The following is a 60,948-nucleotide window of genomic DNA, read 5'->3' as shown; positions in this document are numbered from 1 at the left end:
TTTTTTCTTTATAAGTTGATTATCTCAGGTATATGTTACAGTAATGAAGAGCTAAAACATTTTAGGAAAAGTGTAATGCCCTTTGAAAGAAACTGCTGTCACCATCTCCCTTTGTCCTCTGTGCTCACTGGGATGGAAGGAGAAATGGAGCCCTCAAGATCTGAAATAGAACCCTACAGGCAGGAAGGGACAGCCAGAAGAGAACCTACCCTCCATACGACCATTATATAGTCTTCCTGCCAGGATAAGGCCTGCAAAGTTCCAGGTAAGTTGCTGCCCCTCAGCCAATAAGGGCAGCTTGAGTTTCACTTCCATTTCAGTTCCCTTCCCCTCCCAGAGCCTCTGCAAGACATGCCCATTGTAGGAACCAGCTCTGGCAATAAAATAATGAATCATAAATTTTATTCAAAATGTAAACGTCACTAAACATGCATACATGTTAAAACAATAAAATTTACAATTTCGTTAATTTTTTTTTGCATAGGACATCATTACAATATAGAATCTATGCCTTACAAAATACATACAAAGTTTAATCCGAGCAAGCCAAGGCCAGATTGGGAACTGTACAACTGTAATACTTCACTGTAGTGATCCAGAAAAGATGAAATGTGGCCTTCGGAAGCATGGTGGGGAATTGGTTTTAAAAAACAACAAAAACAAAACAATATTTCTACAGAAAAGGAAATTGTGAACTCGATGGAAATGGTGTTGGACCCTTGGATTCTGCCTTGGGATTTTGGCAAATGATTCCAGAGAAGCTCCACCAATGGTTTTGGGTGGGAAAGGGTCACTTGGGTGTACCCAGTGTAACTACCCAAGCAGTTCCTGGTCACCAGGGAGCCACAGTAAGCAGCTCCAAACCCACCAATGCATAGCTGCTCAGTAGAGAGCCCCATGCTGACATTGATGGGGGTCCTCAGCACTGGGCACCTGAGGCTTCTCCCAGGTGAGGGAGGGGAAGAGTCTCCCACTCACACACCCACAGACACTGACTGGAGAAGAGACACTGGGGTTGATAACACCCCACTATGGTGCCTGTGCCAAGCTGGGAAGAGGGGGAGCGTGGAAATGTGGGGAGGGATCTTCCAAGCACAAGGAATAGGCTCCTGTGCTGAGTGGAAGGGACAAACTGACCAGTGATGGTCTCCTGCAAGCACTCAGCTTGCACACTGGTTTCCAAACAAGCATGTGCAGTCATCAGTCAACAGGTCCTCTAGGAGGGCATCAGTGAGAAAAGACTCCAGAGTCCCCAGGAGAAAGTTGCACGTGCATCCATCCTGTCCCCTTTCTGACTTCCTGTCCCATTCCACCTGCCCCCATCCTGGAATGTATGATGCAGGGCAGGGGAGGCTGCCTCTCTCCCATCCTGTTTATTTTTAAATAAAAGTAGTAATGTTTTAAAGCTGTATTGAGAAGGGAGAGGCTGGGCAAAGCCAGGTGGCTACACTGCAAGTCCAATAGTGGTAGGGGCTAGTAGAAACCTCTTCCCTCCTGGACACAGGGCTCCTGCCTGATTCCACTCTTCTCAGGGCTAGAGCCAGCCAACAGGAGGAAGGGTCTCTCCCTCAATGGTGTTCAGGCATCTATCAGTAGTAAGCTGGACTATGCATCCAAATTCTGGTACAAAATTCTCTGGAATGTGTCCAGGACGAATCTTTGAAACTTCAGAATCAGGAAAATTAGCCACAGGACCTGGCTCTTCCAGGGGCTACTTTGCTTTCAAAACCTATCAGCCCACATCGGCATTTTAGCTTTGGAAGATATAGTCATCCAGGATGACATACAGAAATGTTGGGTAGCAAAAGATGTGGTTAACTTATTAAGCATTTCTTATCATTCAAAATGTGTCTAATACATCAAGCTCTTTAAAACTTCCAGCAGTTTTGACCAAATGGCCTTTTTAAACATGGGTTTAAAAAAAAAAAAAAATCAGTGACACCTCTCAGAAATAAAAATAATCAGGTAGCCTTGTTAAAAACAAAAAAAAACAAAAACAAAAACAAAAAAACAAAAAAACCAGGAGCTGAGAAACGAGGCCACACTATTGCTCAGATCACATCTTCCTGTAGGGTAGCGTATCTGCCCAGCGGAGATCCTGGATGAGGTCCTAGGAAGTGCTAAAACCCTGTGCAGTACATTTAAGTACCTGCTTCTGGCAAGAAAGAGGCTGGGCCACATGACTGGGAGACAGAAATCTTGAATGAAGACCCAGTAGTTCTTCTACCACTCACTCAGGACCTCAGAAAGCCACCAACCCTCTCTACTCATCCCCACCTCTGAATCATCCTCCAGGGATCTGAGCCCTTGCCCAGGTGAGGTCTGGGGTCACCAGTGTGCGGAGGTCTGCACCTGGAGGCTGCACCGTGGCAAATCCTGCACCTACCCCGATGCATGGCCTCAAAGTAGAGGTGGGTGTGTTGGAGGGGGGGCAATCTTGTACCTCAAATCCCATGGGTGGGGAGTGCAGCAAGATGCATAGGGGCATATCCAGGACCACATTCTCTTCCAGGGCATCACTGCCCATCTCTATGTAGCACCCATCAGGAGAGGACCCCAAGGCCCTTTGTGGAAAGGGCTGTGTTGTCTGTTTTTCCATATGGCTGTAGGATTCAGTAGGCATTTGGGGAGTTTACAACCATTCCCCTAATATGGCTGACAAGGGGTTTTCTTGTTTGGGACATGAGCCGAACACCAGCCTTCTGATGGCTGGGTCCAGTCACTTTTAGACGTCTTTTTTTTTAATTTAAGGGAAACTCTCCCTTTACTCAGGCACCCTTCATTTTGAGATCTCTGCCTCTGTGGCCTGCTAGAGCTGAAGTATGTCCCCAAATAAAGATTTGATTGGGAGCCCTATGGGTTCCTTAATCCCACCAAAATCAGCAATCATGGCCATAAACTACAAAAATGAAAGACCCTGAAGTAGACCCAGGCCGGGAAGACAATCTACATCTTAGAAGGCATCCCTCGTTTCATGATGAGATGGAAACCTGCTAATGAGAACCCATGTGAACTGAGCCTGAGATTTAGATTCTTCCCCCCACCCTTCAATGAGATGAATTTAAGCCCCAGATGATTCTGGAGGGTGCAGCCAGGATGCCCAGGGGGAAACTCCCTCCGGGTGCCCTGCCCCCATCTCCCAGGCCAGGCCTATGGTTGAAGGACCGCACCCTGCCATTACACGAGAACCACTTTGGGAATGAAGACACACTCATTTGCCAAAAATAGCCAATGCCTGCATATTTCTGTTTTAAGGCAATATTACCCTTCCATCTATCAGATGGAACAGCCCTGGGTCATTTAGAGGGAAAATTAAATTAAGTGCTCTCTTTGGAAACAGCCTATCCCACTTTCCCTCCCCCACCCCCCACCCCACTCTAAAACAAACCAGCTCTTTCTTTTATTCCAATATGACTGGGTTTAGAGTTCTTTTTCCCCTTCCTATGTGCAGACAGATGTGAAGTTAGAAAACCCCTTGTGATGCTGTAGGCAAGTCACAAGGAGACACCTGGCTCCTCCAGTGGAGAGTGCTTTTCTGGCCGTGTGGGACATGCCACTCCCTCTCCCTGCCTTCGGAACCATAAACATGGGTGCACCAAAGGACTTTGGAATAAAATTCCTGAACCTGGAATGTGAATTCCTGAGACATGAAATGTGGTCAGAGTGTGGCTTTCTCTGCCTCACACAGAAACAACTTTGGGAGGGACCTCACTTTGGAACCAGACATGAAGATTGCCACATCCCCAGCATCCAGGGCTCTCTTCTTCAAGGTCCATACCACATATTCTACTCTCTCCCAAACCAAATGCAAGCTGAGCTATTATAGGGCCCAAAGGCAGCAGGGGGGCCAGGGGGGCCGAATCTGCACTAATGAGATAGCCCCTGCCCCACCATCCCCACCCACAGCACAAACAATGTCACAGACCAAATGGGTACCTACTGTGCTACACAAAAGCCACCACATGCCATTAGCCACTTCCAGATAAGTAGAGCTGGAAACAGGTATCCATAGCATCACAGATGGCATGGTGCCACGTGCACAGCTGCTGTAGATAGAGGGCACCCATCCACTCTGAAGTTGGCATGACACATCAGCCAGAAGCTACAGGCTCCAGCTGGGCCTGGATCGCTGGGGTTTTTCTGTGCTGTACCCCACACAATGTGTGGGCTGGGATGGAAGCAGAATGACTACAACCAAGGCACTCTGGGCCTGGGAAGCCCATCTATGGCCCACTGAGTCCCAAGGGCCATTCCTCATCAAAGTGAGAGATCTCTGCAAGATACTATAACCCGAGTTCACCCCAACTCATCCCAACACACACACACACACACACACACACACACACACACTCTGTCCTGGGGCCTTGTATTTACAGGCCCCAATCCTTGAAAGGAAGGCAAGGCGCAACATGGGCCTTGCAGGGCTAGGCTGGACACTCCACAGGTCTGCAGAGGTGCTTGCTGGAATCCAGCCTAACTGCCCTGGTCTGGGGCTCGAACACCAACCCAGCCCAGGTCAAGGCTTCATAAGAAACTGCCTCAGCTCTCTGCTTTTCCTCCCCTACCAAAAGGTTGGCAATGGGGCGATGCAGGCTAGGCGTGGCCTGGGGTCTCCAGGCAGGGCAGGCAGAAGCAAGAGGGAAAGGGAGATAAGTTCTGGCGACAACAAGAAGCCGGAGGTTTGCTCAGTCTGTACCACCAGACATAAAGGGTCTGAGAAAAGTGTTTCCCACAACTTTCCGTCTGGTGTTCCCTGGGGAGAAAAGAGAATGCACATTCTCCAACAGCACTTCCCATGACATTGGCTGCGCCACTCTTGAAAAGTTCCAAGTCACAATGTTCTGGTCTTTTGCCACTGAACGGTCTCTGTGAAGTGCTGCGAACACATGCACACACATGGCCACTCACATAGACCTTCTGACTGAGAAAGCAACATGATGGTCTTGCCCACTGTTTCAAACAAAGGTGACTCCATAGCAGCATGGGAGAGCTAGGGAACTGGGTACACCGACACTTCATAAAATCATTTTAGAAAACCAGAATTCCCAGGCTCTATTTTCCAGTCAGAGAATATGGTATAATAGTGAAGGGTCCCTGGTGCTGTCTGTTGGGCAGTGGGGGCCCAGACAGGTGGAACCCAGGCTGTCTCCTTAGAGATTGGATGGTGTGATTTTGTGCCCAGCCAGGGCTTGCGTCTCTGCTTCCATTTTTCCAAGGGGCCCAGGAGAGGGCTCCTGAAGGTAGGGAGTGAGACAGGCAGTGCCAGTCATGGAGGGCAGATGACACTCTCCACAATTCCCCCAAGTGGAGTGCTCCTTTGACCTGTCATGGCTTAAGGCATCCCTCGTGAGGTGGCCTGTCCCTCAGACCCATCTGCATTTTGAGCCAAGCCTATGTGGCCAAGGATGGAGGCTGAGTGGATGGGTAGAAGGGAGGGGGAGGACACGCCTCACCACTAAAGGATCTGCCTTGGAATCACAAATGTCAGTGACCACATCTACTCCCAGCTGATGGACTGACCCACATGCATGCTGAGCTCCACCTGCACTGGTTGGCCTGCTCTGTCCCCAGTGTGTTCCCAAACCTAATAGAAAATTCCAGAGTGCAAATCTATGTACAGAGTAAGGCGGCAGGAAGGGGTGCCCTCACTGACCTCGTGGAACGTGTCCATCCCTGAGAAAGGGGGTTCGACACCGCTGAATCGCAACTTTGTGGGTATCTCCATTGTGCAATTTGTGGATGATGTTTTTTGAAATTTTTTTTTGTTTTTTTTCTTCTTTTGATTTTTTTTTTGTTTTGCTTTTTTTTTTTTTTACAAATTGACTTTGACACCTGAGGTGAAGAAAAGTGTTTTTACGTGGACTTTTCATGAAGTTCTTGCTCTTTTTTTCTTATTACAAAAGGAAAGGGCACGGACTGACAAAGAGGAGGTGAGAGCGGCTGCTCATGGCTGTTGTCAGGGTAGGGGTCGTTGGCTGGGCGCGGGGCTGGCGGAGGGACTGGCGGGGCTGTGCTGCTGTGGGTCCAGTGGGGCTCAGGGTGAACTGGCTGGGCTGATGGTGGGGCTGCTGGCATCAGAGCGGCTGTAGTCGCTGAGTGAGCCGGTCCGCGAGCCCCCGCCACGCCGCTGCAGCATGCCGGGGTGGAAGTTGGCGTGGCGGCGAGCATGCTTCGTCAGGTGATCGCTGCGCATGAAGCGCTTCTCGCAGATAGGGCAGCTGAACTTCTTCTCACCGGTGTGTGTGCGGTAGTGCCGTGCCAGCTCATCAGAGCGTGCGAACTTCTTGTTGCAGTCCTGCCAGCTGCAGGCAAAGGGCCTCTCACCTGTGGGGCGACATAAGCAGAGAATCAGTCTCAGCGTGCACAGTGACACCTAGGATCTTCTGTATGTGTCCGTGCCCTCCCCCATGGCCAAGGTGTGTCCACTCACCATCCCCCAGAGTGGCTCTCTATCCCTACACTCCTGCTCCATCTCATTTACTATGACTTCTCATCAATGCCCTATGCCCTATCTTCTTCATCTTCTGTGTCAAATACATCAGGGTAAAGGTGAAGGTGAACCATGGCCTACCAGCCGCCACACTTGGGATGGAAGCAGATGACAGCTCCCAGGATAAAACAGCAGCATTTCCAGCATAGAAGTTGTAGAGTATATGGTTTGTATATGGGCCAGGACTGGTGGTCTCTGGCATTGGACCCCCTAAGTATATGGCATCCAACATGCCCACGCAGGGTTAGCTCTCCCCAGCCCTAGGGGAGTGGGGGTATAGGCTCATGCTGTGGTTCCACCTGCTTGCAGGAGCCAAGCTGGCCCACACTGGCCCTATGGGAACCACACCTCAGCTCCCAGATCCCTGAACAGCAAGAAGACAATGTCTACACCTAAGAGTCCTGTCACCACTCCAACCTTCTCAGTTTCTTCAGTATGTAACATGAGGGGGTTAGTCTGGGCATTTTCCAGGGCCCAGCCTCCTCCGCTTTCTCTGAGAGAACTTTGTGTGGCTAGCCAACAAAGGCCAGCAGAGGAGACTTCAACAGGTTCCTATTAGATTCGAGCATGGTAACAGATAGGGTGGTGGACCAGAACACCCCAAAAGGGGCCTACACAGTTGGGGAGAAAGCAAACACAGTGAGCCCAGTTGGGAGGTCATGAAGATCATTTTATAGTCAAGATTCTTCTCCCCTTCTCCCACACCTTGCTCAGAACATGAAGCAGGCCTGCATTTACCAAAGCAAAACAAACAAAAAATCACATTAATTGTTTAAGGAGAATTGGTGTGGATGGGGGTGCTTTGGCACCTTTAGCCTTTCCAGCACTGGGACACAGTCACTCTTCCTCCCTCCTCTACACAGACCCTAAAGCAGACTGCCAGTCTTTGAAACTGGCCCACCTATGCTCAGCAGAGGAAATCTACACCACCCACACATCTTTAAATATAAAGATTTAAATATAAACAGACACTCAAGAATAGTCAGACAGCTAAGGAAAATCAGCAGCACAAAAGGGAAAGGCCAAGAACAACAAAATCACCAATTCCAGATGAAAAAGAGTGAAGCCAGGAAACAGAAGAGAAAGTTAACCTAACAATTCTAATTAGTAATTCTTTGAGGAACTGGAGACAAAATTTGATGCATAAAGCAAACAGAACACCACAGAGAACCATCACCACAACAAAAAAAATAACATTTAGAAATTGAAAATATCACTGCTCAAACAAAAAATTCCATTAAAAAGCTGGAAATATATGCAAGGAAGCATCCCAGAAAATGTGAATGTTGCAGTGTTCTGTTTCCTAGTACTGCTGAAGCCCAGGTCTACGTGAGGCTGAATTTATTCTCATTATTTCTCTTCTTCTGGAGAAGGGTATTTAGGGGACTTTGAAAACCAAGTAGCCATCATCATTTCCCATATCTATTTGACAATTAAACAGGAGGGGCTAAAAGTTGAAAGCTACAGGGAATTGATCCAGGAGGTCAATGTCTATCTAACAGAAGGTATGGATTGGGAAAATAGAAAAGAAAAAAAAAAGATAGAGTACAAGAAATTACAACAAAATAAGATAGCTTTTGTTTGACTTTAAAAAAGATAAAAGAGGGAGGGTGGGGAAGGAGAAGGAGAATACCAAGAAGACATTGACCAAGTCAGGAGACTAACAAAGGTGGGCAGAGAACTGAGGAAAGGTGGCCCCTGCTGTGAGAGAATCTCTGAAAAGTAAAAACACTGAGTAAAAAGAAGAGATCACAAAACTTAATAAACAGGGAAGGGAGAAACAAATTCCAGGTTATCCATGAGGGAACAAGGCTGGGACAAATACCAGTCTTTTCCTAAGTCACAACGGATGCTAGAAGCAGATTAGGGACTTACAAGTTCACATCTCACAGGCTCCAGCAAAAATGAGAGAAAACTGAGAAGCTAGAGACATGAGTAAATAGTGAAGGGGCATCTCAGGTCAAGAACAAGCTGAGGCCTCAGAGGCCACGAGAACAGTAGACCAGGGCTCACAGGAGGCTATTCCAGGAAGAAAGTGAGTTCTGTGTACCAGAAAGTACAACCAAGAGGCTGGATAAACTTTAGGACACAGGGAAAGCACGTTACTATTCTTTAAAGGAAAAAAAGAGAGGCAATTAGAAACTACAGAATAAATATAAGACACAAAAAAACTGTGGTCCAAATCAGAAGCAAACTAAAATACCATGATTATGTGCAATCAGTGAAGGGCTCTAAATCAAAAAACTGTGTTAGGAGCTTTTCATGTGTCACATTATTTATCCTTCAGAACAACCCTATGAGATGGCAGAAGGAAATGTGATTCCAGCACAGGTCCTGGAAGACAGATGTGAACTTCCAAGTCATGGTCACACAAACCCTAGCACCACATGTCAGTGTTCAGGATCAATATTATAGGCCAAGCTCATAGGACTAAATTGTGGACCTGGCAGAGAATTTCATGGAAAAGTGGAAGATCCAGTGTACAAAAGAAATAAATATGTGAGAAACAGGGTGAGGGTTAAAAAGATAATCAATAAAAGGATTTAAATAATATATTCATCAATTTGAGAGGTCAGAGAAGGGATAGCAGTGGAATAAATACTCAAAGTTTCATGGTAAAGAAGTAACAACCTAAATTTTATAAATTGAGAAATAGGAATAAAATCAGTTCACTTATGGAAGAATCCACCCAAACAACTAAAATCAGAAAGAAAAGTGCTGGTCTCTGGGGATTGGGGCTGACTTGAGAAGATGCTTTTGGTAGTAAGCTTTTCTGTGCTATTGGTCTTTTAAATCATGTGCATTCGTTCCTTTAATAAAAATAAAAAGGAATGTTTAAATATAATTTTTTAAATATCTAGCCCAACATTTCTTACATCATGTTTGAAGAAATGTTAGTATTAAATAAACTGCTAATTGGTTTCAGGGGGAAAAAAAAACCTGTCAACAAAAGAGTTTGAGAAATGCTACATGCTAATTCTATGCTTGGACATTCACAATGCATATTAGTCACTAAAATCTCGGAAAGGTCTGGTATTAAATGGTCCAGTATTAAATGTGTCAGGTCAGCCCCTGTGTCCACCACATGCTGATGGTATGGTTTTTAACAAGTTCCTTACTATCTGCAGTGGAGTGAACATTAGCCTTCCAAAAGATATGTCCAAGTCCTAACCTCCAGGACCTTTGAGTGTGGAAAAAAAAAGAAGCGTCTGTAGATACAATTAAGGCATAAATTTTAGGATGAGATTGCAAGTGTCCTGAGGAGAGGCAAAGGAAGGGATAGGGATGGGGCAAGGAGAGGGAGAGGAGAATGTAATGTGAAAATGGAGGCAGAAGCTGGAGTGATACATCTCCAAGTCAAGAACACCATGGGTTCCTGGCATCAGAAGACAGAAAAGAAGCTTGGGATGGATTCTCCTCAGAGTCTCTAGAAACAACTAATCCTGCCAATGTCTTGATTTTGGACTTCTGGTTTCAGGAACATTAAGAGTAAATTTCTGGCCAAGTGCAGTGCAACATGCCTATAATCCCAACTATTCAGTAGGCTTAGGCAGGAGGATCGAAAGTTCAAGGACAGCTTGGGCAATTTAGTGAAATTTTCTCAAATAAAGTAAATAAATAAAAAGGGCTGGGGATACAGTTTGAGGGTGGGGGGGGGGACACTCCTGAATTCAATCCCCAACTGGATTGGAGGGGGGATAGATGTAAAATTCTGTTGCCTTTAAGTCACCCAGTTTATGGTGTCATAGCATCCGAAAATGAATATACTGCCCTATTCTCTGAGTGGGGTTCCTGTGATGATTCCAGGCAATCAGCCTTGGCACTGTTTGGCATATTTCAAATATTTACTCCTGAAATATTAGCTATCATTGCTGCTCTCATCCATTACCCCATCAACTGGGTCTTTTCAGATCTGGGTCTGGTGGGCTCAGATTCAGTATTGCTTCTTAGTAGCTCTAGGGTCTTGTTGGGGGCTTTGTCCTTTTCAGGATTCTTCTGCTTATATTCCTGGGAAGCATACAAAGTAGGTATAATTATAGATGGATCATGTGATACTGGGACTGCAGAGAATTGCAGCATATAGGATAAGCTGAAATGGAGGAAGGTGGAGAAGTCTAAAATTGACACTTGACCAGCAATTGGCTCATGGCCTCTCTAGCATCAGCCCCTTTATACTTTTACTGAATGTGTACTCAATGCCTGGCCCTGGGGACATGGTCCTGACTGATGTGATCCTTCCCATTCTGTTCTCTATTCCTCCATATTCCTGTTCTAGGAGAAGCAACAGCCAGTAAACTGGTCTACAAATGGAAGTTATGATTCATGCTGGCAAGGAACAGCACCAACTCTGGCTGGGTAGCCCGAGTGGAGGCATTCAAGTGGCCTCCAGGAGGCTAACAAGGAGAAGCCAGAAGAATGAAGAGGAGCTGGGGGAAAGGGGGACAGAAAACTTCATAAACCAGGGCACTTTTGCTTATAATCTCAGTGGGTCCCTAAAGAGCCTTTGCTTTTATGGGTAATATCCATTGATATGTATTGTATTAGAAAAGAAAAAAAAAATCTTAAACCCAAGCATACATTCTAGTAGCTGTCCAGAGGGATGATGTCATCACACATGAAGTAGCCTCTGCAATATTCCACTGTACTCTTGGGAGAATGAAGGGCAAATAATGTGATTGTTATGAAAAGAACTCTGATCTTGTGGACCCTGAAAGTGTTTCAGGTACTAATAGGTGTCATTCTCTGGCATCACTGAAAAAGCGCTGTTCTGGGGACCCACCTCAGGGTGGTGTGGCTGAGCTGAATGAGCACCAGAGCAAACTAGAGTGAGGGTGGGGCCAGATGGGCATCCTACAGGGAGTGAGCCCAGCTTCCATTTCATTGCAAAGAGTACCACTGGACTAAGCAAACTTGTGTTCCCTTTGCTGGACCCAAATCCTGTATCTGCCTCCTCCTACGCATGTGACAAGGAGGCAGAAGTAGTATGACACAACACTCCCAAGGAGAGGGCTCAACTAACTCAGAAATAACAGTGGCTGTGGCTTTCAGGAAGGGGAGCTGGGAATGTATATCCAGACCCCCATAAGGTCTTCCTAGAATCTTAAAGCCACTCCAGATCCCAGGAGAGCCCACTCTGGAAGCTAGGAGAGCTCAGGGGGCCTGAACTGTGTATGCTTGTGTGTTTGGGGGGTGGGGGAAGCAGGAGAATGAAAGGCACAAGACAGGATGGAGATTAAGCTTTGTGAAGAGGAAATGGGCTGAGAGGAAGGGGGCTGGGGACTGGCTTTGTGGAGGCTGAGTGCAGGGAGAGAGCAGAAGGGAGACTGTGGGAGGGCCCCACCACTATGTGGGGGTTGAAGGAGAAGCCAGGCCCTGTGGGGTTTGGGAGAGTTTGCTGGTATCTCAGGGTGAGGAAGTCTTCAGGTGCCTGATCACAAGTATACCAGGCTGCTGGGTGAAAAGCCAGTGGGGGAAGGAGACACATAGGGACAGGGAATGTACCTGGGTACAGGGGCTCGGGGACATGCTGCCGGGGGCCGATGCGTGGGGTGGGGGTGCAGGGTGGAGTGTGCAGTGTGGAGAAGGGACGCGGAGTGGGCAGGGACTGAGGTTACATAAATGTTCCCTGGCGCCGCCGCGAGGCCGCCACAAGCTGAGCAGTGCGCACTGAGAGCGATTGCTTCATCTTATCAGGGAACACAGCGTCCCACAGGCTGGTCTTGCCCAAGCCACAGGCCTGGGCGGGAACAGTGTGTTCCCTCCCAGAGGCCGGCCAGGAGTGGAGTACAGGGGATATCCCCTCCCACCAAAGTCCGGACACAGCACCCACCCTTCTCTGCAGCAGCCACATACAAGTGCAGCTTGGTTCTGAGCACTTAGTTCCAGCTCAAAGACTGATCTCAGACTTGGGCCCTAGCACTGGCTCCCTTCTGCTCCTCCCTCTTGTCGGAAAGACACAACTCTCAATTATCTGGCACAAGTCAGACACCCTTGACCACCCCACCCATAAGGGGAATGAGCTCCTCAGAGCTTCAAGAGCACCTGTACAATTTTGGGGGTGGGATGGGTCTGTGAGCCTTTTGTGGGCAGTCTGGGTGGGAGGTGTCACTTTTTACAATCTCCTCAATGCCTAGCATTGAGCAGGGTCAGAGCTGTTGTCTCCCACCAGGGCTTTTTGCCAGCACAGTCTTCCTATTTAGCCTCAGATCAGGTTGACTGCACCAGCCCACTGGGCTTGAGGAGACCTGGTTGAGCTCCCCTCTAAAGAAGGGAGGGAATGTATCTGAACAGGGGCCTCTGGAAAGGCAGATGAATCATCAATTTCACAGAGTGTCCTGGATCAAAAAAAAACCCAAACCTCTGGGGGCCCACAAGGAATCCACATGGGTGTGTGCCAGGGATGCTTGTGCGGTATAGGATGGGGAGATCAGAGGGAGGCACAAAGAGAGGCCTCTGAAGAGAAACAGCTTCTTCCTAGGCTCCCAGTCCCTGGCTATTCAGCACTGGAGAGCAGGCTGTCATTCATCAATAGATTTGATCTGTGGGCACTGGCTTGGGGCCATTTCCACCTCCCAACCTCAAGCCTGCCAGGTTCTTTACTCCAGGGAGGCCTATTTGCCCTCCGGCTCTAGGGCAGCTCATTGGAGGGTCAAACACTAGCGATGATCAACTGCTAAATTGCCAAAGAAAGCCAGTCACACTATCTTGGGAGATATAAGAAAGGCCTGTCCTCTGAGGCAAGAGTGAGGTAGGGAGCTTTTCTAATTCTTTAGGAGGCCATTTGGCTGCTCTGCTCTCTACAAATGCCAGTGGTTTATGAAGCCACATGGATCTGATATGCAGATGACCTCTCAGGTTGAAAGCTCATACCAAACTATTGAACAGGTGAAAAGAAGTGAGGTCCAGGTGGAGAGAGGAGCTGCAACTCAGCTGGCCGAGCCAAAGGAGGAACAGCTGGGACCCCTCAAGGCTTAGGACTCAGTCTGTAGCAGAGGAGGTGCCTGTTGAGAGGAAATAGTCCTCCTAGCCCCACTCCTTTGTGATGCTTGGAGTTGTCAACTTGCCTGATTCTCAGTTACTGTGAGGGTTAAGGGAGAATTCACTGGAAAGTGAGTGCCTGCTACAAAGTAGTGCGATATACTGTTATCACCTATGAGCCAAAGGGCTCCTGAGAGGTGTGTGCATAAGTGAGCCTGTGGCACTATCTGGGACAGTAACTGTTAGCTACAGAAACTACCCTTGCCCCTGCCCAGAGCTCTCTGGCCTGGTGGTGCTATGGTGGGTGCATCAAGTGTTGCTGATCCTGCGCTCCTATACAGCTCACATGCAAGAGCTATCAGGATGCTGGAGGGAGACAGGTCTGGCTGGAGACTGTCACATACAACCTCAGAGTTCACCTTGGACTAATGAGTATCTTGTGTTTCTACAATGGATGCAAAGATGTTTTTTAAAATAGATATTTTGGTTGTTGTTCTGCTTTGTTGTGATTTGCTGCAGGATAACTTGATCCTAAATCACCTGGAAAAATAAATAGCCAGAAAACTTCTGTAAATGAAGTATGATGTTGGGGGAAAGGTAACTAGATGAAAGGATAATCAATATATTATTGTATTAGCTACTAACTGGCCAATGGGGCAGAGAAGGAAGGCCAGAACGGACCCGGTAGTCGAGAGCAACTGCAGGAAGAAATGACATCTCAGTCCCCAGGTGGTGAGGGTCAATAAATGTATTAGAACAATAAAGTAGCATTTTTTAAAGATTGGATCCATACTATACATCTTACACCAGGATAAATTCTAAATGGTATCAAAACACTATATGGTATACCAATTTTTACAATTAGGCAATTGTACAATTTTTATTTATCAGTTAGTTTTTTTTTATTTTTTAAATTTTAAGTTGGTCAAAGACTTAAATGTGAAAAATGAAACCACAAATGTTCTATAAGAAAACATAAGCAAATGATTTTATATTACAAGGATAGATGTTGTTACCATACAAATCAAAGTACAGAAGCCATAAAGGAAACATTGATAAATTTGACTATACTTCATGGACAAAGTCATCATAAACAATGGCAAAAGATAAATGACAGAAAATAATATAGCTTCAGCTGATATCACAAAGGGCTAATCTCTAATGAGAAGAACTCACAGAAATTAGAAGGAAGAAAAACAACACCCCATAGAAAGTTCATATAAAGGGAAATACAAATGGTTCCTGAACACCTGAAAACATTCTCAACCTCCCCCACCAGGGGTTAAAGGCAAAGGAACCCAAGTGAAATACAACTTTATACCTATCAGACTAGGGAGGCCATGGGGAAACAGGCAGTCTAATAAAACCAGGTCCAGAGCAGAATGCATGAAACAGGAGGATAAATAAATATTACAGACAGCTGTATGAACCTGCCTATATGTCCAGAAAGACATTCTGGGAGGCTACCTAGAAAAGTAGGAAGAAATCAACTGGGGGAGACTAAGCAGGTGGAGGACATGAAGGTTGGTGAGAATTTTCCATGGAAAACTACTAAAACCTTTTGGATTCTGAAACACATAAATGCACTGCCTATTCAAAAACTGAAAATGAAAGATACACAGCAAACTGGCTCTTGCTGCCCATAAGTGCTAATTTTAAAAGAGACATTACACGCTGTTTGCACACTCCCAGTCAGGATCCCAATTCTGGATTAGGTGCAGCCTTGTATTCTGCAGCAGGCCTCCCAAAATCACTACTCACAAAAGCTTCCCTTAAAATAACAGTGATCAAGGGAGGAGAGGAGAGAAAGTGGGGATGCTGGGGACTGAAATGGAGAGAAAGTGGGGATGCTGAGGACTGAAATCCCATGCATATATGATTTTGTCAAAATGAACCCAATTATTGTGTATAAATATAATGCACTAATAAAAAAAACAATAGCAATGATCATCTGGCAGATTTTCTTCAGACTATGGAGAGGAAGGGGAGAGATGTGTAGCATTTGAGGATTCTGAGGAATCAAAAAAACAGCAATAAAGTTCAATTTTCCCTTCTAGATGTCCCCCCATGGTTGGGAGCCAATGAATCCTTGACAAAGACAAGACTGTGGGACTACCTGCACCTCCTCTGCTAAAGAAGTAGCATGCTCAAGGTCAGTCAGGGTCTTTGGGAGAGGACATGGTATGGTGTGGGTAGAGACATGAATTCCCTTCCTGTCCCATTTACCAGCGTACACAGCCAGCTCCCCTGCCCCGCCCCCGACTCAGCTCCGCACTCCAGGCCCCCATGTTCTCTTAGCAACTGAGGGAGGGCCCCTTCTTTGGCAATCATTGTGCTCCACTTCCTCTTCCGGTGCTCCCCTTCCCCCAGCCTTTATTTCCTCCCTCTGCTCTTTCCCTGGGTGCTGGTAGAGACCTAAGCTGTACCTTGCTGCAAATGCTCCAATGGCAAGAGCAATTCACAAGACAGCTGCAGGCATGTACTTCAAGAGATGGAGTTTTACTTTCAGCCTGGGTCAGCTCATCTAACTCTACCAACCTAAAACAGGAAAGTGTCAGTATAGGACCAATCTCAGCGATGAGGAGTCAAACTACTACACCAAGAATTCAGCCTATATTTCACCTAGAAAGAAGAAATTTTCACAGGATCTCCCCACGGTGAATGAAGAATTGCTAAAAGCTGCCCAAGCCATTTTTGTTCCAGGAGGTTAGAAAAGATGAGGAACCATGAAAGCCAATGCTCCATCTGATAGACAAAGATAGCTGGGTCCAGTGCAGGCCACATTGCCAGATGGCCCTCACTCACAATATAGCAAGGTCCCATCCTCCGTATCCTGGACCTCAGGTTCACCAGGAAGGGCCAGCAACTCTCTCCACAGTCAGGCTGCAGTACTTGATCAATTTCCAATTTCATAGCAGGCCTGCAAGAGAGAGGGATTTCCTCCAGCAGAAGGATGGCCAGCTTGAGGATCAGTCAGTCCCCAATGCCCATACAGCAGGAGGCTATGCCTAATGTACAGAAAGAGCTGGGAAGCTGTTTTCTTTGAGGATTCACCTAAGTGAGGAAAGCTGAGAGAACCCGCCCGAGTACCCACTGTAGACGGAGCAAAGTCATCCTGCTGGGGGGTTTAGCAATCCAGATGGGCTCTGCCTCCAGAGCTCTGTCCCCTCAACCAGGCATGCTCCAGGTAGACACATACAGCAGGCTCCATTTTCCTCAGGAAAACAATTTCTAGCTGAACACGGGGGGGGGGGGGGGGGGGGGGGGGGGTGGGGGGGGGTGGCGGGGGCGGGGGACGGGGGGACCACACTAATCTACTATTCAGACTTGACTTTCTAAAGTATGTAAATCAGAACTGTCATAGGCCACTAACCTTTGGTTATTGATGAAACTGAGGCCCAATCTTTTCTGACCAGTCCTTTGTAGAAAAGCTGAACAGTGCTAGGGACTCCCTACTCCAGACATCAAGGAAGGGGCCAAGAAAGCTCTCAGGGTCTCTCCTGAGGAACCCAGGCCCTAGTGGCACACCAGTGATTCCAGTCACCGGCAATTTATATCCAGTATCTTCTGGGAAAATCACTGTTTAAAACTCATGAAGAGAATGAGCTTGCTTGGCAAGGAACCAGGAGCCTTGGGCCCTGCCCCTTGGCCCTGCCTGCAGATACTCTAGTAACTATTCATGAGGCCACCTTTCCTTAGGAGACAAAGCCTGGCACCATCCCTGTCCCATGCCCTGTCCATGTTCTATCACATCCTGTCTGGCGCTCCATCCTGTTTCCTATGCCCTTTACAGTTCTCAACTGGAACAGGACCCTAAGGGAGCTGGCCCTAAGGATACCAGTCAGGAAGAAAATGGATACCACTCTACATTATCCCCTCACCCCAGGACTGGAGCGACCCTTCCCTCAATAGCTTTGCAAAGGACTCTATGATCTGAGGCTATCTGTTGACACCAAGGGAGGGCTAGTGAAAGCCAGGACAACCACCAGGGCAGGAGCCTGGTTCTATGCCATGTCCTTCTTCCTCAGAACCCCAAGGTGGAAGGTAGGGCGCTCAGTTTTCATTGGTGTTGCCTCCAATGTCTAGAACCTAGTTTTATCTGTTGGGGAGGTGGGTGGACAAGGGGAAACTCAGCAGCCGAGCCTCACCATTGAAATGCATGGAGCTCCATGCTGTGGATCTCTAACTGCAGGAAGGAAACACAAGGGTTATCTTAGAAAGATGAGATTCCTACATGATTGTCCTTTGTGGCATTCCTGTATTTTTCAACAGAAGTGCTTTGGGCAGTTGGAAAGAATGCAGTAACACTATATTACAAAGTTGTGTATACACACACACTTCACCCAATCCCCTGCTCATGACTGGGACAGCTTCCACAGAACCTGGCATCCCTGACCTCTAAGGAAGTAGCACTAATTTACACACACTGGTACAGTTGCCTGGAAAAGTCCAAAGGACTACATGCCAGGAATTTCATAAAGGTGTTTTCCCTCCTTTTGCTAAGGGTTACAAAACACATTTGAAAATTTCCGTTCCTAAGTCCTCTTTAAAACAGCAATAATAAAATACTGATAGTTTCTGCGAGCGGACAGCTAGAAGCCACAACAGACAAGGGCGCGTGCAAGTGTGCGCGAGCTCCCTCCGCCACCCCCCCCCCCACACACACACAGTCACCCCTTGCTATTTTTTTGAAGGGACAGGCAAGTGTATCCATCCCCTGCTCCAAAAGTTTCTATATCTCTGAATGCTACATTCAGAGGCCTTCAATCAGTGGGTGAGCTGAACCTAATGAAAAGACATTTCCATTTCCTTTTTCTCTATTCCGAGGGTCTGCTCATTAACTGCCTCTCAAGGGAGGCTGAAAGCATCTTCCCTGAGCTAAACAAAGTGACATGTGTCAAGTCCTGCCCCCTAAAGTAATCATCTGTTCCCCTGCTTCAGGAGCCCTGGGTTAACAACCTGGTTCTGGGCACCACAATGTGCTGCAGCACACAGACACTGCCACCTGACAGCTGCTGAAAGCCCAGGAGTGACATGCCAAACAGGTTTATTTACTTGATAAAAATGCTTTTCATTTGAGGCTGACTAAAAGTAAAGGCAACTTGCGTTCACAATATGAAGAACAATCTCAACAATAAGCAAACACCCAGCTTAAAAAATTAATGAAATATGTGAACATTCCATTCAAGAAGTTAAATGACTATGGGAAAAGGTGCTCGACATCATTTGTCCTTATAGAAATTCAAATTAAAACAAAAAGTCAATATTACACATAAGAATGGTTAGAGAATCCAAAAAAGTTAATAATAAGTGCTGCTTAAGTAACCAGGACCCTCATTCATTACTGGTGAGAATATAGCATGGTGCAATTTAGAAGACAATTCGGCAGTTTCTTATGAAAACACACACTATACAACCCAGATATCCCACTCCTAGGCATTTACCAAGCAAACTGAAAACCTATGTTCATACAGAAAACTGCACACAAATGCTTATAGCGTCTTTATTCATAATCATCCAGAAGCAAGTACTTTCTATAGATGAATAAACAAATTGTGCTACACCCATACAATAGAATATTATTCAATGATAAAAAGGAAGGATCTATGGATTCACACACAAAATGGATAAATCTTCAATGCATTTTGCTAAGTTGAAGAATCCAGACCTTAAAGGCTATATATACATTGTATGACTCTATTCACATGGTACTCTACAAAAGGCAAATCTACACAGAAAAGCTCATCAGAGGTAGGGAGATTCAGGACTGGCTATTATAAAGGGGATGCACAGGGAAATCTCTAGAGTAATGAAACTGTTCTGTCTGGTACTAGAGTAATAGACCTAAGACTTGAGCAACATTCTGGAAGCAACCAAAGGTAGCTCACAAGAAGATGGTCATGCAGGGAAAGGAGTGAATCCAGACCTAAGGTTCCATGTTACCTTTTCTAAGCGTTTACAGGTCCTGACTTAGATAGTCCAGGGCTGGTGAAGCTAATCTTGGATAACATCACTAGGCAAGAATAAAAGGAGGACACTGGCTGCTGACAAGGTAACATCCTCCCTGTGCCCACCCCCCTGCCTGGTTCTCATCTTAACCCTGCATCTCTCCTTAGACCTTCCATACTGGAACTAAAGACAAATAGAAACTCTGGGTAAAGGTAGATATCAGTCATGGGCAACTACCACTTTCAAGCCCCCAGTCCCACATTAGAAAGGGGAAAAGGTGAGTGTGTGTGGGGGGGGAGGGTTCAACAAAGCAAAAGGGGAAAAAAGATAACGATAATAATCTGGAAGCTGGGGAATGAAAAGGCAACAGGGGAAGTGAAGAAGAGACCCTTATTACCCCTGTGCAGTGCCCTCCCAAAGGCTCAGGAGCCTCTGGAAGGTGGTAGTGTGGTACAGTGGGGCCGCAAGAGGGAGAGAGACACCTGAACATTAGAAGGGCAATGCATATAAGGTGTTCCTCCCCTCAACAGATGGTTGTCTGTCTGAGGGTCTACATGGGACAGGGCTCTGGATTAGATACCTGGCATTGCTCAGGGTAAGGCAGCCTCAAAAGAGGCTTGGTAAACAGCTCATGTTACTGATGCCGCCATCTCAACCTTCCTGCCCCAGCTGCTTCTGAATGCTGCAGCCAGGATCATCCCTACCCATCCACACCCAGGCAAGGGCATAAGACTTCTCTGGGGAAAGCCCTGAAGAAAATGGCCCAGCAGATCTTTCACAGAGTCCCACTCGCTCCCAGTTAGCTCTTGGCCCTCTGGGCAGTGTCACCAGACACCAGAATCAACAAACACCTCAGATAGCCCCTGGCTCAGGGGGCCACAGATCCAAGAAAAAGCAATTCTGGAAGCAGAGGCCATGTAAGGAGAAGGAACTTCCAGAGCTATCACTAAGATCCTCATAGATAAGATAAGGATTGGCAGAAGCAAGAACAGATGCTCTCTTAAAAAAAAAAAAAAAAAAAAAAAAAAAAAACACGCAACAGAAGCAGCATCCCCAAGAAAGCTCAGTTGGAAAGTAAAGCTACACCAGGGGAAAATAGGGCAGAAATGAAAACCCCAATGGCAGGGACAGAAAAGACCATCAAGAAAATCTCAGGGGGAAAAAAAAAAATAAACAGAGCAGGACAAATCCAGATTTCAAGAAGAGGGAAAAGATATAAAATAGAAGGAAGATGGGGGAAGATCAGTTCAGCAGCTCCAATGCCAAATGCAAGTTTCCCCAGGGGCCTCTCATGCACCCTTCTAGGCAGCTATGGAGGAGGGGCTCCACCAAGAGACAGAAGGAAAGGGAAGCCCAAGTGTCAGGGAGGAATTCCAAGGTGACTGCCAATCACCTTGCCATGCCCAGCAGCCTGCACATGGCAAGGAGGTATAGGGACAGGTCAGTGACAACAGCACCAAGAAAATCAAGTAAAAAGACAGCTACAGACTCTAAACATAGGCACCTAATCCTATCATACCAGGGCCTGGGAAGGGTACCTGTGGATGGGGTAACAGGGAGCCATGTCCTCATTTGCCACCACTGAAATCAAGAGATAATGCCTAAAACTGAACATCAAGAAGGCCACAAGGAGCAAGACATGGAGAGAGAGAAAACTTGTAGTGTTGCTTGTGGTAGAGAAAGCAGAGGTAGGGGGAACAGCAAGGAACCTGTGTATCATAATAAAATGTGCAGAAGAACTTGGTTAAGCTTCATGTATCAATGCATATGCTACTCTCATAATATTCTAAAAATAATTTACAAAATGGGGTGTGACATTCTTGGCACTATGGTTGGTCCTTCCTTAGAGAATTTCCTCCCTCCCTCCCTCCCTAACCTCTCTTCAGAAACTGTGGGAGGTAGCTGGCCCTAGAGTCCCCCTAAGGTATGTGGAAGTGACACCTTGTTTCCTGCTCTGGGGGAGGTGGTGGACCATCCCAAGGGAAACAGACTGGGCAGCTAGGCTTCTTCCTAACTGTGTTACCATCAAAGTACTTTTGACTATTTTTGGCAAATGCTGCTTTTGATTTCTAATATATATGTCTGAACAGCTCAACACTGACAGAAGGGTTATTTTCTGGTTGCCTCCTTTTTACTTGTAACTAGTGTTACCTACAGGATGCAGATACCTGCCTCCCTTCTCCCACTGCTCTGTGTGTGTGTGTGTGTGTGTGTGTGTGTATGTGTGTTTTTGCTGGGGACAGAATGCAGGGTCTAATGTATGCACAAAACATACTATACTACTCAGTTACATCCTCAGCAATTTTGCAAAGGTGGCTCCAAACTCAAAGTGTGTATGTGTGTGGCGGTGGGTGTTCTGGCTTTTAATTTCTTCATTCAGCTTACTTAGTGCCATCCTAGCATCAGAATTATACATACTGTGTTTTCATTTAAAAATGTGTAGCACTAAAATATTATGGAGAGAATGATAAAATGATTCCAGACAACTGAGCTGGGGAGATGGAAGGTAGAAGAGACAGCACCACAGGAAGGGTGAGAGGGCCTGCTGAGGATGTGGGTGGTTTTTGCTACATGCTTCTGTCTACCCTGGCATCTATTGTTTTCTACGCTGGAGTTCATTCCGTCTCTTGCTCTCCCAGGGTCTGCTCCCTGTGGTTTGAGGTTGGGTCAGTTGCTTCTCTGCCTGCCCTCCCAAGCAGGTCTTGTCCTGTAAGCCTGGGCCTGGTTCCCTGGGCCTGCTATCACTACACATCCACTCAGGCCCAGTTCTCCTCCCATTGCCTCCATGGAAGTTTGGGAGGTCAGAGCTCAGCTGGCTCTAGGCCACACTGGGCAGGCAATACACATGCCTGGGCCCTCCAGCCTGACAGGAATCCTGGACCTTGGCTGTGGCTGAGTGCTACATCTGACCCCAGGCTAGTACTTGGGTCCTTGAGTCTGGGGTGGTAGGTGGAGTCAGCAAGTCCCGGGATTCTGTGTGCTAGGCAGGGCCATGAGGGTGCACTATTTTCCTGGAAGCAGACTAGTTTTTGTTTAGAAGGAGAAAAATTCAAACATGAGTTGTCTTCTCCACTAAGGCATGTGAATGCCCCAAGAGTGCGGGGTCCTTCACGAGGGGCCTGCCTAGGGAGAGCCCCTCCTCCCCTATCCACATGCCTTGCCAGATCACTGTGGGAACTCTGGCCACAACCACCACAGTCCCCCTTCCCGGCAGCTATTCTTGGTCTGTGTCTCCCTTTGGGGGGAGGATAAGGGTGGAAATGATCAGAAGCTAAAATTAGCAAATGGCAAACAATTGAGGCCAGGAATCTGAGGTCAGCTGAGGACAACAGTTTGTTCTCAGTGGCCCTGAGGTGGTTTAGCAATAAAGGGAACTGAAAATGAAAACAGATCTGGAAGCAGCCCAACCCCTGCTGGGACTAAGCCTGACACTAAGCCAGTCCCAGGTGGGCCAAGCCAGATGGCAGGGACAAGGCTCTGCTCAAGAACCCCCCAGGGTACCTCCCTTCAAGGGGAGGCCTTCTACAGTCCTGCAGCAACACTCAAGGACACAATAGCTCCAGTCTCAGAAAACTTGAGACAGGATCTCTAAGCACCACCCTGGCCATGACTTCTTTTCCTGGGCGATCCAAGCACTGTAGTCGTAAAAGTCTCCAGTAACTGCACCATATAACCAAGGTGACAAGCCCCTGCTCTGGTTCCAGCAGACCCAGTAAAACTCCCTAAGTGACAGGCCAAGAAATCAAGCCCAAGAAGGGTCTGAGAGAGGTGCCAGTTGCATAGTTAGCAAATGGTGGCACTATTCTTGAGCATAGCTCTGTGGCTAGCTACCCATTCCCTGTCACCACAGTCCCTCTCCCTCTGGAAGGCCCACCCACAGTCTAAACAGTTTACACCCAAAGAAGGTACCAACAGAGCCCACAGCCCAGGCCAGCTGCATGGCAGCTGCAGAGAGATGGGGAGGATATCCTGGCCTTGTCACATTCCATTATCAGGGAGCTGCTCTCTTCACACGAACTCTGAATAGTCACTATGAAAGTCTTAATGCCCAGTGGTCTTGGGGTTCTATCTGGTGATACCCACAGGAAAGGACTTAGCTCAGCTAGGGACCTAGAAAAGATGTCCTTTCTCCTTTTGCTCCTAAGGGAAATTAGTTCAGCCTTGTGATGTCCAGGACCTGGCTCTGAAGGACAATGCTCCCATGCCTAGGAGAGAGTAGATACTCAGAGGCCCTTCCTTTGTGCTGTTTTCCTGGAAGCAGTGTGGTTTCAGTTTAAAAAGAGAAACAAACTTGCCAGGCTTGCTGTGCATCCTGTAATCCCAGTGGCTTGGGAGGCTGAGGTAGGAGGATCACGAATTCAAAGCCAGCCTCAGCAAAAGTGAGGTACTAAGCAACTCATGAGATCCTGTCCCTAAATAAAATATAAAATAGGGATGGGGATGTGGCTCAGTGGGCGAGTGCCCCAGTACGAAAAAAAAAGCAGCATCAGCAAACTCAACTCCTTCTCCTTCATGTCTATGCCCTGAGAGTACAGGGTCCTTAGTGGTAGGTAGGGAGCCAGGAACCAGAACCACACCAAAACCAAAAAAATGACACTGCTAATGATACCAAATGATATAGGAGTTAATCTCAGCAGTTGCTGAGGTTGCTGGCTGACCTTGTGGCCCATGTCCAGCCCACACCTAGGTCAGACAGGGCTGGATTGGCCTGTTCTTTCTCACTGGTGCCATGAAGTCTGTGCATCCTGAGCAGGATCCAGGCTGCTGAAGGCTCAAAGATCCTGCAGGGTAAATTGTATAGCCCAGGTATCTTTCCTTATACAATTGCCCTGGGATATGTATGCATGTAGAGGACCTCCTCGAGGACAAAATGGCTGAGAGTGGGGATGGAACCCAGCATATAGCAGCAAGCCCAGGCCAGGCCTTGCTGTGAGATAGTCTCCTGTCCCTGGATTGCAAGCTCTCAGGACCCTGGTGTCCAAGGCTGGACCACAAACCCTCTAGACCTGATTGTTCAGAGAAGCTCATGCCATAGAATATGCTGAAGTACCTGGGTAAAAGGTAGGTCCAGGGCCCCTCTGTCATAAACTACAACAGTGACTTCTTTTCACTGCAAAATCGTTTGATATCTAATAACAACATATTCACTGCCTGCCCTGCAAGTCTCCTGCCTTACTGCTGAGTATCAGACTTATTCCACCCTTCTAGAAGGCAGTTTGCCCCTAAACAGAACATTCCTTTGTTGACGCCTAGGAGTTCACACTGAAAATGAGGAGGCACACATTGCTCCAGAAGAGCAAATCACTAGAGATACTACAGCTACCTGAACTAGGGGTTTGGGTAGGGAGGTTGCAAGATGAACTGATAAAGACAAGCAGGCAACCATTGAAGACCAGGCTAGTGGGATGGGTTGTAGCACACAGGTAGAGCACTTGCCTAATATGTGTGAGGCCTGGGAATGTGATCATGTTAGAAAATTAAAAATGAGAAAATTACTGATTATTTGTTTCCCACCATATTGTCTCTTGATATCTGTTTCCCAAATCATCTTAACTTAACACACTCAACTTTTATAATCAGAAATATAAGCAATTGCAAAGCATTAAAATCAGTTTTCCAAGCCAGGCACAGTGGTGCACACCTGTAATCCCAATAACTTGGGATGCTGAGGCAGGAGGATCAGAAGTTTGAGGCCAGCCTGAGTAACTTAGTGAGGTCCTAAGCAACTATGCATGATGCTGTCTCAAAATAAAAAGGGCTGGAAATATGGCTCAGTGGTAAAGCACCCCTGGGTTCAATCCTCCAGTACCCCCCGCCCCCCAAAAGAAACCAGTTTCCCAGTAAGGCAATTTCTTGCAAGAAATAGGAATACACATCTCATCCTGTCTCAAGCACCAAAAGCAAACCCACGATATAGGTTAAGTAAACATTTTCTGATGTTGACTCATGTTTTTCAGGACTTGACTCAATTTGGAATCTGCCATTAGATCCAGGGATGGTGGATGTGGGTCATCTTAAAAAGCAAGTCATTCTTGAAGAAACATCTCCACTTGGATAACTACCAAGGCTCCCTCTTGGCATTCCTTCTCATTGTCATTATCACATTCTCACAGAAGACCATGGAAAGCAAGGCTCCTCACCTATTCAAAACTGTTGTAAGCCATAAAGACCCTAGGCAGTGGGTACCTGGCCTAGACTATGGTCTGGCTATGGGTACATCTCAGAGTTCAGTTGGCTTTGCTTTCTCCACTGGGCTAGGCACCTGAGGCCCATATAGAGGACTATACTCAGACCCAAGCTGCTCTGTGAATCCCTTAAGGTCTGGAAACTGAATAAAATGAGCAAGTCCTTGTCCAAGTCCCAGACTTCACTGAGAAAGTCAAGGAAGCTGGACCAGAAGCTGTCTTGTACATCAAACTGCTTTCTCTATAAATATTTGGTGGGTAAAACAAATGCAAATGACTAAGTCCTGGACATCATTTCCTCTATCCTAAACCCTGGGGGGACATAATTCCTTATCCCCTAATTTTTAACCATCTTGATGAAGACAGAACGTAAGTTGCAGACAAGAATACTTTCTTGTCTGCAACCACATACATTCCTACTTTGAGATCTGCAATGAGACCTGCTCACAGTTGTCCACCTTCCTGGCCAAAGACAGCTGTTCTGAGAACGTTCAAACCAGGCAGAGGAGAGCCCAGGACAGGTTCTACACAATAGAGCTACAATATGACAAGTGGCCATTAAAGGATCCTGTGTCACTGGGGGTCTGTTATACCTCTCTCTAACATTCTTCAGTTCTAAAGGCTTCATCTATCCATCCAGGATCTCTGGGTCCAGGGTGCTTAATTATCTCACTGTGACTGGGGCAAACCTTCCCCAGTTTCCTTCCTAGTCTGTAAGGTGCATATTGACTTAGAATAGAGATCACAGCTGGACATGGTAGCACATGTTTGTAATTCTAGCTACTTGAGGCTGAGACAGGAGGATCTCAAGTTCAAGGCCAGCCTGGGCATCACAGTCTGATTCTGTCTCAAAAATAAATAAATAAACAGAGGTCGCATGCTATACCTTCTCTAAGTCCTGGAATGGTTGAAGGCCAGGAGACTTTTTTGTAGAGCTTCATTTGATGGAGAGAATGTATCATCCCATGAAGTGTTCATAAATTCTACAAAGATTGCTCTGAGAACTTGGCCACTTCAGCAATTCTCTGAGTACATTTGCTTCAGCCAAGGACACATGGCTGATCATATTCTACCATTTAAATTTATGTGGAATTCTAGGGACATCTGAACTCAGCTGCCTTTCATTAATTCACACTCAAGTTCACACTGGCAGGAGGGGCACTGAAATCTGTGACACCACCACCCTCCCTCCCCAGAGAGCCACGCAAGCCCAGAAGAAACAGGCTTGAAGCCTCACTGGGGGCCTCCACTCCCAAACTGCTGGCTCCTGTCTTCCTTGACCTGGTCACAGACAGAAGTGGCAAAGGCTTGACCCACACTCATTCACAATAGTAGGCCTCTCCTCCCGAGACATCAACCCATTTCCTCCCCAGTGTCTGTGAGGCTCTGAGAGGGCACCACCCACACACTCGGGTAGCAAGAGCCATGTAAGCATCAGAGGTAAGGTGATCAAACAGAGGCCAGGGCCTGTCTTCAGTCAGCCTATACCCACAGACTAAGGTCTAAGGTCAGCATAGCATGAGACAAGCACATTCTAGATCCCCGACTCCTTGGCATAACTACCATTCAACTGAGGGCTGTTGTGTCCACTGCTGTCTACCTGGGCACAGGCTTCCCACATGAGTGGAGATAGCTGTCATTCAATTCCCAGCTCCAGTAAACAGTACCAACATGGAAGTCTACACAGGCAGGGCACTAAGAATGCAGCATCAGCTTCCTCTCCCTAAATGGAGAGCAGCATTTCCCCCAGGGCCCTGAAATTCCCCAAAATGGAGTAAAAATAACAGACATGATCCTCCAAAGTCAGGGGACAAAAAAAGAAAAAAACCTTACTAGTGAGGGGAACTGGCCTACAGAGAACCCATTCCATCCCACCCCACCATCAGTGCAATATAGTTCCAGAAAGAACACTGTGTACTCTATAGGCCGAACGTTTGTGTCTCCCCAAAATCAATACATGGAAATCCTCACCCTTAATATGATGATATTTAGAATGTGAGGCCTTTGAGAGGTGGTTAGGTTATGAGGGTAAAGGTCCCACAATTGGGATTAGTGCCTTTAGGGAGCTGCCTCATACCTTTGTCATGTGAAAGACACAGGAAGGAGACATCACTGTCATTTTTACCAGTCAGTATCTGCAGGCAACTTGATATTGAACTTCCAGTCTCCAGAATTATAAGAAATAAATTTCTGTTGTGTACCATAGCCACCCAATCTATGATATTTTGTTATAGCAACCCAAAAGTAGTAAGACATGAGGCCTCCACAAATGGCCCTGGGAAACGTGAAAACCAATGCAAGCAATTGACGCTCCCAACTCCAATCCAAGGTGTCGAAGCCTGGAATGCAGTCTGAATCCCAGACTCACAAAAGTGCAGTTCAGTGGATAAGCAGACAGGCTGCACATCTGTATTGTGGGACTATGCCTCGGTTGCCCAGAAGGACTTCCTGGGCTGTTCATTTCTAAGTTTTCAGTGAGAACAGGACCAAGAAATAGAATTTAGAAGGCAAAATTGTGGGTGCCACTTAAGTTCTTTGAGCTGCAGTAAATCTATCATTTCAATTAAAAAAAAAAAAAAAGTGCATGCTCATGTATGTGCATGTGCCTGCATAGTATTTCCCATCTGGAAGGTACTGAAGCCTGGGATGACACAGCGTATTCTGCTGTTACTTCAGTGAAAAACAGGTAAAGAGAGCAGAGGAAGCACCTGTCACTCCTGTGTGCTTCTACTGTGGCATTTTCTCTTTTCCAAGGCCATCCTGACTAGACAGGTGAGTACAGATGCCAACTCCATGCTTGATCTATGGGAAAGTAAGGACATCTTTCCTCCCACAGTCCTGAGCAGTTTACATTTTCCTCCACCAGCAAGAAAACCTGGGGTTTGTGTCTTGCCTCCAACCTTCAAACATGAATGTGTCCAGAAAAAGCTGGAAAAATCCTCAAGGATGAGATCCAAGATGTGTGCACAGAAGGCCAGTACCATTCTCAAGGCTGTGCCATCCACGAGAAGCCAACATCATACATTCATGTTCTACCTAAACTCTACCATCCAGAAGCCCCACATGCAAGCCCTGGGTCTCAGAGACCAGGAGAAAACACTGAGAGGTTGAGTCCCTCATGCTGCTGCCTTTGGTCCAGCCACAGCAACACAGGTTGCTTCCGTAGCCATTTCTTTCCTTGGCTTCCGAAGTCACACCGTCCCCTCTTTCCTCTATTGCAGCATCCTCCTATTCAGTCCCCACTGGCCTGTGGTAGGACACCCCCATCTCCCAGAAGCCACACCTCCAAAGGAGAACACCCTCTTGTATTGTACTGACACAGTAAAGGCAACCCCTCTCTCCAGACCAGCCTTCTAAGGGCCCCTGCAGACTCACAGCTGCATGCCTAATTCTAAAGGGTTGCCACTCACCCACTGTCACATGACCATCCCCACTCACTCACCCCACTCAGGAAGACCCAAGGTGGCTCCTCTACCCTAGTACTCACAGCCCACCTTCCAGCAACCCTTTTCAGGGATAAGCTTGTTCCTAGCTCTGGCCAGACTCCTTTTTCCCACCTATGTGAGCAAGGATAGCATTTACAGAGATGCAATGATTCTGTGGGTCCCAGCAAAGAAGCTGGCGGCCCTGCTTTCCTCAGGTAGTTCCCAGGGTCCATGCAGAAGTCTTTTTCTCAGAAGGCTGGTGCTGCTGGCAGAGCAGTGTGGGGATGCCTGCTGATCCTGGGTGTCCAAACCAAACTCCCTGTCTAATCCCCTAGTTTCTCAAGCCCTCAAATCCTCCCTGCTGAGCTCAGCATGTGCCCTGTTACAGATCTGACCTCATCACAGCCCAGATGAAGCCCAGCAGGATGGGGTAGGGAGGGGGAACTTATCCCAGGCCTGAATCCCCTCAGCTCACCCATCCAATCTGCACCTCTCCTGACCCTTAGCTGCCTGCCTAGAATAGTGAGGTGGGAATGAAACCACCAATCACCTTAATGCTGACATGCAGGGGGTCCAGCAGGAGTCCTGGCCCTACCACCAAGTGCCTGGAATGTCCCTATGTAGAAACTGAAAGATTTCAAGGGCAGGTGGTGTTTTCATTTCTTCTTCCAGTCAAAGGTGATGCCTTTGAAACAGAAGATACAGAAATGAGCTACCATCCTGTGACAGACCAAGATTGCACTAAGAGGGGCACCCCCCACTCAGAGAAGAGGCTGAGACCCTGCGAGGGGGCAGCTAGAGGCTTTGGGACCCTGCCCTGGAAGTCCCCAAGGCCATGAGAGGCACCATCTGAGCATAAACTGCTGAAGAAGAAGAAGTTGGAGAAGAGATAACACCATGCTGTGCCCTGGGGGCTTCCCATAGCCACTGGGCAGCCTGGGCCTGTGACTCCAGAGTGGCAGCATACTGATAATAAGAGGTGGCGATCAGGTGAGAAGGAAGCAAATCCAGGAAGAAAAAGACAAGGCTGCTGGCTAGGAGCTCAACCCCATAGCCAGGGTGAGGTGTCTGCAGAGGAACATCTGGACTTGAAAGTTCTCCAGACTCAGAAATACAGAAATCAGGCAGGGAAACAGGGGGAGAGAGTAGGGGAAAGGCTGAAAGTTTCATAAAAAGGAAGAAGGTGATTTCTGGAAGTCCCAAATGGGTGCTCTTCCCAGAAACAATGTCGAGATCATTGACCACATGTTCTATGTGGAACAGCCCTGGGTTTCTAGATGGGTGCTGTTGTACACAAATGTTCTGGTCATGTGCTCCCTCTCAGCTCTCATATTTTCCCTCTGGAACAAGGAAAAGAGCACATTTATTCCCACCAGTGGCTGCAAACTATACCCTTGGGGCAGCAGAGGCCATGAATAGTAGGTGAAGGTACAGACAGAGCCCTCCCCAGCTGGGGGTCATCTGCCCTTCACAAACTGACAGGCTGAATCTGCAGAGGCACATGTTGGAACTAAGCCACTAGGCCCTGGTGTGTTCAGCATTGTGACTGGGAAGGAGTGACGGGCCCAGCTGTCTCAGACTGTAGCCTCATGGTAGCAACAACTTCAGGGCCAACACTCCAGTCATATGGGGTGATACCTCTTTGGGAACATCAGGGCCCAGAAGGCAGGGGAAGGGTCACTGGCAAAGGGTCTGGGGAGGCCACAGAAGCAGCTTACTTCCTTGCTTTCTTGACTCCACCCACTCCTCCACACCCTCCTCACACCCATTCAGGAACTTCCTTTTGGTCTCAGGATGTGATCTAGTGACACTTAAAGTGGATCCCCTGGCTGCTGCCTCAAGGCACAAGGCAGTCACTCAGGCCCTGATCTGCCCCACCCACAGTGCTCTCAAGGCAGACACCAGAGAAGGTGAGAGGTGAGGTACACTGGGGCAGGAACATGGGCTTCCCAGGCCCATAAAGTAACATGTGGGATGAGGCCACAGGGCAATGCCCTCACAAACAGCAAGCCCTCAAGGGAAAGAAGCATGAAATGGGAAGAAGAGATAACAGCATGCTAGATGTTGAGCCAGATCCCTCATGACACTCGGGGAACAAGTGAAGAAACAAACCCCATGTCAGCTGTCCCACACTGTCCACTGATACCACAAATGCAGCTTTACACAGCCATGTCCAGTGTATGCTATTGGTCAGGCCAGCCCCACCCCCAAACTCAGTGCTATAACTTTGACCTTGGCCACTTTCCTTCTCCTTTGGGGAGTCCAAGGCTTCTGCCCAGGCTGTGAGTCCAGATTCTGCTGCTTTCAGGCTGGTGAGCCTACCCTGTTCTCTAACTAGGATCTCATCACTGCTTCCTCCTGCCCAACCCAAGAAGCCCAGAGCCAATCTCCACCTGTTCAAAGGCTAGGAGGCCATGGTGGCACTCCTCTGAGGAGCCAGGAGAGGATCAGAACCTACAGCCTCAAAATCACCTGCCCCAGACCTCAACACTGGGGTACACTGGGGCAGAAGCCCCATTCCTGGCATAGCCCAAGGATTAGACTGAACCTTTCAAAAGAACTGTGGCCGGAATGCCTGGGATGACCATCGGGTACAGGCTGGGACTTTGGTCTCTTTTGGTTACCTGGCCCTACTCCACTCAGCTGGCCACCTCCTTTTCGATATGGGGGAGGGCGTGGAGGGAGGACCCTTCACTAGCTTCAGGACTACCCAGCACCCTCTCCTCAAGGTAAGCAGACAAAGCCTGGGCAGCACTCAGCCATAGGCAGGGCCCTCCTGCTCTCATTTCTGCCTATCCTATAGGTGGTCCCCAGCTTTGTTCTGCATTGCACTCCATGAGGTTTTGTTAAAATAAAGATCCTACTACTTTCAGGGGGGAAAAAAAAATCTGCGGACCCCAGAGCCAAGATTTATTCTCTATACTGTCAGAACAAGCCTTGTGTAGGCCACACTGGGAGGGTGTGGAATGAGGCCTAGGCCCAAACCCATCCCACTGAAAAGAGAGAGAGGGCCCTTAGCTGACCTAGCTCAGCCCCTAAATGGGTGACACTTCCTGTCATGGGTCTGGCCACCAGCCAGGACACCAAGAAGTCAAGTCTAAATCATGGGTACAAGACTAATGGGAGGTAGTTGGGTAAGTGATGGTGTGTGTGTGTCCCAGGAGTCAGGGAGCATCTCCCTGGGACAGTCATCCCTGACAACCAGACCACTTGTGTACAAGTACTCTATTTGCAGACTGCTGACCAGCCCATGAGGCTCTGTGGCTTGCTTGCCTCTGCTAGCACGGCACCAATGCGCATTCTCACAAGGAGGAGGAACACTAAATACACAAAGACATGCAGGTGAATGCAGGTGGGGTGGGCAAGAGACCTCTCCCCAAGGAAGAAATATTTAAGTGGGCAGGTCTGGGGATGTGGCTCAAGCGGTAGCGCGCTCGCCTGGCATGAGTGCGGCCTGGGTTCGAGCCTCAGCACCACATACAAACAAAGATGTTGTGTCCGCCAAGAACTAAAAAATAAATATTAAAAAAAAAAATATTTAAGTGGGACAATCCTATGCCTGCCCCTGGCCTCAATACTGCAAGGGCAGAAGCCTTGTTGTCACCTTCCTGAGTCTGTTCAGGAACCTGGGCCAGCTAACTGTGCACTGGAGCCTAAGGTGCCCTCAGGCCACCCACCTCAAATCTTCCCAAAGAGGACTTCCACATGAAACATAGGAGTGGGAAGTGACAGTCTGTCAGAATGTCCCTAATCTAGGACCTAGGTCTGCTAGCCAGATCTCAGTAGTTTAAACAGAAAAATTTTCCAGGTCATTTTCTGTGTGTGGAAATCATCTCCTAACATGAAATCAGTTTGAGTTACTATAGCCCAGAGTACTGCCTGCATAGGTGGGCAAATGATCCTTACCAGGGCCCATCAGAACACAGACCCCACCTGCTGGTCTTCCCAGAAGGCTAGACACCCTCATCAGCTTCCTTTTCTTCTCCCTGCAGGTGAGTAGCCTGGAGGCAGTCTCTCTCTCATCTCCAGAGGTTGAGGCCTGGGATGGTACATGGCCTGGGACAGTGCACAGGCAGGTGCAATAGGCTCTTTGGGAGACTGAATCCATCCTACATGTCTCTGCTCCAACAGCCTCCAGCCTTGCCACCACAGGTCTTGTCACTGCTTCTTCCAGGATGGTGTCAAGCAGATGCCTAAGTGGCAAATCCTGTGCAGAGGTGCAGGACAGTTCCCACCCCGGCCCAGGGGCTGGTCACAACCAATGGCTCAGAGCTGAAGAGGGAAGAGGCCCACTCAAGATCACACAGACAGGGCACAGATATGGCACATGAACCTCAGTGTGTCCTCTGCTGTCTCTGCAAAGAGGCCTGGCCAACAGGGAAAGACAAGGAAACTTCAGCCCCAGAAAGAACCCCCTACCACCATCCAGCAAGTGGGCTCTGTGGGATGGCACATTTACAGGTATCCTCTAAAACAAACATGCAGGGAGAGAGAAAGGAAGCCATGCTCTTACTTACAGTCATTCAAAATATTCACCTCAGACCACACAGGAAGCATTTTGTTGCCAAATGCTTTCATATGAAGCTGATAAGAAAGCAAGAAAGGGGTAAGAAACTTGTTCACAGCTGAAAGTCAGCCTCAAGAATGCTTCCTTGCTTCACTGTAGGAAACAATTCTCATATTTACAAACACAGAGTTGCTATCCCCAAAAAGAGAAAAGGAAAAAAAAAAAAAATCCACAGATGGCCCAAAGCTCACAAAAGCAATCACTTCTGTAAACAAGAAGTAGAATGCCTGCTGAAACCAGAGAAGCCCTGGCAAGACATAAAAACAGTGAAAGTAGGTCCTAGTGGGATTCCCTAGGCTGCACATGTAAGATACTCTGAGAGCAGAAGTGAGTGAGCTCTACTCCCAGGGCTCCTCTAGAGTGGTCACATGATGCAATTCTTTCTGCAAACAGGCCTTCTGTTGAAGAAGGGCCATAAGTACAAAACCTGTCATAGTGCCTATGTCTCAAGAGGAGAGGCAGGGCTCCTGCAGGTGCTAGTCTCCGTTGCCTAAGACTACTCAAAGCATACTGGGACTCAAAAAGTCCTTCTGCTTGGGTGGGACTTGCGTTAGCAGGACTAGTACAGACACCTGTCACTGAAACTGCCCAGACTACTGATGGAGGGGACTTATCCTGTCAGTACTTTGGCTTGACCAGAACTGCTCTGGTGACCAAGGACCAAATCTTTCCCTTGAGGTTTTATTTCAGCTGCTTCTGCTAATTTGAGTCTAGACAGGTACAAAACAGGTACTGGGAGGGCTTGGTTACCTGGTAACAAAGGAGGCTCACCTGATAAAGGGCCACTACTCCCTAATCTGAGCATAGATCAACACCCAGCAACAATGGGATGATCATGAAACCTTGCAGTCTGTACCATTTTTCTACAACTGGGTCCTGGTTCATTTCCTGGCATCCTTGAGATGGGTACCTTATAGATACAGAAGCTGAGGCTGTGCACCTAAGACCACCACATGCTCCATGCCACAGAACAGCTGTGGGTGGGCAGGTTCCGGGCAGGCAGTAAGGATCCTTAGGCACCACCCAGAACCTACTTCATAAAAATAGTTCTGAATCATGTCTCTTTTCAAAAGGACAAGCAGCAAAACTGTTCATCCAGGTACCTGTGAATAATACTGTAGGACATGAAATTCTGCTCTTGCAGATTAAACACACAAACACAGCCTTGCCACAAACCCCATGCTCCTGGATGTCTTGTCTATGTTCTCATGTGTTCCTCAAAGGTCAGCATGACCAGACAAACCTACTTTACTAATGAAAACCCGGTGCTGGGCTCTGCCTGTTCCAACTCCAAAGCCAAGCATTCTCATCAATATGTCATAATTTCTCTCTTTTTAAAAAACAAGGCATAAGCAGACAAAAAAAGATCTTTCTCTGATAAAAATAAAACACTAAGAGACTCCTAAAAAAAATTTCTAAAACAAAACATCTATGGAGTCAAACTGCCACATGGTTGGCCAGGAAGAGAGATGCAGCAATGATGTGGGGCTCAAAGTCCAAAGCACAAACTGTTAGACCTTGCAAACAGCACAGAGGTGCTAGGCACTTGGATATCTCACAAAATTCCCATGTGTAATACTCTTCAATACCAGGTCGATATACTCTTTATATAAAATAAAGTTCTTCATGCATCCCTGAAAGGGGTTATGTTAACAGGACTGTTTGTGCCCTATAAAGAAAGAATGATGAGAAGGCTGTTCGGTGTCCAGGTGAGGAAGACTGCTCAGGGGAGGGGGCACTAATTTGGCATTCCACCCAGATGTTGGGCACCAGGCTGAGGGACAACTGCCCAGGACTCAGTGGGGAAAACTGGAGAGAGGCTGGGAAGCTCAAAGTGCAGAAAAGCACTTTAGAATACATCAGGGATGTATTCTAAAATAAATACAGCAAAATCTAAACATTTCCTTGAGTGCTGGGTTGGTGGGCCCTGACCCCATGGCAACTGGAACAACCCCTGCTGCAGGGAGATGCTTTCCTGTAGATCTATGCTTACAAATTAGTCATGAGAGCTGGGATAAAGGATCTATGAGGCAGCCCAGTCCACTCTGGCATGAATGGGCAGTGTCAAGGGACTCAAAAGGCCCTGTACAACCATCATGAGGATGGGACCCTAAAAAGAGACCTAGAAGTAGTAGCTTTGCAGAATAGCTCACAGGACACATTACCCAACTGGATCACTTGGATCAGCTCTAGGGATAAAATGAATGAAAATACTTCTTGTAGACTTACCTTGGCTCCTTGCTAAGGCAGGTGACTGACTCTATGTGAGGTACTTTGCAGTTAGGCAGAGCAGGAAAGCCCAGGCAGACACAAGGTGAAGGTCCAGGTCTATGCAAGAACCTGCTGCTGAGTCCCTGCCATTGCCCAAGGCATTTCCATCAGGGTATCCCACCAAGAGTACAAGCAAGGAGGACATGGGCCCAGATATAGCCTACTCAGGCTGCCAGCATGAGCAGTTATAGTTTAACAGCAAACAGAAATGTCACCTGTACCAAGCTGTAAAAAAAGTTCCCATCTTGACCTCCAGAGAGGGCCTGGCACTGGGTGGAGAGGGCATTCCTTGGGCTCAGACAGACTTCTTGGTCTGGTCTGATTATTTCTAGAAGCTTCACTTAGGGGCATCTGAACATTCTAAGAGAAAAGAAGCAGCTCCCCAAAATTTTCCATGGAATTAATTGGCCTCAAAGCCAATAAAATTCTGATGTGGCGTTTACGTAAGCGCTCCTAGTCCCTGGACCTTGGCCAGCACTGTCTGGCCTATGGCCCTGCCAGCTGTTGGAGGGGTGCTCTGTGCTGCCCCCACCCTACCTCAACACTGCCAAAAAAAAAAAAAAAGTCAATGAAGCACTGAAATGTTCCTCCTATAAAGGGAATATAAATGTTTATTAAGAAATTATAGGAACCAGGTCAGGCATTTTGCTATCTTAGTCATACCAGCTAATTAAAAAAAAAAAATCAAAATAGAAACCCATCCTAGAAACTTGAGACAATGAGAACTTCTCTAGCCACAAGCACTCAGAGCCTTGCCTCAGCTCAGTTGTCAAGGCAACCCAGTGTTTACCTCCAGTTCTGCTGTGTAGGAGGACCCTGACTACAACCAGGAACAGCCAACCAAGCCACCTCCTCCCAACATCCCATGGGATCAGTGCTAGGGTGTCCCCATAGGGCGGAAGGAGGAAGCTGCAGCTTCCCCTGTAGGGTCTCCTAGGCAAAGCTGCCTACAGCACCAAGGAGGGGCACCTATATCCTCTCTCCTCCAACCCCTGCAGCCCTTTCCCCACCAGCTTGTCTTGAGGGCTAGAGAGCTCTGAAGGCAGATGAGAAACAGCTCAGATCCCAGGGAACAAGGAAGAGGTGAAGAAAGGAAGGGCCCAGGCTGAATCCTCAGCTGGGCAGCTAAAGAGCTCAGGTCTCATACATTCTCTGGGTCAGGCCAGGCCCCCATACCAGGCCACTGGGCTCCTTGATCTGTGAAGGAGGAACAGAAAAATAGGGAGCAATACTGTCGGATTTGGCTCTAGGGTCCTTCTCCACCTTCAAGGCTGGTCCTGCCTAAAGAGCCATGGTGGGCTCCCTCCTGCCCTGCTACTGCGGGGTATCAGCCTTTCAGTAATGCAGCTCTACTGAGGTTCATAGTATTGTGAGCAACAATCATTCATACTGGGCAGCCTGCACACCTGGCCAGATATCTTAGAACTGGCTTTTAGTCAAAAGAACAACTATCCTGAATGTTAGGTTACATGGTTGATCACATGCATACATGTATGCACACATACATATGTGTACATAAACATACATGCATATGCATATACAGGCATAGGCATACACGCACGCATGTACACACACACACACACTCTCTCTCTCTCTCTCTCTCTCACACACACACACCTATCTTCCAAGATCCCTGGCTCATAATTCAGAGCAAGGAGGAAGATCAGGAAAATAAAGATTGATGCTTTTAAAAAGCTAAAGTAAGAGTAAACTTTAAAATGGTACAACTTGTCTGAAGCAAAACACCCAGTTTGTCACTAGGACAGCTTCAAATCAGAACCTGTCAGTAGCCAATGCTGAATAGTTCACAAGACCCTAAGGTCTGACAGTAATTTAGGACAACCAGCTCAGCTTGCAACATAGTAGCATGATGCCCATAACAGTGAACACTCATAGGGGCCTGCCTCCTTCAGCCAGACCCATCACATAGGGGACACAGCATAAAAAAAAAAAAAAAAAAAAAATCAAACCACATTTAAGCCTTTACAAAAGGTGACATCCTGCAAAGCCACTTAGACTCAACCAGACAATGTCCTGGTGCCTTAGGCCAAGCAGCAGTCATTTTTAGAAAAAAGCAACTGTCATGCATCCAGACAAATAGGTGGACTCTGGAAAAGAAATAAAACTGGAGGAACTTGGCCTCACCATGCTGGGCTGTAGGGGGCCAGTGTCCCTTAGGACCTTCAGGTGCTGCACTAAGTACCTCCTTCTCTCACCATGCCATTTGCGCTAGGAGACAAACAGAAGCTGATAAACAAGCATGAGGAGAATCCTTCTGAGGTTGGAGACCTAAGCATGGGATGGTGGAACCTGAGGAGACATGATAACTACCAGTGACCAGTAGGCAAACCAGACAAGGCTGTCAGGGTGAAGACAAGAGCAGTGCATCAAGAATACCTGATGGGCCAAGTGCATAGACCAAGACAATGGAGAGCCTACCAAAGAACCAGACTGCTGTCACTTTTACACATTTCATAAGATTCACATAACTGGCAACTATGTAATTAGCTCACATTTATTATCTCTTGTTTAAAGAATATGTGTAGGGTTTGTGGTTGGAAAGATGCCCAGGCATACCCCTGGTGCCTAGCCCCATCTCTCAGACCCTCAACAGAATCCAGACAGAACTGAACAGTTCACCTAGCTAAGGGTCCAGGGGAACCCTCCTGGTACCTTCAGGCCAATGCCTGCTGGGTCTGAGCCATCTGGCCTCTCATCCTGGAGGACCAAGGAGCCAGCCTGAGACTCACACATCTCTTTTCTGTTTCCACTTTCTCAATACTTCCTTGCAGAGCCCCTGTTTGTGCTCTGCCATTAACTTTTAACTTCTACCTCTAGCCCTAAATCAAGTTCCCTTTATTCTGTTTCTTTTTAGTGAGCATTTACACATAAAAGAGAGTTAAGAACAACGAAAAGGCTCAGAGAAGGAATTCATGGGAGGAGGGCATTCCTGGTTATGTCCTAGATCCTGCAAATACTCAGGTGTGGCCTGAGGAAAATGATTCTTATATCTCCTTAAGCCACCTCTCCAGAGAGGACATGCTACCAAATCCATAGATTGAACCCATCCCCAACAAGGATTCTAGCCCCTAAGAAGAGCAGACAACCTGCCCTGACATCTCAGAAGTGAGATGGGAAGTCCTACATATGAAACTGCAAGTCCTCCGAAGTCCCAAAGGGTGATAAACCTTAGGGACACCACTGTGTTCATGGGCTCTCCTTACTATGGGAGGAATTCTGGACTATGAAAGAGCTCATATTCACAAGGGATAACAACTATGGGTCCTCCAAAAAGGATTGAGGTCAGATCAATCCTGACCACTTGTTAGACTTGCTCAAGTCATCATCTCACTGATCCCTCCCATGGTGCAGTAGACCTGAGTAGAAGGCAGCTGGACCTATTTCACCCTCTTGCCATTGCCAGGCTTCCTTCCAACTGGCCCTTGTTCACAGAAGATGGACATGCAACAGATCTCTCCCTTCAGAAGTACCCCTGAGACAGGAGTCCAGGGCAGGAAGCTCTTCCGCAGGTGACTTTTTTTTTTTTTGGGGGGGGGGGGGGGGGCGCGTGGGTTGTAATGCTAATGTTGGAACCTAGGAACTTGGTGCATGTTATGCAAACACTCAGTAACACCCCTAACTCTGGTGAATGACTTTTAATTTCAGGCCCCTATGTCTTGCAAAGCTCTTCCACAATGCATCCTGGGATACAGTTCCAAGGAGATAAGCCTATGCCCAGTGCCCAGGGACCTAGGGTCGCCCACTCATGTAAAGCAGGCCATGCCCCTGTGGCAGCAGCATAGGGACATTTAGTCTGAGGCATCAAGCCTCAGCTCTTTTCCAAACAGGTCACCTTGGGACAGACTGGCTGATGGCCACAGATTGTGGCCAAGTTCCTGGTTAGCAAGTGTTTTTGTGTGATGAACTTCAAAAAAGGAGAACAATAAACAGACACCCCTGACAAAAATAAATAAATAAATAAATAACTTGGGGATGTGTGCCCTTGGTTTCATTTGTCCAGAACAATATTACTAAGAACCAGAGTGCCATGTTGTGCCCACCTATCTACCACACACACATAATGCTCAATGTCAAGTAGTGTTGAGGGTACAGCCCTGATCAGGAGGGAAACTGGTCAGGGTGGGAGACAGAACAAGAGCCAAGTAACGAAAAACAGTATGGGAATTAGGGGCCAGGAGTTGGGGTGGAGCAGATGAACAGCCTCTATCAAGGTCCTAGTTTCAACTGAGGAAACTCTGTGCCTCTGTCCAACACCCTAACTCATTAATAGCTGTCAACAGTCTCTGAGGTTTCAGGTGGACTCTAGAACCTAAATTGGACTAGAAATCAGAAGATCCACGATGTCACCATGTTCTGGGTCTGGATGCATGGTTCAGACACAACAATGAACAGGACACCACATTTACATATACATGTATATGTACACATGTGTGCACATATACATGTCATACATGGAGACAGATGTGTATACACATGTATAAACATATATGCATGTGCATATGTGTGTGGACAAAGTCACAGCAGTAGGCTTGGTTAAGGATTTCTTGTGTCTTTTTTTCCTAAATAAATTTATTTCTTTAGTTGTAGTTGGACACAATACCTTTATTTTATTTATTTATTTTTATGTGATGCTGAGGATCAAACGCAGGACTCTGCACACGCTAGGTGAGTGCTCTACTGCTGAGCTACAACCCCAGCCCTCTTATGTCTTCTAACAAGTGCCTATTGTTTAATCCCTGCCAAAAAAGCTAAAATGTTTAATTCTCCACTATATATACCCAGAACAGTGACCACAGCTTTCCAAACTCTGTGTGTCCTGCCCTGGAGACTGTATCAGCAGCTTTCTACCCCACCCCAACCCTGGTCACACAGCACAGCATTTATTTGGAGCCACCAAGCTGGAGAGAATTCTATTCTCACTTTAAGAGGGAGCTGATTTCTCAAGAAAATAACCCCATTTGTAATTGCAAAATTAAGAAAATCAGGCTGAGGTGTGTGAACTCAGATCTATACTTGTTTTTTCTTGAAAGCATGTAAAGACTCACCAGGACTTAAGGGTGTTAGTGACAGCAAGAACTGCACAAGCCCTGGAAATAGGATGAGCAAGGCACAGTGGGCTGACCAAGAACACAATGCCAACCACCTTTAGAACAGGCTATCAATACCACCTGGAAACACTTTTAAAAATAAATTAAGGTGTCTTGTTTGAGGAAGGGAATGCCAAAGCCTCTACCACGTTGTCCTTAGACTTTAAAAAAGACTTACAAAGCAGAACTCCAAAATCTCAACACCTGTACAGTCAAGAAGTTGGAAAACAATGCAGAGACCAACCAGGTACATGGAAGGGTGTGACTAAAGGTCCACAAGTACACACCTGCCCCTCCAAAAAGCTGTAATACAATTACCAAGAGGAAAATGTCCCTGCGAGGACCTGGTGAACACATCCGTCTCCATGTATGACATGTGATCCAGCTGGCTCCTACCCCAGCTACATTGCAGTGGAAATGCCCAACATTATCTGTATCCTATTGGTGGCCCAAAATTATTTAAGCAGCACCTAAACATGAGGAAAACAATCACATCTAACCAGATTGTGGAATGTTCTACAGGTCAACTGGCTTCAATCCTTAAAATGTCAATGCAATAACCAACCAAAAGATGTACTATTCTAGATTCAAGGAAACTAAAGAGATAGGATGACCACACACAATGTGGATTCTGGATCCCCTATGGGACATTTGGGAGACTCATTTGGGAAAATGAATACAGTCTATACATCAAATAATACGTTAGAGAAAAAAAAGAAAGGGAGGAAGAAAAGGAGAAATGTATAACAAAACATTAATGGACAAAACTAGGGGAAGAGTATATGCATGATCACTGTAATACACCCTTGTCATTTCAGAAACAGTACAAACTTGTGGGGGAACAATGTTCTGGGGGACACATAGCCTTCTAATACTAGGGAAGGGAACTTGCTTACCTGCATCACCAGGAATGCAGGTCCAGAGACAGTGGCAAAGGGTATGGTAGGCACACTGAAACTTAGGCACACAGCTGTCCAGATGCAAACCCTAATTCCACCCTCACTTGCTGTGTGACTTTGGGAATGTTTCTTAACCCATCTGAGCCTTATTTTCCTTATTTGAAAATTAGTAATAATAACAGTGTCTACCTCCTAGGGCCCTTTTGAAGATTAAGTAATTTCATAAACTAATGAAGTCAGAACAATATCTGCCACTACCAAGCAGTCTGGAAGTCTTAGATATGATTGTGAATGCTGAGTGGACCACTCTAGAAGTTTTTTTTTTTTTTTAAAGGACAATTTTAAACTGCCTTCTTAAAGCACAAACCAGACACACTTTACAGAGTGCTGGTATCTCAAAATTGCTGTTAGAAATGTCACTTATTACAGGGTCGCTAAGGCAGGCTTCAGGGACTACTGAAAGAAGGAACAACATATTTGACAGGGCCCCACATTTGTCCTGAAATTATATTTGGTGGGGTTTCTTCAGTTATACAGTTAAATGCACACACATATGAGCACACATAACTTAGTAACTTACTGGGTTTGTTTCCTCCCTTACCTTGGATGGCTATCAATATATTTCACCCTTTTCCTTTTGACTTGCTACATCTGAGATCCAAGTAATCAACAGGATGAAAGCTAAGTATAACCTGTGGTAGAGTGTTTCGGGCAGACTATTTTCTAGTGTTTAAACATCTGTGTGGATACACATGTGTAAATCTATTAAGATCTGAAAGGGGCTGCACCAGCATAGGGTAGAGGTGCTTAGTGGGGGAAGGAGCAGGCTCAAACATTCTGTCCACAGCTCCTGCACTATTTGAGGAGTTTCACTAAGGAGGCCTGATTGAAGCTTGGGGCAGTGGAGGTGCCAGAGGTAGGAGCCACTGGCCTGGACACGTCCCTGGACAAAGCAGTAGCCATTAATAAGCCTGGTTTTGCCTGGGTAAAGAAGATCCCACACAGTCTCCCTTTACTCTGACAGGCTGTACCAGACACTTGTATCAGGGAGCACCTGTGAGAAACACAGCCACCAGTGTGTTTGGAAACAGACTCCAAGGCCAAAGTGCACTTGGAGAAGAGGCCAAAAAACCCTGTCCCAAGAATCTCACTCAGGATCCAATCCCTGCTTCAGTGAGTAAGGATAAATTTTAAACTAAAGATTATTGGAAATGCTGAAAGAATACAATCTTACTCTATGGGAATCCCAATCCCAAACAAGGGCAGTGACCATAAGCATCACTCAAGGTCTGCAGGTGAACAGCTGGGCCCACATACCCACTTTTCTCCTGGAGCCCTAGAGCTCCTGAATGGCCCAGTTTGGGCAGAATGCAAGGAGATATTTTGGCTCCCAGTGTTTGTGGAGAAAACAGGGCACAGAGTCCCTTGGAAAACAACTCTTTATAGGAACAAATAGGTAGGAATGTATTTAGAGTGCTGCCAAGAAAGCCTGAGTGGCCATTCTACTATCAGCCCACTGGGCCCCACCTGAAAATAAGCTGGAGTCTCCAGATGCAGGACACAGCTGGTTCAGAGAGGGACTATTTGCTCTCAAGAGGGCCCCAGCCTGCCCTGATCTTCTGGAAGTCCTCTTTTCCACACCAAAACCCTTCAGTCTCCAGAAAATCTGCACCTCATCTTGCTACTCCCCAAAATTAGACTTAGTAAATTTCCCAAATCTGGATTGAGAAGTTCCAATTATATAAACAAGTGGCTTGAGCTGCAAAGAGGTTTGTTTTACTATGCATTTGCTTTAACATCAACAATTACCTAAATGTGACAGAGGGTTAATAGTCCACAGGATGACTATCAGAGAAGTGGCAAAGGGAGAGAACACTCCCACACAGCTAACTAAGAAGGGTAATCTTTGCAAGCAGCTCTTCAGGGATTAGGATGGGAGGGCAGAGTAGAGCAAAGCCCTGGCATAAGGATGGCAGGTCCCCACCACCACCACCACCACAAATAAAGGCTGACCCTTGCAATTCCCAAAGGGTTTTCACACACACACACACACACACACACACACACCACCTTATTTCTCCAAGGACTTTCCAGGTGATAAGCATAGATCTCACCAAGCCACAAGGTCTAGAAACCCCTTCCTGGTCAAAGAGCTGCTGCCTACTTCCTTAGCTAAGGTGGTTTTAATATTCAACCCTGCCATGTAATCACTATGGGTCCTGGGAGGAAGGATCCTAATGAAGTAGAAAATGCAGCAAGACCTGAGCCACTGCCTGTAGAGACTCCCCAGAATACTTCTGATGGCCCACAAACCAAACTACAACCACCTCTGAGTCAGGGTCTATCTGGAAACCTGGCAACTCAGTCACCCCCTGGGGCCAGCCTTGCTGACTTCTCCCTTATGTGTCCTACACCAGTCTCCTTCCACCAGCAAGCTCCTGTTCTATGCCTATGAAAGCCAGTTACTGCATGCTCTGTACTTCCACCCAAGCAGGGGCTGTTAATGGGTTTCCCAGAGATGCCCTGCATCACAGGCAGGTGCTTAGGATGTGCAACTTTCATAATCACATTCACTGGGGTACTAAATAAACGCAGTTCCCAGCTATGGTGTACTAAGTAGTTCAGCTTCTGCGGCTTAGAATCTGTGCTATTTCAAACTCCCGCCCTCATGAGGGGTCCAGGCGCCTGCATTCACCTATAGGTGGAGCCTCACTCTGATCTCAGCACACATGAAGTACAGAGAGGGTTCCCCCCTTTTAAGAATAGACTTTGTTGCAAGCACTCAAAGAGGGTTGCTTCTGCCAATCTTGCGTTTCCAGAAACTATAGGAAAGGGCCCTCATCCCACTGCGGGAGACGCAAGTCCCCAGCACTCCGGGCTCCACACCTCTTTCTAGCCTAGACGTCTGCTCACCCGAAGAGGGGGCGACCCTATCAGGAAACCATCCCGGGGCTGAAGCCCTTACCGCCCCGCCCACCCCTCCCTCACACCCCTCCCTCACACCCCTCCCTCACACCCCTCCCTCACCCTGGGCTAGTCAAAAAGCCAGCTACCTGGTGCTGCCGGGTTTTAGGCCGCGGATAAAAGAGGCTGCAGAAGGATTTCCAGGATTTCCCAATCATTAAGTTCCCCGCCCAGCACTGGCCTCATACCCCACCCCTCGGGTAGACCTTAACCACCGCCACGCCCCAAGTGTTGCTCCCATCCCTCCCTCTAGAGTCCCCTGCTTTCAGAACCTAGTTTGGCCCCTCCCCCACGGCCACACCCACCGTCGCGGCAGCGTTCCCAAGCTGAACTGAGAGCCCCGCCCCACCCCGGACCCATACACAATTAATTCTGACCCGGAATGCCTAGAAAAGGCTCCACGTTCACCCTCCACCGCAGAATCAACCACGTGGTTCGGGGAAGGCTGCAGCAAGGGGCTAGGACCGGGAGCGCAGTCTCCGAGGGGAAGTCGTTAAGAGATACACCAACCCCTACACCTGCAGATCTCGGGCCGCTCAATTCCCAGTATACCAAGAGAAAAGGGCCTCCAGCTCTAGGGTCTTGAAGGCCGCAGGGTTTTTGTTTGCTTTACTGTTTAATCAGCATGTGAACTACTTAACAAAATGCACAACCCTTGGTAACAAGGTAACGGTATTAAGTATTCAAGCTGTGAACCTGCCTCAAAAATGGAAGAGTTAAATGCCAGAGGAATTCACGTGAGTTCAGGGAAACAATCTTTAAAACAAACCGGGGGAAGGGAGTTGCTATCCATTAAATGGTTGTCTTTGTGTTACAAAGAAACGAAAAGGGGGTTAAACAAACAACAAACTTTCACAGAGGAATCTACTACAAAGTATCAGGCCCGAGCGATGGGAAATACTCCCCTGGGGTAGGTGACGGCGAGAGGCCGTTCGCGGACCCCCCTAGCTGCGGGCTCTGGCCTCCAGTCCTCCGGCAGGTGCCGCGTACCCGCCGCATCCGGCCACCAGCAGGTGAGAACTGAGCTGGGTACAGGCGGCGCAGACCGACGGACCGTGGGCAGGGCGCTCCTTTCCAGAGAAAGCGTCGCGGGGCCGAGTAACCCCCCTCCGGCCCAGCGCGCCCCCGCTAGCCGGATGGGCGGGTGCTCCCACAAAGAGCCGCGGGCGGGGAACAACTAACCCGGACCGCCCCCCGCGTCGGCCAGTGCAGCCGCGGGCTCTGGTTACGACAAATTAAACCTTAGAACGCTGGAAAAATTACAGGAAGAGGAGAGCGAAGAATGTGCCGAGTGGCTGAAGGGAACCCTGTCCCCGCGTGAACTTCGCCCAACGCGCGCCTGGGCTGGTCCCCCTTCCCCTCCCCAGCGCGTGCCCGGTGGGCGGGGGAGGGGAGTACGAAGACCAGTAAAATACCACCCTCCCTCAGCTCCCAGGCTCCCCGGCTGCCCACCCACCAGAGAGACGCCTATAGCCCCCACCCAATCCGTGCGCACCTGCCCGCGTCGCCCCCAGGCCTGGGCGGGGTCGCCGCCCCCGGCCCAGATGACGACATCCACCCCCGTGGCCCCGCCCGAGTGCGCCCGGGAGGGGGCGTGCCCGGCGGGGGCGCGGTCCTCGGGCGGGCGCCGGCTCCAAGAACCCGGACCGCCTCACGCGGCGCGCGAAGCCGGCCGCAGGACTGAGAGGCGAGGGAAGGGGCGAGGTCGTCCTCCGCCCGACCGTTCCCCGCGCCCAGCCCTCCCCTCGCGCCCCGCGGGCAGCTCCGGGGGCGTGGCTGGGCCGCCCGCGCCGTCCCCTGTCCGCGCGCTCTGGGCGCCCGGCCGCCCCACTGACCTGTGTGAGTTCTCAGGTGCGCCTTGAGGTGCGAAGATTTCCCATAAACTTTCTCACAGCCCGCGTAGTGGCACTTGTGCTTTCTCTGCGGGGACTCGAGGTCGGCGCGACTTCGGCCCCGCCGGCCCCTTTGTCTGAGGCCGGACTCGCCGCTCCCCGCGGGTCCTGGCTCCCGCTCGGGATCTAGTCCCGCCTCGGGCTCGCTCCAAGCGGGGCTGGGGGGCGCGGCTACCGCACCTTCTCCGCCGGGGGAGACGGGTTCGGAAGCAGGCGGCGGCGCGGGTGGCGCGGGCGGTAGTCGGCAGGGGGTCCTCGCCTTCCGGGCAGCAGCGCCCTCTCTGCGCTCCGCTGGGGCGGGCGCTGGCGCTTGTTGGTTGAGGTCCGCTAGGATCCGCGCCACCACGAAGAGCGAGGCGCTGTCCTTGCCGTCGCGGCGCTCCTCAACGCGGGGCAGTGCGGGGGTGGCGGCGGCAGCCGCGCCCTCGGGCCGGGACTCCGGCCCCTCCCGCGGTCCGTGCACGACTGCGCGGCTGGACATGGACACGAGGCACTCGGCGGCGAAGTGGTCCACATAGGCGGCGGCTGCCATGCTGCGGGCTCCGGCCGGCGGGCGGGCGGCAGTGCTAGTCTCTACGAGTCGTCAGCCGCGCATCCGCACCCACGGCCTCCGGAGAGCAGGCGGGGGGCGGGGGCGCGGCGCGCCCTCTCCTCCGGCTGGGCTGGGCTAGGCTGGGCGCGCAGCCGCCTCTGCCGTCACCCGCGCGGCTCCGCGTCCGCCCGACCCGGCACCGGGGAGTGAGCGCATGGGGGGCGTGGGCGAATAGGGTCCCAGCGCGGCGTCAGGGGCGGCCTGTCCTAAGGATGTCGAGTGGCGACGTTAGGGACGACCGCGTCAAGTCGCGGGCACAGCTTCGCCGCGCATTGTGGCAGGCGGGACAGCCGCCGTGCGCGCCGCAGCTCGGTGTGGGCGGCCCGGCCTCGGGGGTGGGCGGGGCTGGGGCCACATCTGGACCCGACGTCAGCCCCCAGCCACATCCTGGCGGCGCAGGTTACAGGCGGCAGCGGCCGCAGGGAGCTGCGCGCGCGGAGGGGGCGGGGAGCCTGGGGCGCGCACCGGCGGGGCCTAGCGGTCGCGCGCTCGCGTCTGGGGAGGGGGCGTGGCCTAAGGCAGGGCTGGACGCCATTGGCTGAAGAGTACCGGGTCAGGCCAATCTGGGCTTCTAGAGGGGCTTACTGGGCAGCAGGCCCTGCGCGCGCCAATGCGCGTGCCTCCTTGTCCGGCGGGAGGAGGGGCGGAAATTAGAGCCGGGTGAGGGGCACGCTGACGCACGACGTTCGAGGATGGCGGGTCTGGGTGTAACCGCGCGGGGCCGCTGTCTGTACCCGCCTCAGCGGGGAACCCGGCCGGCTTTTCCCTGCCAGAGCTTTTGTGCGATGACAACCTTAAGCCCCGCGGTAGAGGAGAGCGCTCTGGAGCACACCCCTTTGTCCCTCCAGTCCTTCCCGTGAGGGGCGCTGGCAAGGAGGCGTGTCCGTTGAGGCCGGGCGCTGAGCTGCCGCCCTCGCCTAGGGGCGGAACTCCGTCGCGCTGCACCCCACTGCTGCCGGTTTCCCAGGTAGCCGCGCCTAGAACTTCAGGCCGCTGGCCACCTCCTCGCTCTTTCTCTGTTGCACTTCAGCGCAGCACTGGCCAGAGCAAGGACACGAATAGAACTGGACTTTTCACACGGGCGGGCCAGGCGTTCCCTCGACTCATTCCGGGAGCCGGGGACATAGGGTGCCGCCCTGCTGCCTTTCAGCCCGGTTCAGCTGGATCAGGACTGGCTCTGGTCTGGTGATTAATCTGGCCTCCAAGTGATGTGCCCACCGTGGCCTGTGCTTATAGGAGTGAACTACGTGCCCGGGCAGCGGGTGCTGCTGTACAGGGAACGTGGGGCCCCTTCCTCCCCCTTCCGTCCCAGGCCCGCTGCCAACTTCTCTAGGCTGCCCCTCTCCCACCGCGGTCGGGAAGGCTTCAAAAGCCACCAGCTGAGAGGACCCCGCCCACCCTGCCCCACCCTTCCACTGGGCCGCCTGAAGGAAATGCTGGGCTTCGCCCCTCTGGCGGCGTCCCTGCGGGGTCTGGACCAACTTGCCCTTGACTTCCATCGCAGGCGCTCCCCACCCCCAAACTCCAAGTCTTGGGCCATCAACGAAGAGACTGGTGCATAACTTCCTGCCTTGGGAACGACTTTAATACACCCCTTACAGCTTCGCCCTCACCAGACTCTCCGCGGCAGCTCCTGGTCCCCTAACCTGGAAGCATTGAACTCAAAAGTCTGCAACCACTCGTTTGTTGGACTAAATGGCCTTGGAACAAGTCAGACACTAGAGCTAAATTTCAACAGAAGTCGGGAAAGTGAGGACCACTCAGGCATTTGACCCCAGTGGACCAGAGTAGAGAGGCTGGGAATTAAGGGCGATGGCAAGGTTAGTTTTCCCAGAGTTAATTTGGAGCATACGTAGGAAAGACCTCAATTTCCAGGTAGCCAAGGGGGAAACTAAGCCATTCTGGTTTACATGTTGTGGTGAACTGTAAATTTGTGTCAACATTTGAGTATTTGGGTATCTGTAACAAAACCCTGAAATTCCCTCTCACTGACTTGAGTTCTGCCCTCTGGGGAGACTACAAAGCTTGTTAAGCTGGCCCAAGTCCCTGGAGGAGGGTCTCTGTTTGGCAGAAAGTAGTCATCTTCCTACCAGGCAGATTGTGTTGATGACATTTAAGAGATTTGTTTCCTGACCAAGTAATGATTCAGAATGTTCCTCTATTTTCACCACATGTCTCAGTCACTTCTTCATTAGGAAGGAGCCTAATGAAGCCACACTTCCCTTCCCTGTCCCTCTCCAGTCAGTGGAATTTTGCCCAGTCTTTCAAGTGCTATCTACAGGGATACAGAAGAACTTGTAGTTGTTGGGCTATTATACTCTAGGCTACTATTGCCTTAAATGAAGGGAGAGGGTCATGGCCTGAGTTAAAGGATCTCTGTTATGACTGCCCCCAACCAAAGGTTTTCCATAGGTGTGTCTTCCCAGAGAGTCTCAGCTGTGCCTGGTGTCATTCTAGATATAAATCTCAGTCCCTTGCTTTCTCAGTCCAATCAATCATCAAACATTTGGTGATTGTTGGAGCCTCAGGCCTGGTCTCCTTTGTCCTAAACCCATGTGGAACTGTCTTCAAGATGGGTCCAGTTATGTTCCCTGGAGAACAACTCACTATAGCAGTGGGTTCATAGTTTCCTTTCTAGGTAGGATTTTGACAGAAACAGCAGAAGCGGAGCAGCCAAGATAAGTAGATCAAGATGTGTTTGAACAGTGAAGAATCTTAAGACTGTCAGAATCAAATAAGACCAAGGAGAAACACCTAAATGTTCTGATATCTGCAGTTGCCAAAGTAAACAGCTTGCTCTCTCTATAGGGATGGCCACAGTAAATGGTGCTGCTCTTGTGCATAAAACTTCTAATCAGTCTCAGGCCTTCCCAGGCAAATCTGAGCAGGCAGGCAGAGCTGACCTGGTATCTCAGGAAAGCCTGGGTCATGAAATACAAAGCCACAATAGATTTTTTAAAAGCAAGTTGGAAAAAACCAATCATGCAGAGAAAGTATACATTCATGAAACTATCAATAATGTCACTTAGGAAAATTCAAAAGATATTACAACACATTAAGGGAGAACATATGAAGAAAAAAGAGTCCCTGGAAACTTAAAAGAAGTTTTCAATATAAGGATTAGAAGGGAAAGTTGAAGAAAACTCCATGACCAAAACGAAAAGAAGCAACACACACACACACACACACACACACACACACACAAAAGGAAAATAAAGAAAAATTTTTTAAAAATTAGCCAACCAGAAAGTTTATTGATTAAATAACAGGGCCCCAACAGAGTGACCAGAGAAAGTCATCAATGAATTAATCCTAGAAAAGTTTTTATGACCAAAGAACATGTGTTGAAAGGGCCCACAGAAGGTCCAGCACCAGGGCTGGGGGTATAGTTCAGTTGGTAGAGTGCTTGCCTTGCAAATACAAGGTCCTGGGATCAATCCCCAGCACCACAAAGGAAAAAAAAAAAAAAGAGAGAGAGGTCCAGCACCATATCACTGTTTCAGAATACAGGGTACAAAAATGTCTTCACATTACCAGCAGGTTACATACAAACAAGGATCAGAATCCTGCTGTAGGCTTGTGAATAACAAGTAGAAGTTAGAAATCAAGGAAATAAATCCTTGAGAAATGGAAAATTATTTTCCAACCATCACTCATCCAAACTACAAACTAAGTACAGTGATGAGTCACTTAACAAGGGCATACTCTGAGAAAAGCATCATTAGGCAGTTTCATCTTTGTGTGATCACAAAGTGAGCTAAACAAACCTGGTTGGTTTAGGTCAATCACTCCCTGTGGCCCATTGATGCATTGAAGAAACATGGTCAACATATCAATGAGTTTGCTGCCAGTGTAGCTCTGGCATTTGCAATGCTTTTGATAAGTTTGGTCCCCAATCCATGGTGATACTGGGAAGTGGTGGACTCTTAAAGAGGTAGAGACTGATAGGAGGTCTTAGGTGATTTGAGATGTGCCCTTAAAGGAAATATGGGACTCTCACCCTTTCTCTTCCTCTTACTTTGCTTCCCTCCTCTACTTCATGCTCCCACCATGATGTATGGTGCCACCACTGACCCAAAGCAACAGGACCAATTAGTCTTGAACTGAAACCTCCAAAACTGTAAGTCAAAATAAATCTTTCCTCCTTTTAAATTGATTTTCTTGGGTATTTTTTAATAGTAACAAAGCTGACTTAACACATTATTTTTACAATAAACTTTTTGTAACCAAGAGAATTCTAAAATAATGATCAAAATATATAGTGAATGCCTAAACCAGTAACATAATCACTTATTAAAACTACTATGTATGGGGCTGGGGATAAAGCTCAGTTGGTGGGGTGCTTGCCTTGCATGCACAAGGCCCTGGGTTCAATCCCCAACACCACCCCCCACCAAACACACAAAAAAATAACTATTGTGTGTGAAATTTTATGTTCTATGCTTTTATATGAATGGCAGTATGCTAGGTTTGTTTACACTACCATCATCACATATACACAGCTAATGCATTTATATTATCATGTTATAATAGCTACCATGTCATAGGTGATAGGAATTTGTTTGCTCCTTTGTAACTATATGGGATCACCATCATATATGTAGTCTGTCATTGACCTGAAACATCATTATGTAGTGTGACTGTATTTTTAGATACATGAGATCTCAAAAAAATTTCCCTCCCATGCATTGTTTCTCTTGGTAGGAAGCTATCAGAGATTATGGTTCACCAAAATGAAGTAAAACAAGAGAGATGGGGAGTGGGGGACATGTAATTGAGAAAGCAGTGCATTCAACACAGGGCTAAGGGCAGAGGAAATCCTTGTAAGAGCTGCCTTTGCAGGTGCAGAGCATCAGCAACCCAGGCTAGGGCAGTTCAGCTTTTGAGAAGCTTCTGCAAGAGGTGATAAAGGCCATATAAAAGCTGGCCTAATCAGTGAATTTCAAAAGGCTTATTTCTGGCCATGTGACATGTTCATAGTGAGATACTTGGGAATACCAGGTAGATAGAGCAGTCTGTCTACAATGGGCCAGCTACCATGGCAGAGGGAGAGGGAAAGTATCCACCCAGAGGTGTTACTCATACCATCTTTCCCCCATACACAACATATTCTCCCCTTCCTAGGTGGGCCTGATCCAATATCATATGCCTTTTTAATCTGGATCTGGAGGCCAGAGACAGGATAATGAGGATTCAAGACAAGGGTCATCAGTGTCCAGCTTAAAGTACAGACCTGTGTGGAAGGCTTATTAGTTTCTTTAGGTGGTTTCTTTTGTCTAGAGATATATGACATAGAGATAATTTTTGCCCCCTCCCCCATCACTATGAATTAGATGTGGTTTTTCCACAAAAGTTTATGTGCTGGAGATTTGGTCAACAATGTGATGGTTTTAAGAGGTAGTGGAACCTTTAAGAGGTGGGGCCTAGTGGAAAGTGGTTAGGTCACTGGGGTACCAACCTCAGAAGGGATTAATGCTGGTCTCTCACAGTAAGTTAATTCCCAGGATAATGGGTTGTTATAAAAAGGAAATCTTACCCTTGGATGGTTCTCCTATCTCACCATGTGCTCTCTTATGTACACACTTCTACCATGATCTTATCTGCTATACTGTGATGGGGTCACCTGATCTTGGACTTTAAAACTTTGGATGAAATAAACCTCTCTTCTTCATGAAGTACCCAACATCAGCTGTTTTGTTATAACAATAAAAAGTGAACAAATACACTTTCCCCATACACATACCCAATGCACAGTGGGCAAAGAGACACAATCACAAAAAAATAAAAAAATTTAAAAATTAAAAAAAAAAAACAGCCCAATTCAGAAAATGGAGGAAAGGGAGACATGCAGCAGACAGTATCCACAACAATCTTGAAATCTTGCTATATAGATATTGCCTCCTACCCTGAAACAAGAATGTTCCTAGAATAGTGTCAATCCTACTTTGGGGAAGCACAGCCAGTCCATTGTTCTTAGGCCCCTCACTCCATCCTCAGGAGGTTCTTCCTTTGCCGGTATCCTTAACTGCACATTGGGGAATATGCCCCTTTGGGAGCTGAGCAGTTCTCTCAGCCCACTTTTGGAATGTATTAGGTTAGAGACTAGGGTTGATTTAATTGTTAGCCACAGACTGTATTAATTTGGTTCCTGATTTTTTGGCACAACTATAGTTTCTCAAAATTCTAGTTAATCCCTTACCTGGTCTGTTTAATTTCTCTTAGCCGTATTGTTAATAGCTACTCTCAGTACTTTTCAAGACATGGTTCCTTCTCAACTTAATTGCAGGTACTCTGAGTTTCTCAGTCTTTGATGATAGAATAACACCTTTAGTGTCTTTTCTCTGAACGTTTCCAGCTATCCCAGATAGCAATTTATCAAATATTATACCGTTCAATAAGAGGGTGACCATGCGTCCAAAAATCTGTTTTTTCACTGATCAGCATTCAAGCCAGTGCCACTTATGTAGCACCACTCCATTCTTGGTTGCCATTCTTTGTATCAGTCAGGATTAGCTACGTTATGCAACAGTTACAAATAGTTCCAGAAGTTTTGATATTGCTTATCATATCAAAATTTAATTTTTAGTCTATTAAGGATGCTTGGGACTCTGCTCTGTGTCATTTCCCTCACCCTAGTACCCAGATTAACAAAGCACTATTCTCAGGAAAACTGACAATATGGCAGAAGAGAAAAGGACTTTCTAGATGGTCTTGTGTTGGCCATTAAATGCTTGGCCTAGAAATGACACACATCTCTTTTGCTCATAACTGGTCACATGGACTATCTGCTATAGACAATATTTGTGTTCCCCAAAGTTCGTATGTTGAAATCCTAATGCCCAAATGTTGTGATATTTGCAGGTGGACTCTTTGGAAGGGTAAGTAGATCATGAGAGTGGAGCCTTCTTGAATGAAATTAGTGTACTTCAAAAGAGACTTCAGAGACCCCCTTTGCCCCTTCCATCATATGAAGTTATAATAAGAATACAGCCATCTATGAACCATGATGCCTAGGCTTGATCATGTACCTACCAGCCTGAGGAACTGAGAAGCAAATTGTTAATACCACCCAGTCTATGGTATTTGTAATACCAACCCCAAACAGACTAAGACACCTTCCCACTCATAGGAAGCCAGCAGGCTGTCTCTGGAAGACCAGGAGCTAAGCTATTGAGGGAAGCATCAACCTGATCTGAATTGAGAAAACTGGCAGAGTTTGGGATTCAAATAATAAGTAGGTAAAAAACTAAATTAACTGAAAAGCAAGAGCTTCAAAGAAACAAAAGGAATGTCCACTATAGTTGCCTGCTTGGCTCAGTTGCAGATAATGTTTTCATAGTGGTAATGATCAATACTGAACCCTGACCAAATCAACTTTTTCACATCATTCTCATGGAGGAATGGGACACTCTGGGTGGGCACAAGGGAGGGAGTGGGAGGAAAAGAAGTCCACATTTGTATAATGAGATGTCAGTAGACAGCCCCCCCAAATTGGAAAAATTAGAAGTAGTGATGCTATGGTGAGCAGAATTCTAAGATTCCCCAACATTCTGCCCTTAGTCTATACATATCCACTCCCAGTTAGTCAACTAATACCCTAGGTGTTTTTGTAAGGGATTTTGTGATGTGATTATGCTCTCTAATCAGCTGACATTAAGATAGGGTGATCATCTCAGTGCATCTGAGCTGATCACATTATTCCTTTTAGTTTGAGTCCAGAGAGACAAGGAGGTTAGAGAAATTGGAAGCATGACAGATATTTGAACTGAGAAAGATGCTCCATTGCTGACTTTGACAAAAAGAATGTCCACTATAGTGGACACTGGAGGGGATGACATGGCAATGGAGGGGGTAACATGGCAAGGAATGCAGGCAGGAAATAAGAGTAGTCCCTGACTGACAACCAACTAGAAATGGGGACCTCAGCCTACAACCACAAAAAATAGACTGTTACCACAGCTGAATGAGTTTGGAAAAGGACCCCAAGCTCCAGATGGGAACCACAGCCCAGGCAACTTGATTTTAGTCTCATGGGGTCCTGAACAGAAAAGAACAGTATCATGCCCAGACTTTTAACTTACAGACCATAAAATAATAAAGATTATTATCTTAAGCCCCTAAGCTTGTGGTCATTTGTTATCCAACAATGGAAAAATAATACACATACTGTATGAGTCCCAGAAACAGTCTGGTAAAAGAGACAATGCCATTTATATGTACTGTTGGCCCCCAGTATCCATTCATTCCACAACCAAATATTCAGTCCACCCATAGATCAAAACTATTTGAACAAAATTACATTTGTAATTTTTTAGACTTCTTAAGCATTATTCCCTAAACAATACAGTATACCAACTATTTATGTGGCATTTATATTACATTAGGTATTATAAATAATCTAAAGATGATTTCAAGTATCTAGGATGTGCATAGATTATAGCAAATACTACTCCATCTTATGTAAGGACTTGAGGATCCTTGGACTTTGGATCCATCCACTGGGGGTTCTGGAACCAATCCCCTATGGGAATGACTACATAACTTTGATGTAAGGAAAAACTGAGATCAAAACTATCAGAGATTATTAGTTGCCCATTGAGATCCATCTCCTCTGTCAACAGCAGTAACTGACAAGACTTCCCAGGAACATTTGCAGTTAGGTGTGACCCAGCGGCCAACTTCTAAACATTTGCAAATGATCAGAGGAGCATCCCAATACCTCTGCATTAGGATTTTGAAGAGGTTGAGCCTTTGTATTATCAGCTTATCATTACTATGTCAGATACTTGAAATAATCAACTTATAAAAATAAAAGTAATTTTGCACACGGTTTTGGGGGTCCCAGTGATACCATTCCTTTGAATCTGTGGCAAGGTAGTACATCATAGCAGAAGCACAGAGGAAAACCATTTATCTCTTGGCAAGGAAGCAAAAGAGAGAGAGAAGAGGGCTGGGTTCCACAACCCTTCACCCGTGACCTCCCACTAGGCTTCATCTCTTAAAGTTCCTATCCCCTCTCAATACCACCACCCTGGGGATTTTAGGGGACATTCAAGATCCAAACTATTAGCAGTCCCCATATTTCATCTTCTTCTCTGTTAGCTGGAAGTTTATGACCACATAGCTTTGGAGGATGTTGGAGCCACCAAATAGACCCAGGACTAGACATAAGGATTAAATCTGGCCAAGAACATTCTTCTGGACTCTACGTTTGAGCCATAGTATGGGGTTACTGGACATTAGATTACCTTAACTAATATGAAGGTGGAAGATGGTGCAGGGAAGGTAAACAAGAACAACTGGAAGTATATGGAGTGAGGACATTGTACCAGGTGCGATAAGAGTTGCATTTTGTTCTGTAGTGTTACTCTGTGGGACTGGCTTCCTGGTGGCAGCCAGGCTGAGAGATGCTACTCTTAGCACTGTCCTCCCTTCTTCTCAGGGCACACACTGACTGTAGTTTTGCAACTGCTCATAACACACAGCCTGGAGTGGAAGATGGATGGGTTTTTCCAGGACATCTCCTAATGTCGGTACTCAGCACTCTTCAACAGTGACCTCCTCACCCAGTAGCCCAGGGCTTGCTCCTAAGGTCTTGAATCTCCCATATACTCTCCTACCTCCTCTACCTGTCTCCTGAGTTACTCATAATGTCACTAAAGGATTATTCAATTCAAAGAAGACTTTGATCTCAGACATTTTACTGCCCTGAAATATGACCATACCAGAATTAGATTATTGGTTGAGGAACTTCTAGTTGAAGCCTGCATCTCAGTCGCCAATAGTTTGACATGTAACAAGGAGAACAAGCCATGCTCTGTTATAACAATTACATGGGGGTGAGTTAGAAAACTGTTTTCATGTCCCATCTCCAATTGTTCCAGAGGGCAAAATAATTCATCAAGTTCTAAATGATGAAAGCTAACTTCACATCTGGTGCACGTTTACACAGGGAAAGATTAAAACCAGAAATGCTTCTGAAACCAAGCCATCTAAAGACTGGAGAGGTACTTAGAATGTCTGCAACTAATGTGTGAAGGGAGCTTGTTACAATGCTGGATAGTCCCATCCAGGTTAGCCAGAGCAGATGGCTTTCATTTCCAAACATGACAACTGACATGGGTTACCATCCTCCTTCATAATGGTCTAGGAGGGCATCTGGTCTCAATGACAATTGTTAGTCCTTGTGTGTCTCCTCCCTCACTCCATGGTCATCTGCCATTTGTAACAGGTATTCTTCCCTTGCACCACCCCCTAAATTCCCACCCACTTCTGCAGGTGCTCAAGGTCAAATACTACATTTTATCCTTTCAACTCAGATCCTTGCTAAGCCTGAGGTTAACAGCAATAAGTCCCAACACATCAGTGCTCACTTGACTCACTAACACACATAGAAACTCCACATGGAAGGTGCTGTTTCTTTCCATTTTACAGATCAGAAAATTGAGCCTTTATCAGGCTGAAAGACTTTCCCAAAGCCACCAATAGCAAGATGCAGAGCCCAGACTCTCAGCCTAGTGTCCTCTCACTTCACAATAGAGCCCCTACTCACTAGCTAATTAATGTAGGGATTTATCAAGTCAATTAAATAAGAGCAGGGTTGGTCCTCTCTAGGCTCTCAAGGGAATCCTGTTTAATGAGTATTCCCATTAATGGGATTGAGAGGATTTTCCATGAACAATGTCGACTACGACTCCCTTTAATTCTTAGCTATCTGCATCCAGGACTGTGCATCTGAGACTGAAGGCTGGCTGGCATTAGTGGGCAGATACAAATGAAGCAGTATTCTTTTTTTGTTAGAGCTGAAGTGAGTGAGTTATTTAAGTATCATAAAAATCTCAGAAAGTGCCTCTGGAAATGAACTGCCAGGGTCCTTGTGGTCAGGTCGAACTCTTCAGCCTGGGCACACATGGTCTGTTTGTTAACTTGGAGCTAGAGAATAAATCCTCAATCCTTCAAATCCTCTGTATGTTCACTGGTTTTGTGGGCTTTGGGCTTCTTAGGTAGGATGGTACGAGTCAGTATCTATTAGACCCAATTCTAAAGTTAAACAAGTTGATTTAAAATATTTTCAAAATGTAATGTGAGTTTTCTTTCTATTTGAGTCTCTCTGTTCGGGAGCTTTCCATTTGCTCTGAGGTATGAAACCTCTTTCATCTGTAAAGAAGAGAGCTGTACAATCAGTTCTATTGATATTCGGGCAGGAGGGGGGTGACATTTGGAAATGTTTTCCCCCAAGGAAAGGGAAAGGAGAAGTTGAAAATGAATCAGATTTAATCACACTTCAGGTAACTCGAGAACAGCCAAGAGGTTGCCATCTCTTACCTGAAGTCATTTCCTGAAAGTCCAGAAATAATTCCCTCTGGAAACCATGTATTGAGGTCCTTTGAATGTTCTGCATTGGGTCTCTGGTGAATGACAGGAAGTGGGCCTTCTAACTGTTCCTCTCCAGTGGGATAAGATTGCCCTTAGCTGTTTGAGTTGCCCAGTCTTCTTGAACTCCCAGCCAAGATCCTGAACCCAGGTGGAACAGAAACAAACCATCCCAGTTGGACCCCCTTTCAAACTTCTGATTCAAAGAAACATTGGTTGATGTTTTAGACCATTGTGTTTGGGGCTGTTTGTTACACTGTTTTATGTTATGAATGTGAACTCAAATTTCATGTGTGGGGAAGGAAGCTTGGCCTTGAATGCAACAGTGTTGCAAGGTGAGACCTTTAGGAGGTCATTAAGCAGAGTCTAATGAATGGATTAATTCATTAATAGATTAATGAATGGATTATTGTCTTTGTTATAAAAGCAAGCTCTCTCTGACTAGCTTGCTCTATCTTACCATGTGATGCTCTCAGCCATGCTAATGATGAGGCAAGAAGGGCCGCACCAGATTTCACCAGATTCTGGCATCAATGTATTAGATTCCCCAGCCTCCAGAACTGTGAGCTATTTAATTTTCATAAATTATCTGGTCCATAGTATTTAGTTATAGCAACAGAAAACAGATTAATTCACTCAACAATAGTACCTAGAGTAAATATGGTCCCTATAAAATAAGAAACTACTGGCCTAATGTTTAATCAAAGGAAAATGACCCTTGGAGATGCAAACAAAGGATGGCCATGGGTCTGAGGTCTGTACTCCATGGATGAGCCAAGACAGCTTCAAGACAATTTGATCAATCCTGTGTTTGACTTAAGGACTGACCTAAGATTTCCTGGTGCTCATGCTGCCGGGTGAAACACCAAATGATGAACTTTGCCTCTTCACAGCCGCCTCTGATACAAGGAGGGATGCCCATTTCCACACACCCTCCCATATTGCCAATGTCCATTTGGAGTCCTTGCAGTATAACCTTCTCCTCCTCAGGGAGAGGATAAGGAGTATGACTATCTCAGACCCGTTCCCTCTGATAACTTTCCTCATGTTTCAACAGCTTTCTTGTTGTATCGTTGTATCTTTTCTGCAATCTTATAGGCCAATTTTCTTCTTTTATGCATTGTGACAACCCTTGCTAATTGTTTACTGAATAACAAAATAACCCAAAAGTTAGAGGCTTAAAATAGAAGTAAACATTTACTGCCACACTCACAGATTCTATGGATTTGAGAGTGGCTAACCTGGGAGATTCTGGCTTGGGGTCCATCCTGTGAGATAGTAGTTATGACATTTGCTGGGGCTACAGTCACTTAAAAGTCCTGATTTGAGCTGGAGAATGCCTCCTGCAATGGTTGACCCACGTGGCTAGCAAGTTGATCATGGTTGCTAGTGGAAAAACTTCAATCCTGCCCACGTGTGTCTTTCCATGAGGTTGCTTGAGTGCCCTTACAGTATGACAGTTACTTTCCTGACCTAGAGCTAGTGATAAACAGGAAGAGCCAAGAGGTGGATATTTTGGGGTTTTATGGCCTAGCTTCAGATGTCATTTGGCATCACTTCTTCCATATTACTTTAGTTGGGTCTTCTGAGTTACCAGGTCTGGCCCAGATTTGAAGGAAGGGGAATTAGACTCTACTTTTTGAAGGAAAAAAAATGTCCCAAAACTGGGGATATGTTTAAAAATGACCATATCTACCAAGTATTATTATTTCCTTCTTCCTGTGATTTTATTCTAAACAGTAAGATGCCTGGCTAAAATATTACATTTCTCAGGCTCTCTTGATGGAATCACAGGTTAGTAAAGTATAAACAGAAGTTATTGGGTAAGATCAAATTTTATTTTGTTTATTTATTTAGTAATTTATTGCACTATTGGGGATTGAACCCAGGGTACTCTATCACTGTGATAGATCCCCATCACCTTTTATTTTTTATTTTGAGACTGGGTCTTACTAAGTTGCCTAGACTGTCCTTTAACTTGCAAGCCTCCTGCCTCAGCCTCCCAGGTAGCTGGGATTATAGGTGTACACCACCATGTTGACTATATTATACAATAAAATATCATTGAAGTCTTCCTGGAGTGCAGGACCAAGTGAGTCAAGGAGGGGCTGTAATCCAGTGTGTCATATGGGAGCTAAATGAAAGAAGCTCTTAGCTGAGTATGTCATTTTTTGAGGGTCCAGGCTAGCCTGGAAGAACCCTAGGGTCATTAAAATACCAAGTCACTTTTATTGACATATGACTCTTGTGATCTC

The 60,948-nt window shown here is 47.3% G+C and overlaps 1 protein-coding gene across 1 annotated transcript; it reads right to left on the bottom strand.

The window, feature by feature from the left end:
- Window positions 1-385: 385 nt before the first annotated feature.
- On the bottom strand, window positions 386-47,661 carry Klf13 (KLF transcription factor 13). Its single transcript, XM_027955905.2, has 2 exons — window positions 46,672-47,661; window positions 386-6,324 (listed from the first exon to the last, which is right to left on the bottom strand). Exons 1-2 carry the CDS (start codon window positions 47,258-47,260, stop codon window positions 6,035-6,037), a joined length of 879 nt encoding a protein of 292 aa, XP_027811706.1. The 5' UTR covers window positions 47,261-47,661; the 3' UTR covers window positions 386-6,034.
- Window positions 47,662-60,948: the final 13,287 nt, after the last annotated feature.

This window comes from Marmota flaviventris, chromosome 2 (assembly GCF_047511675.1).
Source record: "Marmota flaviventris isolate mMarFla1 chromosome 2, mMarFla1.hap1, whole genome shotgun sequence".
Lineage (NCBI taxonomy): Eukaryota > Metazoa > Chordata > Mammalia > Rodentia > Sciuridae > Marmota > Marmota flaviventris.
This window is presented reverse-complemented; position numbering and strand designations above follow the sequence as displayed.

What these genes read in the sequence shown, in the direction of transcription:
- Klf13 (XM_027955905.2), bottom strand. Translation starts at nt 47,260, where the DNA reads ATGGCAGCCGCCGCCTATGTGGACCACTTCGCCGCCGAGTGCCTCGTG. An exon ending in GCACCTGAGAACTCACACAG is followed by an intron (nt 6,325 to 46,671) that starts GTCAGTGGGGCG and finishes GTCGCCCCACAG; the next exon opens with GTGAGAGGCCCTTTGCCTGC.